We start from the raw sequence: 60,874 nt of genomic DNA, 5'->3' as shown, positions 1-60,874 counted from the left end.
AACTAGTGGTCACTGTAATTTAAAATACTTTAATAATGTTATTTATTCATTTAACCTATATTGGTACACTTATCTACTGCATTTAATATACACATCGGTGCGTACGATCCAGGGTTAGGCTCCTGAGGGAGCACAGTTCTCTTGTGTTTACCATCATATAGAGGACTGCATTCACAAAAGTAGTGGTGTGAGATCTAGAAGTCAGAAATAATGGCGCCTGAGAACCGATGTGCTAACCAAGCATTAGATCTACGAAGTTGATGCGCTCCACCTGGTCAGATCATAGATCCCCACGAACTATAGAGTCTGAGTATAGTTCTTATTATTATTTATGAAATTCCCGTTTCTTCGCTAAGTTTTTAGTGTTTCAGTTTGGTCGCTCAGATATCCGGTCACCTATGTATCTGTATTGTATTATTAGCAACAATATGTTATTATAAATAACAGATATGATTTCAATGCAAATACTTGAAAGCACAACGAAAAGTCGCGTTGCGTCAGTGGTAGAGCGCTCACTTCAGGTGGGTGAGATCCCTGGCTTTATCTACCTCACGGCAAATTCTACTTGTGGTATACAAACACTATGTGTTGAGGTTTTCTCGGGGTCCTCCCGTTTCGTTTCACTTTCTTAACCAACTATTATCATCCATCTCATCATGACCGTCTTCTTTAGCCTTGGTAGATATTCGTAGGCATTTGCTTTCCATCTCCCCCTCTAGTCTAATATTGGTGTCCCCCCCTACAGATTAAGGTGAGGGGGAAATGCAAGCATAACATTTTTGGTGGGGGGAAATTCCCCCCGTACCCCCCAGGATTTCGCACCCTGGTTTGGGGGTCTTTTCCCCAAAATTTGATTTTTTCTACAATTTTGGGCTTTAGACCTTCCTCTGGCCCCGCTGAATTTGCACAAAGTATCATAAATGTCACCAAAAATTATAGTAGAAACCCTGGACAACAAAATACGGTACGTTTTACTTCATGTCTCTGTTCACTATAGAAGTGATGCTATACGCTTTTGTTTCATATCTACAGACTATTAAGAATCATTTAAATATCCCGCCGTACCGTGAAGCATACTGGGCGTTCCGGCGTCGTAAGTTAAGTGTTAAACTAAGCGGGTCGTGAAGAAGTAGCGATTTACTGGAGGAATAACCCCAACTCTGTAATGTCAAAGTTCGGGACTTATCAATCGTAAGATGGTTTAGTGGTTTACAGATACCAGACTCTTCCCCACGATTGCAACACTTAAAACTACCATGCAAAGATTTCATTAGAAATGTCAGTAATGAAAACAATTTAAATTAAAAAGGCATTAATCCTTTACCTATTTATTGGATATTAGCACAAAATATACCTGATAATATTTCACATGCTGTCTAATTTCTGCTGATTATTTTAAGTTATATAGAGAAATATCGCGTGTCTCTATGACTTGATTGCCCTACAGGAAGACATAAATTACCTTACAGGCTGATGTAAATTGTGACAATTGTAACTTAACAGCAAGAAATGTGACAGTATTACCACTACTCTGAAAAAGTCTCCTGTTCTCTCCACATACCATATTAACGATTCCTCTATTACGCATTCTGCTAGTCATGATGATCTTGGTGTCATCTTTGATCGACACTCACATTCTCTGAACACCTCCTCAATACTTAAGAATTCAACGTGCATGTTGGGGCTTCTTTAACGATTTACTGAACTACCCACTGTGGCATCATTAGCAACATTCTATAAAACTCTAAAATAGCACCCAAGATCGATAACCGAATGCTGCTCTCTCATATGGGCCATGACAGCACCTACAAATCTCTCTGGACTTGATTTTATTCTCAATTTCCTTATTGGTATAGCACATTTTCATATTCCTGCACTTCGAATATTACCTGAGGAGAAACTCTTGCAATTATCTTAATATCCAGACTCCGGGGCTCCGCAGAAATAACTGACCTGAAATTTCTTCATGAAATAGTTAATGGAAACTTAAGATCGGAAATATTAGTCGAGGGGACTCAATCTAAATAAGTACCCCGAATAGTGAGAGGTTCAGAGATTCACCTTAATCAAACATTCCGTTAAAAATAAGTACAGAAAGGGGTTTCAAATCGGTTTGCAACCTTCTCGCAGTAATCCCTGCTATGTTCTTGGCTAACTGCAGAGCATTTCAAACCAAAGGACTTTCTGTAATTGTAATTACCATATTGGATCCGCCATTTTGAATTTTGATATCAGATTCTGAATCAGCTGTCCTAAAATCCCCCTGGCAGTATGTTTTCTTCTACATTAAATGATTGTTTTCTGTCTACGCTTGGAGACCACCCTTAACGTTCAAAGGGTGATTTCCATCTTGAATCCGTACCATTGCCGAAATAAAAATAAATGTCGATTATTTTTCGATGTTCTACAAATATGCAAAGTTTAAATCAAATCGGAGAGTTACACTTCCATAAGCCCCCTTGTATGAATCTTTCAGTTTTACGTCCCACGTTATGCCGGTTAGGCTAAAGGAGACGATGATAATGAAAAATGAAACGGTGGAATGAAGAGTGGGAGAACCCCGAGGAAACCCACGCATACGGCGTTTGTGCACCACAAAGTTCACTTGGCGCGAGCTGGGACCGAAGCAGGGACCCCATGCACTAAGAGGTGAACGCTCTACCACTGAGCCACCGCGGCCCCGTATGTCTCCTCATGAGTACTATGGTTTCACAAATAATGAAGGAACGCTTTGTAACGGAAAGAAGAAATCGCAACTAAAGTCTACCCTCCTCACAGTTATTTCCACGTCAAGAACCAACCAACATGCAATAAATAGATGGGTGACGATTTACGAGTGAAATTGAGTAGTATATGAGTGTGATAAGACGGTCCTCCAACTTCAGGACGCTGCAGATCGCACTCTGTGTTTACGGAGGTCCGATGGGTTTTGGCCATATCTGTTACTCAACTTATATAAAAGGTACAACAGTAAACATTATCGTTCTCTTTTTCTTCAGGTATTTTATAAAGCATGTAATACAAATGTAAAGCATTATCTGCCCAACAATTTCCTCTCCCTCCGTTACTGAACAAAAAACTAGACAAACGGGACTTGTACCTCATAACCCTACTGTATCAGATGGTCCTCCTCCTCTGGATACTTCACTTTCTTCCTGGATAACACTCTCTCCCGTCTTGTATCCCCAGATTTTTGTTGCCTGTGGACGGTTTTAATTTTTCATTGGACGTCTACCAAATAAAAATTTACTTATCAAAAAAAAAAAAAAATATTTCTTAACCAATTTAGGCATTGTTTCCTTCGTATTTCTCCGCCAAACTAATTATTCTTTAATTGGTAGTTCATCCTTAAATTTAATTTCGGTGTTGACTGTTTCCTTGGGTATTATGGCGCTAATCCAAGACTTAGTCTTGAAGCTGTACCGGTGTACACATCTCTGCTGGTTGGTGTGCAACAAGGGGTAATTTAGTTAAATTAACCATTCTTTACACCGACTCTTCTCGTATTTTGTAGAAATATTTTATACATTATTTTCTTTACGGATTGCACCGCTTCTTCTGCAGCAAATACGGAGGAGCAAAAATATGATTGATGTCTGTTTTACTACAGTAATCCCTGTAGTCCACATGCCTAAAAGGTAGGCCCTTATCAGAAACTAAAATACTAATGGAAAACACTGTGAACTGAAACAATTCTTCCAAACTCGCAATAGTAGATTTCGCGTTCGTACTCTCAACAAACCAGGTTTTCAGTACGTGGGAAAAAGTATCTACCAATACCAAAATGGTGTAGCCCAACACTCAATAACGATCCACGTGTACCCACTGTAGTGGTCGCTCAGATGATCTCCAGTTTCCATAAATTTACCAAGCAAAGTAGCTCAAGTGGTAGAGCATTGGCTTCGCATTCGGAGGTTGTGCGTTTGATTCCCGCTGCCGACCATCCTGACGGGTTTCCCTCAGTCCTACCAGGCAAATGCCAGAATGACACCTACTAAAACAGGCCCTGGCCGATACCTTTCCAAATCCTTTCCATTGTTGTTGTTAAATATCCAGTATAAAATGGCCTCTGAGCTGGATCTGGTGATTGTTATTTAACTATATTAAAATAAATAAATAAATCCTATTTGATGGAAGATTAGACACTTGAATTACAAATATCAGGATAACAAAAACAATAAACAATAAGGTCCTCTACCAATTTGTGGACACCATATCTCCGATATAGCTATGTCCAACGACTTCCGCAAACTTAAATTGCTCACCATGTAACCTTTTCAAATAGATTCGACTCCGTTTCCTCGGTAACACAAGACAAGCCTTAAGGAATAACATATCGTCAACTACTTCCATATTTAAACAGTGCTTAAATATGATCTAATTCTCTCTACTGTTCATGAAATTTGGTAACTTCTTGGGCCACCCATCTCTAGTCCACTTAATAAATTGCTGTAATCTTAGATATTTTCGCGATTCCTTCTGGTCGCAATAATAAGTTGTCAATTTGGCTGATATATTCCGTATAAGCCAGTTGATCGTCAGTTACATTTGGTGACAGAAACTTTGATAGGAAATCTGCAACCACTACTTTCTTTATATATATTACGTCCATATCATAGTCTGCCAATAAAAGAATAAATACATAATATTTTTTTTTAAAAAAAACTACTGTATTATTCTAGCCGAAGATATAGAAGGCTCATTACCCGAAAGATCCTATTGACTGCGCCAGTGCTAAAATTTTTACTAATCATTTCAATAAAACGCATTTAAATCAGATTCCATGTATTTTGGTTAATACTCAACCTCAATTATGAAATATGTTACTCAACCTCACTTATACAAAAGGCACAACAATAATAAATATCAACGTTCTCTCTCTTTTTCTACAGCTAATTTCCAAAACATGTAATACTAATGTACAGCATTTTCTGGCCAACATGGTAATAATAATAATAATAATAATAATAATAATAGTAGTAGTATGTGTTAAAATTTATATGAATATTAGTAAATATGACAGTACAAGTAAAGTGAATAAAGCTCAAAAAGTGTAATGTGTTCTCAACACAGAAACCAAATTCAATTAATTGAAAAATAAACAATAAATCAAGAGAGAAATCATATTTAATCCAGAAATAAAAAATAAATAAATACATTAAAAGAAAGGGTAACCAAAATTATTTCAGGGAATCAAAGTAACTACAAGCTAAAATAATTAAATAATAGTTTTAAAAATGTAAATATATATTATTAACAAACAATTTGACATTGCATGTTCACATCCAGTTTTCAATTGTATGAGGCAGGATTGTAATAAAGATTACTACTACTACTAATAATAATTTAGACCTGCTCTCAACAAAATTCACGAATATGTTCTGACTTTAAGGTGGGTCCAAAGAAGGGAGGATATAAGCCTTAACAGCAGTGCTGCGATATTTTGTTTCACACTTATAGGAGAAAAAAACGTGAAATATACCGTGACAAAATATATTGTAGCACACGTTATTCCGAACGCGAAGAATCGCGGACATGGTAGTTTCTAACCCTTCCGACTTTCCACCGAAGCATTCCGTGTCAGCTGTTGTCAAGGCTGTCCATTTGCCTACTTTGGACCCACCTCGAAACCAAAATATATCTGAAAATTCTGATAAGAACATGTCTGGAAATTATATCCTGTAGGGAATCCCCATACTCATTACACATTTATGAAATATGCATTTTTGAATTGTGCACGTATGACTTGTTTTACGCCAATATGGACCATCATTCCACGGTTCCTCGAATTCGAAATACGCGGGTTGAAATTTAGACTTTCCACAATTTTGGGCAGCCTTAGCTGTAAAACTGTGCATTTTTTTCCCACAGGTTCTTATTGAATATTTCTCTTATTTTGATGTGAAGAATCACCTCTTTTAGTTTGTCAGTATACTTCACTAACACCCTATACATATATATATGGTGTTCTAAAAATGGCGCCCACGGACCACAGAGCACTATTCAACAGGCCAGAATAAAGCGAAAATGTTATATGATGATTTGCCCTCTGGAGCCTCCTTCAGCCGCTATGGGAATCAAAATTTCACAATGTGGCAACGTCGCAGATTAACTTGGAGCCATTAGCATTGCTCTATGTACACAGCAAGCAGTTGAATCGATTGCTACACCAATAAGTGATGCTAGTGTCAATCAATATCGACTTAAGCTGCCATCTGGAAAGAATCGATATAACTATTTGATAGGTTGGTAGATCTAATCTATGGTTCTTTATTTGCGACGTTGCCACATAGTGCAATTTGTGTCTCCAGACGGGTCTCAAAAGGTATACAAATATATATATTTTTTGCTTTATTTTGACTGGTAGAATAACGCTCTGTGGTCCGTGGGCGCCATTTTTACAACACCCTATATATATATATATATATATATATATATATATATATATATATATATATGGGTGTTTCAAAACAACACCGACAAAGTCTGAGAGGTGATTCCTGACACCAAGATAAGACAAAAAGTATAGACCAACTTAGGTGCACAAATACTTTCTTTCGGAGTTATGGGCCGCCGGAAACATGAAAAAAATGAAAAGCTCCATAGCTCCAAAACTACGGGACCTACCGTAGTCGGGTCAAGACTTAGGAGCTAATATGTGCCTTATCCAAAAATACCTGTTTCAGAATCCTAAGGTACTCACGCAACAATTTTTATAGAGCTAGTTTGGCTACGGGCACATAATTTGAAGTACTCACCAACTACCTCCACAAAAATTGTTGCGGAAGTACCACATGATTCTGAAACATGAATATTTGGATAGAGCACATACTAGTTCCTAAATAAAGTCTTGACCCGACTACGGTAAGTCCCATAGTATTGGAGCTATGGACCTCCAAAGTTAATTTTTTCATGTTTTCGGCAGCCTATAACTCCGAAAGGAAGCATTTGTGCAATCAGGTTGGTCCATACTTTTCGTCTTATCTTGATGCCAGGAATCATTTCACAAACGTTGTCGTTGTTGTTTTGCAACATCCTACATATATATAGGATGTTGCAAAACAACAACGACAACGTTTGTGAAATGATTCCTGGCATCAAGATAAGACGAAAAGTATGGACCAACCTGATTGCACAAATGCTTCCTTTCGGAGTTATAGGCTGCCGAAAACATGAAAAAATTAACTTTGGAGGTCCATAGCTCCAATACTATGGGACTTACCGTAGTCGGGTCAAGACTTTATTTAGGAACTAGTATGTGCCCTATCCAAATATATATATGTTGCTATTGCATCGCAAATTGCTAAATAAATTTAATTTTCGAAGTAATTTGTAACTTTTGTATTGCATTTTCGGCAGTATAAAAAATAATAATCATTATTATATTTTAATATTTTGTATGGATAGGGGAAAAAATAACATTTTTTGTATACCACAAACAATGATAATAAAAAGAAACACAAAGGAAAACTATTGTCAGGTTTACTATTATCAGGGCTTAAAAAATCTTACTTGCAAGTACTAATCACCCAAAAAATCTGCTAGCCAGACTATCTTGCAGTCACAGTATTTATACTCCCCAAATGTACTTTACTTGACTTGTAAGTACTTGCCAAATGTAAAAACGTACTCGCCACTGGCGAGTGGATTTTTCAAGCCCTGATTATTATTATTATTATTTTAAAGAAAAAGTGCTAACTTTATCCTATAGATTGTCTAAACAACTAGCTGGTTTTGAGTACGTTCATATTAAGTTTTGCTGAATCCGTACGAAATGGAGAACTGGGATTATGCAGTCTACGAAGTGAACATCCATTTTACAATAAATACACAAGTTAATTTCCACACAAATATTTATTTCCTGACATATACTATCGGATCCAGTTCATTTCGCACTTTTCTAAGTTTTAAACCAAACATTTCTTTTCTTTCTCATTTTCAATGAAAGTAAGAGGACTTAGCGAAATAATATTTCTGATCCAATGCTATCTAGCAATTAGATGATGCGTCATTTATTAACTTCTTAGCACAGCTTGAACAACTATAAAAAGATAGAAGGGCAGGAAAGAGGACACTGCTATTTTTTTCCGAAACGTAAGATAGGGTCTTGCATCTTGAAATCTTATTAAGTCGTTTTATTTGTATGCAATATAATGACAAGGTACACAAGGAAGCTTTGTCATAAATTCTATGACCAGTCTCAAGTAATAGGTGTGTAGTATATAGTGGGTTGGTTATTATTATTGAGAATCTAAATTACACCTTAAAGAACAAAGGCTAAGTTTTCGAGCGAGAGGATATTTAACACTAGACGTTTGATAGTACATGAATATCGAAAGAGTCTCTCTTGAAGTGAAGACAATAATACCGCAAAAGTAGCTCACTTTCGTAATAAGTTATGGTCATACGTGTATCACATTTTGTAATGCAATAATTCGCTTACATCGCATTTTTGTGATTTTGTGTCGCAACTGTGATACGATACCGCTTTAAAAAAAAAAAACTCTTATATATACACAATAGATTCAGGTTAAAAATCACTTCAATACATAATATATGCACAATGTTTATTGTATTTATTTTGTACTGTATAACAAGGCTTTGTCAAATGTTTGTAACTAGTCTTAAATACAAGTCACTACAACAGTAAAAGTAACCTTAATAAATTCATACAAAATATTATATTGTAGCTTACAACAAATCATAAACAACTTAGAAATATATATATATACATAACATTTTATATTTACATTTTAATGAAATGTATATCATTTATTTTTAACCCCACATTGAAATAAAGAAAGCACTCAGTTTAATTTATAAGAAATTACAAAATGTATATCGTCGGTCTTAAGTAAAAAGTCATTAACTATCATTTTACAGATTTTGAGAACAATGGTTTACTTTGGGCAGATTCGTATACATATTTCATTTAGTGAATGGTGACATTCTGTTTCTCCCTGTAAATACTGGAATATGTGGTTAATGACTTCTTCAACATGACGTTTATGCTCAAAATGATTGCATATAGCTTAAGCTCACTATAATTTGTAATTAATGTTTTTTTTCCCTTCTTAAGACAGATGATACTATCTTCATACTGGAGATACGTGATTAATTCTTTGTAAATAGGTAGAAAAAGCAGAATCAGTAAACTTGAGTTTAAAAAAATCTTTAACATATACATGTACCGTATCTTCAGCTTTTAAAACTGATACGAATTTCCCCGATTGAACAAAAATCTATGCACATTGGAAATAATAAGAGATAACGCGTGCTATCGTTCAATCCCGTTAAGTACTGGCTTTTCTTTCTAATAAACATACCACAGAATATGATATTTCTTGATACAATATTTTTTGCACATTCAAAGATGGTAATACATGATATCACTGAATAGAAAGACTCTGATATATATTTTGTTGTTTGTTTTTGCTATCAAGGCACACAAGAATTAAAATCCCTGTTTATAACGTAAGGAATATGTCTACCATTCTTACATATGTACCTAAGTATATACATACATACAGGGCACAAAGAAACATCTTCCGGTTTTTCATATTTCAACATTGACACCAGATAGAATGATAACTACGTTCTTCAAGATTACTCGGGAAGTGAGTTGTGTGTGACCGTGTTACTTAAGTAGAACCGTACATTACAAGATGATCCGTCAGAACTTCTCAAATACAGCTTTGACAACAGTTTAATCGATTCGATATGGTGCCACATTATCCTTCAATGGATGTAAAAACTGAGAGATGGCGGCACAAAACCACAAGCTTGCCGGATAATGCTCATACAAATGAAACTTTGTTCGAGTGTTGAATACAGTTACCTGTGTTTCCCGGATCGTCAAGGACTTATATTTCCATTTCTATAAAAACTATGTGGTACAGTCACTAACAATTAGATATAAACAACAGGGTTCAAAGGTGTCAAGCATTGTTCGCTGTATTCCGAAACAACAGTTACATCTTCGACAATTTTTTTTCTTTCTTTCTCTTCCCTGGCGATGGAGTTTACAAACAGATTACATCTACTTAGCTGTTGACAGTCCCCGTGCGCTTCATCAGCAGCCTTTCCGCAGTTCGAAGTCACTCGGTATGTTATCGTCCTGCAATATTCGGCTTTATTTCTGTTGGAGACGATACGAAGGCGCGTCCCGTGTGTTCGTCTACTGGACCATAAAGAGATACCAGCACAGTTCACTGTTGCGGACTGTCCAGTTACTGTAGGAACGCCACAGGTGATCAGAAATGTGCGTATCTGATTACAATAAAATTCGATGAGAAGCAAAGTAATATGGCGAAAGAAATCAGACTGCATTCACGAAGCATGTTCGGAAACTCATCGGTCTTTCGTATTCGTTCAGTGTTTCCTCGAAATCGTGAAAAGAAATTTCAAGTTTTACATCGGCACGGTTACGCCCTGTCGACTAAATGAGACGAGTGATTTATGATAGTGAATAATGTAAGAACAGGTGGGAAAAAATGTGGGAGGAAAGGGGAACCCCTTTAAAAAACGAACACAATGGTGTCCACCACAAACTCACATGGGCCACAAAATTGTTAGCCTGAGGGTGCCAAATTTACTTATTACTAGAAGTGACGTTAATCTTTAAATTAATAAACACATATTTAAAATAAATAAATTCTTTTTTGAAAAGTAGACGGGAGAGATCTGTCGCGTTCTGCTACAAAAGAAAATGGCTACCGATACTTCAACACTGCTAAAACAAAGTAGTAGCACATGGAACTGTTATTTTATACTTTAACTATTCTATAAAATAAGTATATCCCGCAATTTAAAAATAGTATACAAACATAATCCATCTTTTGAATTTGGATTAAATGTTGATTCATTCCTTACTAACATCATGGTATTACATTTGTTATTGCAAAAGGCACTTTTTAAACTTTCTGTTATTTTGAATCAGTATCATAAAAATATTTCGTACTATCTGTGGAAGAACAGTGCTCTGTTATATTCTGCATTTGGTAACCTGGTCCAATACAGCTTCTGGCAATTCTGCTAGAAGAAAATAGACAATAATTATTCACTCATTAATATTATTATCATTTAAAGCAACAACAGAAAAATTATCTTTCAGTACGCTGATGAACTGTACCTGTCTGTAATATCGTGTTACCGGCTTCAGTTTAATATTGTATCAGGCAGTGTTTTTTCAAGAAGAAAATGAATTGCTAATTTATTCAATTCTTTTTTAACTTCTCTGATGTGGGAAGAATAAAATTACAACTTGAGGGTTTTTTCTTTTTCCCTTCAGCTTTAATTACCTTACAACATTCCTCGTACACTCATCTTTAAGTTGGAATTTTATTCTTCCCGCAGCAGAAAAAGTAAAGGAAGAATGAAATAAAGTAGCAGGCTTGATGATGTTTAACCCTTTTAGGATTTATGGTATCTGTAGATACCATGGCGGAGTGTTGTCTTTGACCACTTATTTAGGTTCTATAACAGGTATTTAAGCCGGGATTTTTTTATTGGTCGAGTCAAGAATGGACCAAAGAACGTCCAAATGCATCATAGAACCGGATGATCAACTTGGCGCGCAAAGTGGGGGCGCAGAGGCGTCTTTTTTTCTTAAGGCAAATTTCAAAAAAATTTCACGCCTTTAGTTTTCAAGATACCAGATTGAAACTTTGCATACGGATTGTGTGCACTTTTGAGTTCATTTTATTTATTTATTTATTTATTTAAGATCCCTACGTGAATCCGGTTTCGAGGGGCGCAACTATTCCAAGGATGTGATTTTTTTTCAGAAAAATTTCCGGTTTTTTCCGAATTTTGCGGTTTAGGTGTATGATACAGACATGTGAGTGGTACCGTTGCAAAGAGCTCGGTTATAATGACGAAAATAGCGTCTGAACCATGACTCTAGGTCAAATAGTAATGATGCAGTACATTTTTAAAGTATATATATATATATAGAGGTCACTTTCAGACTTTCAAAAATTTCTCCAAGCCTTAGTTTTCAAGATACAAGATTGAAATTTTGCACATGTATTATGTACATAACAACGTTTCTTTTAAAAATCAAATTCCAGATTCCTATGTCAACCCAAGCCTGGGTCAGAGGAGCGCAAAAATTTCGAAAAAAAAAAAAAAGTTTTTAGAAAATTCTCCCATTTTTCTCGATTTTTACATTTCTGGTGCATAATACGGACAAGCGAGTGGTACCAGTGGAAAGCATGCTCTATTCTGAAGAAAGAAAAAAAAGTATGAACCATGATCTTACGATAAATAGTAAGAAAGCAGTGGCTGTTTAATTGAAAGCCTAAAATTTACCTCAAAAAGTGGAAATCCTAAAAGGGTTAACAGGAAGCTGGTAACGAAATGCTGCAGAAGATAAATTTTAAGTGTTTCCCATAAATTCAACACCTTAGACTTCGAAGGCTGATTCTGAAAGTAATGACCTCACCTTAATAATATATGATTGTGATGAAACCATATATTTCTAATACAATACTAACGTACACATTTTTATTTACTCTTTTGCAGACAACTAATTAAACAATTATTCGGAAAAAGAGTTCTGAAAGCAAAACAGACAGATGTCAGGCACAACCAGAAATCCAAAACAATTCCTGGTAGCGTATTACAAGAAGGTAAAGGAAGACGTTTCGTAAAAGAAAACACTTGATGTTGACAATTATTGAAGTAGTAGCTGGGATTAATAGAGGAACAGTGAATCATTTCATTAAAGCTGACTGTCGTATCATTTACGAGTTGGATGATGCGACTAATTGTGACTACAGAGCAGTGGGGAAAAAATTATTAAAAGTGAACCCCGAGACACAAACCGTGAACAATGTGATTCAAGGTGGATATGTGTAAAATTCTTTTGCAATGCTTTAAGAGGAAGGGTGATAATCTTTATCAGAAATGTGGTGACGCGGAATAAAACCTGCCCAGCAATAAAACATGTTTCCATCGAGTAACACCGAACTTCTTTATCTACACAACAGTTTCGTTTCACATTGTTAGTCAGATTAGAGTTTAGCGTCCTGTTTAGCAGCGAGGCTATATGAGACGTGGACCTACAGCTTTTTAACGTGGAATCCGAACCACATGAGCTTCCGCCAGGAATCGAACCAGCGTCTCTCACGCCAAAGGCGCGTATCCTATCCACACAGCCACGAAGGAGCTCTAGTTTCACACTTATTTAAGACATTTTCAAATTGTTTTAAAGAAACGAAGAGAAGTGCTAATCACGTATACAGTCCACTATACACATATTTAACAACATGCCACTTCAGCTAACGAAAACACAAAGATGAATTTAACATTAGAACCACAGTAATAAAGTCCGAAGAGTGGAGCCAAGTATCAAAATAAACACGTGGTCAGTTCGAGACTCAAATAACCAATTTTCAGAGTACTGACAACATACACATTATATGGGAAATTACTGGTTTTTAAGAGTCGGGCCAAATTAATAGTTTATATCCTGAGGACCGCTGTGGCTCAGTGGTAGAGTGCTCATATCTCGATCTCTGCTTCGATTCCAGTTCGCGTCAAATAAGCTTTGTGGTGAGTTTTCTTCGAGTTCTCACTTTCTCCATTCCACCATTTCGTTCATTATCACCATTCTCTATCTTAGCCTCCAAGCATAATTGTCGGACGTTAAGCTGAAGAAAAAGTTACACTATGAGTTGTAGTTAAGGCTAATCACAGCTGCTTGTAGTTATTGTGGGTATAAGTTTTATCGTTGTAGAGCAGCATTTGTCATGTTATTTTTCAAATGGGTACCATTTTTATTAGTCAAAATGTTCTAGGATCACCCTACTCTTGTCCTCTTTGAAAGCAAATTTTATGTATTGTATATATTTAATATTCTAAGCATACGTCAGTACCAGTACACTTATATTTTTAAATACTATTAATTAAGATTATCTTAATTTTATATTGGTATTAATAGAAGAAAGTACTGGTACCTATTAGTTTCTTTTCTTTCTCCTTTTTAATAATTGAAGGCTGGGAGGGGAAAACTTGCTTAAATAATGTACGAACTTTTCCCAACTATTACGAAATACAAGGTGTGGTCAAAAAGTTTGGTGAATGTTGTTGCACAGTGCCACTATCGATGTTCTATCCATTTGAACTAGTAAGCCCGGTAAGCCTAAATCTTTGATACAATCAGTGTCGAGTTTGAACGAGTTGTGACATGTTAGTTGCTTCCAGAGGCAGAAGAGTGAGGATTGTATTAAGAGTGTCGTGTCTCAACATTAAATTTTGTTTTAAACTGCAAAAAAGTGCCAAAGAAACTCGCGAAAGTCAAAATCAGTGTATGCCGATGAAGTGGTGACATTCAAGAATGTTTACAAGTGGTAGGAGCGATTCAAAAAGCGGCAGGGAGTCGGTTCAAAACGAGCAACGATCGGGCCTTCCTCCGATGTCAAAAATAGATGAAAACGTACAAACAGTGGCACAAATTATTCGTTCAAACAGGCGAGTGATTACACGAGAGTTTTCCGAAGGACTAAACATGTCGTACGGGTCCGTGAAAAGCATTTTAACCTCTGATTGAATGGGCAAATGACTTCCTCCTTCATCTCGAAAACATACCGTGTAGCACATTGCCTTTGATGCGCGAGTGTTTGGCCGAAAACATATTCTTTGTCTATCTACCAGATTTAGCACCATGCTACTTCTGGCTCTTCCCAAAAATTAAAACCGCGCTTAAAGGAAAACGTTTTGACACCATTCCTGACATTAAGAGGGCCACGACAGAGCAGCTGAACGTCCTTCCTAAAGAAGCCTTCCAGCCATGGATTCAACGTTGGAAAAAGTGCATTGCTAGCCAAGGACAGTATTTTGAAGGATATTAAATCAAATTCCATGTAAGCTTGTTACTTTGTTTCTAATAAAATTATTCAGCGTATTTTTTGATCACACCTCGTACACGTGAATTTTATTTATTTATTTACTTTCCTTTTTAAACTAATGTTTCATCTAAGAGTAACACAAGGGGAATATCAATTCTTTACTTACTAAATATTCAATATATATATTAGTTTGGACATAGTGTCTCGGAACATTTCGTAAACATAAAAAATCCTCAGGTTTCATTAATTTAAGATGATCTCTAAATATATGTGAATTAAAGGGAGAAAAGTCTTTGCCATACACAAAGTAAGACCGACTTTCTACTATAAAAGTAGGAACTTACCTTTCGGAGTGTTCGTTGTAAAAGAACTAACAATGGCTATATTGTTCTTCAGGTTTTATTATGTTCTTCACAATGCGCCTTGAATTCATCTTGATCCATAAAAATCTCTCCGCAGGACTCACAGTGAGAAAATTTCGTACTGCTCTGCTGAAGGGTTTCTATTACTTTAGCTCTGGAACTACACATAAAAACAAAATATCATATTTTGCAAGTTTTTGAACGTTTCATTTTTCTAGTTTTCCAGTTTTAAATTACGTTTATCTTTCCTTGTTCTTTGCTTGTCTCGTAGGGATGTGACGATACCACTTTCTCACCGATATCCGATACCAATACTTTATATATTATCAGGAATTTTCATAATAATGAAATGGTCAACATTGCACTAAAGTGTATTAGATATAAGGCCAAAATTTGACATACAAAGACAAAAAGCAGAATTTCATTTAGGTTCCACACCAAAATATATTTCATCTAAATTTAATCCAGCTCACATAAAATGAACTAAAAAGCAGCAAATACTTCTATAGTGTAAACTTAATTCTAAGAGTCAATGATTGATATTTAGTGATAATTTACTTTGATAGTTACATTGTATTTACTAGTCTATATTACATACATATAATGCAAACGGATACTACCGTTACAAATTTTTATTATGCGTGCCGAACCAGGTGTTGCTGTGGGTATCATAAAATAATAAGAGTTATTTAAGCGAAGTCAAAAACGATAAAACTATTTATTAACTTTAGAACTAATTGTTTTTAACCAGTAAGTAGGAGAAAAAATGACAAAGTCAGAGTCTTGCGGGTTTCTTCCATAGCATTTTCTTCTGAATTGAAACCTCTGTCTCGTTCGGGATTGAAATCACGGGTCTGCTATCCTGACCATGGGCGTCTGAAGGGGGAGGGCAGTGAGACACCCCCCCCCCCCGCCTCACGAAAATGTATAAGTAATATAGCAAACCACGTATATTAAATACCACACGTAATATAGCAACCATGGAATGCCCCCCCCCCCCCTAGAAAATTTTCTTCAGGCGCCCATGATCCTGACCTTTGGGTTTTCTTCACTATTTTGGCATCGAGGGACTAAAAATATTAGTTAAGTACGAGTAGTAAAATCAAAGGCGTACACATGCATAAAGAAATCGATTGTACAATTGATAATAATTTAGATCAACTTTAAGTCTACAAGGAACCGATGAAATATACATGTCACTGTTAATATTAAACAAATTAAAATAGTTCGGAAAATATATCTGTAAATATCAGTGTCCATTTGCCGATACCGATACACCTAAAAATGGCCGATATCACCGATACCGATACGTACCGATATGTCGTAATATACAAGGTGGTGCAAAGGTCAGGTTATCCCCCAAACTGAGGTTTATATTATGATATAACTGCACTTCATGCTACGTGATATGTTTGTGCCATAAGGTTGGTTTCACCTTCGTAAGACCTTGGTAAGAGTCCACTCGTTATTCTTTTGTTGACAGTTAAAAATCTCAGGTTTATTTTGACATGCTGACTTCGTTGTGTGCAAGCAAGTGTCCCGCTCTATGACTTGTTGAAAACTGCAATGGCATGCAAGTACACAAGTCAACAGAGAGTAAAAATGCTTCAATTGTGAAGAAAACATGATGAGAACACAAGAAGAGGGCAATGAGTTTTCTTTTACTATAGAAATAGGACTTTAATCATATTTGATATGTTGCTGTGCAGAATCTTTCCCTACAATAAAAAATTTGATTTAATTCTCGTTATTATTTCAAAGAAAATTTGAATTAGTGATATTCGAGGGATGCATATATTTTCTGTTTCCTTTTCCTAGGATAGTACAAGGGACGAGGCCAAAAACTTTCAATACCACAAATTTAGCAAGAACCCACAGACTCTAGTATGCATTATTATTTCTACGTGGTTGAACCCATCAAAACGTCAAGAATTCAAACTCTAATCATACGTATCTTGACATGCCTTCACCCATAGCTCTGGTCCAACACAGTTTCCAGTATTCAGTACCCTATCCGCCTGAGAGACAGCAGACATCAGAAGATATACGAGATGTGCATAATGAAGGTAATGTTCAAAACACACAACGGCACTATCCTAATCAGGATGATATCAATTTGATCACAGATTTCGGTCTACTAAGTCCAATGGTAAGCTTCTAATTTCTAAGCTGAAACAGTAGAATTTATTACATGGCGCTATAACTTTATCAGTTCAGAGGTAACGTCACAGAATTTTCTCCATTTTTTCTCCATGTGAAATAGGCTGTGCATTTGCAACGTTGTCGGGCTGTTCGAATCAAGGGAAATTCCCTGTAACTCCAATGAGTGGCGGGCGCCTGTTCATTGACAACTCCAGAATAAGAAGAGCCTTAAAGCTGTGCAGCTTCGCAATGGGAACAAATATCAGTTTCTTCTCTTGGCTCACGCTCTACACCTGAAGGAGTACAACAACGTAAAGATCCTATTGCAAACCTTGTAGTATGAGAAATTCAGATAGAAAGTGATAGAAAACCTTAAAGTTGTCTGTACAGATATTCTTTACTGCTGCTCGCATGTAAAAAGCAGTGCCTTAGATTGTTTTTATATTAGTACAGATTAAGTTATGAATTAGTGTACAGTGGTCACCAAAACAAGTTCATAAGTTGTTATGAATTTTAGTGATTTCTGTGGGGGAAAAAAAAAAGAACTAACATGTACAGATATTTGTGAAGCCGAAGCTCTTTATATAGTGTCTGGTCGTTGGCAACAGGATTGGTTGTTGAAATCATACCGGGAACATAATCATTGATTAAGATTCCCAAGCAGAAAAATGAGTGTTAGTCAAACGCGTTCAATCACACACCTGTTACAGCCGCAGTTCTGAAAAAAAAAAAAAAAAAAAAAAAAAAAAAAAAAAAAAAAAAAAAAAAAAAACCACTTGCACATCTGTCTGCTATATAGAATATAAAGCTAAGTTTCTACAGCAGGTATACCATACATAAGTTAAAATATATATATATATATATATATATATATATATATATATATATATATATATATATATATATATTAATCAGCCCTTACATATTAGTTCCGTTGGAGCATAACTCACGAATAAACATTATGAAGGTAATCAATAAAAATAAGGTACCATATTTACATCCATATTATTACCATAATCGTATCATGCAATAACTACTGATAATGCAAACTATTTCTTTAATGTACTAATCCTAGTACTTACTCCATATTTTCATCATTTTTTTCCAGCAACTGGAGAATTTGATCTGTCTTTATCACCATTCGTTTCCCCGTCCTAAGCCATCGCTTTTGACCTCTCCAAAGTCCCACAAGTCCTTCAGGGATCCCATAAAATCTTTCTGTTGCTAGATTCCCATGTTTTTCAGCATACTCTACTACCTCCAATTTAAATTCTACTGTCAAACTGAAAATAAAATTATCAACTATTTGTAAAAATAATTACCTACACTGGTTTGATAAGATCGAAAAAAAAAATTGATCATTTTGTTAAACTTTGATTTGTACTCTGGCTCAATTCATGACAAATCACTCAATGGTGATTGCATGATAATTTTTAATTTTCCTAGTATTATTACTATTATTTTTCAATACTGAAACTTAGATATTGTAGGAGTTCGAAAATAATATTTTCCTTATTGTATTAAAAAAAGAAGAAGAAAAAAGTATGTCAGTAGCAAAATTAACGATATCTAAAGTTCTTCCATACTGCAGGCCGCAAACATCGTTTAAGCTGTCAAGTGATGATGCGGTGTGAGTGCCTGTAAAAGCATTTTAAGGAAACTCTATCCACTAAGAGCTCACAACAGCAAATGGACGTATCAGAACGTTTGTACAATGAGATTTCACAGTTGAAGTTAATAAGATCACCTGTATTGATCCAATCAGAAACTGTCGTTTTAAAACGAACTTGAGGAAAAGTAGTAAGTATTAACTTTTCAAGCAAACCAGGGACCTTTTGCACCAGAGGTAAGAGATCTACCACTAAGCCACCGTACCCTTCGACTGGACGCTTTGTCAATGTAGATCAGCACCTGTACAGATGTCTAAAGGCAAGCAGCACCACCTTCACGTTTTTGTGTATCTTAAGTACCTCCTACTTTCAATCGTAACCGTATTACGGGCAATCAGGATTGACTGCGCAAAACTTTTTCGGCACTGGCGGTAAAACTCGGCACATTCCTTGCAAGAGGTGTCACGGTACGTAGCTCCCCGAATGTAACCATTAGATGTGACATAAATTTTCCTTCATTTAATGTGATAACAGTCTTCCATGTAGACTCTACCAAGTATTTTTCGTTCAGTTTGAAGCAGTCTGTCTTACGTTCAGCAATGTGGTGCGGAAGGAGGTTGTGAATCCAGCTCTTTTGTATGTGCCACAGGTCAAGAAGGCGGTGGGTTCAGTGCACTGTGCCGGATTTGATAATTGGTCCATGTCACGTTGAGGTGGCGAATTTTCCTCGTCTTCCAGTTGACAAATTTCATGAAGCCCTCAGGCGACTGGTAACCTCATAGGGTCCGTTTTGTAAGTAAATGTTTCTGCATAGACCCATTTGTGTTTGGGTGGCTCTGGTCACTCCGATGATTAAACCGTTTTCGCAATATTGTTTCACTGTTTAGTTCTACAAAATATGAGTGTAGAAAAGAGCTATGATACATACACTTCACAATAACTGTCCACTTTCTGGCACTAATACGATGTTCTTGCACCTGCAAGCTGAGATATCACACTGAAAACGATGCTGGTTTCATGGTTTTGGCCTAACTACACAGGTGGCGGCAGCGTTACCAAATCGGTCGGTCGTACACTGATCAACTTTCTGTACTCATACACGCAGGAAAGACGCTTTATTACTATTAAAATTTCTCATAAAATATGGACAGAGCTTAGAGGAAATGGTTTCCAAATGGCGTGGAGATCAGAACTGACCATCCAGATTGTTCCTGTATAAATCAGTGCTTTATCTAGTCTCTTCGATTTCTGGGGAGAAGGGGGAGGGGGGGCTAATGCTGTTGCGGAGACCACACTCATCACTTGTTTTGTAGTTCTGTTCAGCTGTAAGATCAAAATTGGGGCAAATCTACAAAACCTGTATAAAACTACTATCATTGATTCTTTACCGCTTCAGTCTTCGGGCTTTTATGAAGTTTTGTGCCTATGTCAAGAAACCAACCACTAATTCCCCATTTAAAGAAGTTCATTAGATGATTCACTGCAGGAACTGAGGTGTAACTATGCGAAACTGTACTTGAAAATTTTATGCAAAAAAAGAACGAGTATACCATTAATAATAATAATAAAAAACCCAGCACTTTTAGATACATTAAGCATTACACTGAGAAATATAAAAAATAAACCATTCGATCTTGAAGGAACACAAGCTGATGCATTACTCTGAAACACATAATGAAATATCAAACAATGATATAAATACTTACTCTTCCTTAGTTTTATGAGACTTTAAATGTGTCTGCAAGCTTTCTTCCGAACGAAATTTCATGTTGCATTGGTCACAATCGAAACGGGGAACCTTCGTAGAATGACTAAGATTCTTATGGTTCAACATTTGAGTCTCATCAACAAAGCGAAGATCACACATAGGACAGCTGAAAACCAAATAATAATCCATAATATGAATATAGTAAATACTGTTGGAACAAATGAGAATTAAATTCCAAATAAAAGAAGGAAAACAAGTGCTTGTAGGTAGTAGTAAAAAATGATCCCAACACACAGAATAGTTGATCGGTAAGAGTAAAGGGAAAGAGGGATACTCAAAAAAATATACTCAGTGCTTATACACTTCAAAACAAGATAAAAGATTCATATTCCCACATGGTGGTGGTGGGAACAAATATGGAAAAGGAAAAAAAGTTTAATTTTGCTCAAAGATGGCAATATGTACCAAGAACCTAGCGCCACTAAGCGGCCAGTAGCGAATCAGCTGAACTCTGAAGAGTGTAAGAATTTGTTAAAGTGGTACTGGAAATTTAAGAATGTGGCTGAGGTTCTGACAAAATGGACATGTAAGTATGGCACTAATCACCCTTCTCAGGATGATTTTTATAAAAATATTTTCGAATGATGATAGGAAAGAACAAATTATAGTGAACGTGAAAAAAAAAAAAAAAAAAAAAAATCAAATTCGAAATTTCATTTACACCTTTCATGGCCTTCATCTGTTGAATAAAAGGTACGGGCGATCGCACTAAACTTTGTCGTTTTCTTACTTTAAATTGGTCATGTCATACTTCCGTTATCACGGAAATATTTACTTTCGAAATAAGAACAAAATTATCATAGGCGTTTTCGGAAAATGTTTCCCGAAGAGTTTTAGTAGTTGTATGAACACACCCTCCTTGTGGATTTTTTCATGATAAATTATTTCGTGCCATATTCTAGGGTTGTATTTATTTATGAAATATGAACAAAATCAACTGAACTGTCTGAGCTAAACAATACGTTTTCACAAATATGTTCCAGTTCCATAATTAATTCTTTAGATTTCCATTATCACCTCCAGGAAGGAGTGAATTAAATTAACCATTAAGAAAAATAAGCACGTGGTTAGGGCATCAAGGGATATTTCCATAGTCAAATTTATCTGGTTTTTGAGAAAATTGTCAGAAGTCAGCAAAAGTCACCCCTAGGAGTAAATTACTACGTGTAGATTTTATCATGCAAAATTATTTATGTCGTATTGTAGAATTGTTGGTTACATATATGTTTATGAAATAACTATTATTATGAAATCAACTGAACAAATTTTGAGAAAACTGCCCCCCCCCCCCAAAAAAAAAAAAAAAAACATCGTCAAGTGCAAACTACTTCTTCAGACTTTTTCATGCAAAATGGTAAATGTTGGTATTCTTATTCAAATATTTATTTATGAAATAATAATAAAATCAACAGGTTTTCAGAAGATTGTCCGCAACGCACCTCACACAACAGTCCCTAGCCGCTTCCCTTCTTCCCCATTGCTTTCTTTCTCCCAAATTTCCTGGGCAGTGTGATCACTGAGGGACGTGATCATTCATACGCGACAGATTAACTTGGTCACAGATGGCGAAAGCCCAGAAATCTAATTCCTAACTTTAACTATCATTTCGCGTGCAGTGCATTACTTAGTTCCACGGATGAGAATGAGGGCGAAAATCGGCCCCGGATTCATGTCTACAAAACGGATCACAGACGCACAGGAGAGTTGTTCAAGTTCATCCCAACGTTCCCTAAAACCACACCGAAACAGCTCTAGCTGTGTGAATGGGCGCACTGTTATCCTTGAATATGGAGTCATTTCCCACAAATAACATAGGGCCATAGGATGGTCATGATTCAATAAAATGGGATGCAGTGACACAATGACAGGCAGTGACGCGATCGGTGTCAGCATAGGACTCACTGAACCACAGGATATTGTGGCCACCATGTTTCACGGTTGGGTGGATACACTGAAGTTCATACGTTTGTTTGGGCGTCAGCCACATATAAGGACCTGTATTTTGAAATAAGTTTATAGTCATCAACGGTCCATATTTCATGTTTGTGGCACTATTGACGTCCTACTAAAGCGCTATGGTTTCGCCCGTGTAACCCGATCCCGTATGTCCGTATCATGTAACTCGCGGCAACTGTGACTGTCGACACAGGCTGTGGGAGGTATTGCTTGAGTTCCTCCATCACTGCCGCTTTCGTGACGCTCGCAGCACATAACCGAGCGCCAACAATTTGCCCTCTTGGAAATCAGAGGTCGTCCATTTCACACTATCACAGTCAGCTCAATTTATTGGTCACTGACGTTTTACTGCTCCTCACGTGGTATACAGTAGGGATGGGCAAAACCGGTTTTTTTTATAAAAACCGGAAAACGGTTTCTAGAAAAACCGAAACCTGAAAAACCGACATTTCGATTTTCCCCAAAACCTTTGGAAAACACAAAACTATTTCTGTGAAAACGGATTCGGTTTCCAGAGAACGAAACACTATTCTGGTCAGAAATAGATCAAATTTTGGAATAAACCGGAACCGGTTTTGAAGAAAACCGAAACCGGATCCGTTGAAAAATCAAAACGGTTTTGGAGAAAACCGAAAAACCGGTTTTTGTGGCCACCACTAGTATCCAGTTTATCCATTCCACATTTTTACCGTCTGCTCAGTTCACTGCTCACTATCGTTCTACTGTCCCTTATATGATACGGAGTTTGCCCTAAAATACCACCACCAACAGCCCAGGGTTGCGGTCACTGAATGGCTGTAACCAACTCAGATATCTGGCGTGTTTCCAGCTCCAGGTACTTTACTAGATTGATAAGTATCTATATATAATTCACTGATTTTCGTATATTGAAATATGTTTAATTGATACGATCTCGTTTAAAAACACTTATTTATATAATTGGATCGGATATGAGTTTAGTGTTCCTTTCAGCAACAAGGTTATATGAGACATAGACCTACACCTTAACGTGGGATTCGAACCACATGAGTTCGTGCCGGGAACCGAAGCCAGATCTCCTGCACCAAAGATGCATATGCTAATCATATAGCCATGAGGGAGTTATTATCTTATTTATACCTAATCACTTATTATAGCTTAAATGAAACATTTTTTTATATATTTTGTAATTACGAAGGTAAGTCAAAAATTATCCGCAATGTAGCTACAACTTTTCTTATATTGTTTGTACTGCCCTCTGTCCCCGTTTATTTTATTGTTATGTTGTTGTGGTCATGCTATGCAATTTTGACCCTGGTTCCTCTATTTGTCTTCCTTTTGTTGCAAATAAATCATGGCTGCTCCATTAGAAGTCTTCACCAAAGAGAAACAACGAGTAGTGATTCGGTTTTTGTGCTCGGAAGGTGTATCAGGGGCCCCAATCCATCAAAGACTTTCGACACAATATAGGAACAGTGTCTTGCCGCAACGGAATGTCTACGAATGGATTGAAAAATTATAACAAATGGCCGCACAAGTGTAACGCACAAGGAAGGAGTCGAACGACCATCTATGGCCACAAATGATGATTACATTGAGCGTGCACGTGACATGGTTCTGTTGAGACTGTTCTCGTATTGTGCCGAAAGTCTTTGATAGGCTGCGGCCCCTGATACACCTTTCGACCACAAAAGTAGATCACTGCTCGTTGTTCCTCTTTGGTGCAAATTTCTAACGGAGCGGCCATGATCTATTTGCAACAAAAGGAAGACAAATGGAGGAATTAGGATCAAACTTTCACAGCATGACCACAACAGCATAATAAAATAAACGAAGACAGAGGTCTGTACGAACAATATGAGAAAAGTTGTAGCTACATTGCGGATAATTTTTGACTTACCCTCGTATAATTTTAAGAAGTTACATAATAAACTGACAGAACACACTGAAACAATCTAAGTAAATCAGCTGAGACATGGTTAAAAAAAAAAGTTATATGGAAGTTGCAATAGTTATATAGAAAATCTGAATTTACTCACCTATATTTCTTCTGATGATCACACCAATGAAGAACGTAGGTATCCATCGGCAAATAGGATCCACATAATTCACATGGATACACGACGGCAGAATTATGCTCGTAAGTAATGTGGTCCTCGTATTTCGAAGAAGGACCCTCAATTTTGAGATCACAATATTTGCATTTGATGCGTTTGAGATACGGCATATGAAATAAGTATTTCCGTATTTTATACCACGAGCCGTTCTCAGAACTATGCTGAATTCGCTGAATGATAGGCTTCATTTTGTCCCAATCGTCAGCTGTGAACTGACGTTCTACCAAATCGCTGACGTTTTCTAGTTAAGAAAAAAGAAAAAAAGTTAAAAATTATCTCTTATATCGGTATTCACCATTTCAATGATGGATACAAGTTCAAAATAAATAAAACTCAGAAATTCATATACCTAGTGTACGCACATGAAAATCAAAATAAAAGATATATTAGTAAATATATAAGATATGATATGATTTCATTTTGAGTTTAGCGTCCCTTTCAGCAGCGAGGCTATATGAGACGTATACCTACAGCTTAACGTGGGATCCGAATCACATGAGCTCCCAGCGGGAATCGAAGCCGGGTTTCCTACACCAAAGGCGCGTACGCTAACCGCTTAGGCACAAGGGAGCTCAGCAAATACAGGTGGATCGAGACTAGTTGCAATGACTAATTACTAAACCCATGTCGCTACGGCTACTTACTTACCTTTAATTACCACGAACTCTATTAAATCACTTATCTTAAAGTAGTATGTACACTCATGTCCAAAATGACTGTCGCATATCTATAACTGTCTTCTTGTAAGAAAACAATTTGATAATGATTTTGCAGGATACTTTTAATACTGATACTATTTGTGTAACCCGGAAATGTACATTTGTGGTAAATTTCATAGGGAATTATAAATATGTAAATTAGAGTGAGTAAAACAAAATGTTGCTAAATGGATAAGAAAGTTTTATTTTTTCTTTATTATTCTTATTTACTGCTCTTTTGACATGAAATTTTCCACATACATGTCTACACATACTAACATTACAAGAAATACCGGGCGAATTTGTTATCAAATTATACTCCTACAACAACATATTTATGGACATGCGACAATAATTTTGGACATTAGTGGACATTACGCTTAAGCTCTAGTATGGATAAAGAGTTTCGATTTGACATGGACCACAAACAATTTTCGTTATATATCTCCGGTCCAATGACTTTTGAGGAGTTTGGTTTATCAAAACACTTTTATGTACTTACCTGTCTGTCCGTCCATTAGAGAGAGAAAAAATCTAAAGAACTACTTCATAGATCAAGCTGGTTGATAAGAGGTAATACGAGATGTGTTACGAAAGTAATGAGGCTGGTAACACTGTGCACAAACTGACAACATTGCTACCTCCATCTTCACACGACAGTTAATTCTTGCCGTCGACTTAGTACAAGTTTGAACTTGCTCCAGTTGCTACACGATTGTTGAGAACGTCTGAAGTGAAGTTTAAGCCAGGAAAAAAATTGAGCAACGTTATGACATCAAATTTTGTGTAAAGCTTGGCGAATTCGCTACTGTGACTTACGAAAAGTTACAAAGGGCTAATGGAGAACAGTTCTTATTCAGGGCACAAGTGTTCGGATGGCACAAGTCCTTTTTAGAAGGCAGAGAACAAGTAAAAGACCAACCTCGAACGGGAAGACCTACAATCACAAAAACGAATGATACTCTCTTGTGAGGTCAAATTATCAACTGACGGCGAGAATGATCAGTAGTGAGCTACACTTGAAGTGCTTACCATCATCAAATTTTAACTCAAGATTTAGACACGAGAAAAGGGCACTGCACATACTTGGATGCTGCACCACGACAACGCACCATGTCACACGACAGTCTCCAAGGATGAATTTTTGGCAACTTTAAGCTTTTCGTGTCTTCCCCGCTCCCCTCTATGCCGAATTTCAGTTCCTGTGACTTCTTTTTATTTCCCTTGTTTAAAAACCACTTCCAAGAGCGTAATATGGTATTTTTGATAATATCCAGAAGAGCGTAACCTACGATGGAAGATACTCCAGCATTGTTACAAGAAACGTCTCTAACGCTGGGTACCTGCCCACGGGGACTATTCTGAAGGGGATTTGTAAAGGTAATAAAATTCATCGTTAACAGAAAATCATTCTCATTACTTTTCGTATTCACACCTCGTATTCAAACTGGAAATGGTAGAAGTCAACAACCTCCGGGTTTAACTTCGTTCACTATAGAGCGAAAACTGTAATACATAACACGAAGGAGTTTCCTGCAATTAAGCCTCTCAAGGATACATTTCACCTTCATCTTCACGTCTTTACTAAAACCGGAAGTGATAGAAATCTGCTACAACTTCCGGTGTCAATATTGATCTACATAAGCAAAAAGAGAGAAAAGATAGCGAGTAGCTGTTTTTTGAAATCGATTTAGCATTCTAGCAATAAGTATAATCTCTTCTCTTCAACTTCTATTCAAAGTGGAAGTGGCAGAAATCAACCATTTCCGGGTTTAACGTTGATCGCTATAAAGTAAAAACAGTAATTAATAGTCAGAATCGTTTTCTGAAATGATATGAAATCTTTTGAGTTTAACGTCTCACGATTATGCCCTTGAGGCTAGGGAGACGATGATTAAAGCAACTGAAGGATGATGGAACACTTGGTGGAATGAGAAAGTGGGAGAAAACGGAAGTACTCCGAGAAAACCCACGGGCACGATGTTGTTCATAACAAACTTATTTGGACAGGGATCGAACCAGGGACCCCACGTACCAAAGGTAAGCGCTCTACCACTGAGCCACCGTGCCCCCCGCGGTTTTCTGCAATCAATTAAGGTTAGTGTAAAGGGACAAGTTTTGCCAATAGATATCCCTACGGCCTTCGTATCTCTCCCATGTTTTTTTTTTTTTTTTTTTTTTACCTTTCACGAAAATTTACAATTTCTTTTATAAATTTCTACATAGAGACTTCAAATTTTTAAAGAAGGAACTCCATAATCTATTAAAGGGAACAATCCGTGCCGATTTTTTATATAGAATTTTCTTCATTTTTTTGAAACAGTTCCACTGTTAAAGGTTTGGATATCCACTTCAACAATCAAGCCATTTCAACAATGAAGAAAATTCTAAATAAAAAATCGGCACGGATTATTACCTTCGATAGATTATGAATATCCTTTTCTAAAAATCTGAAGTCTGTAGGTTGAAATTTGTAAGAGAAATCGTGAATTTTCGTGAAAGGTAAAAAAATACATGGGAGAGATACAAAGACTGTAGTGCCATCTGTCGACAAAACTTGTCCCTTTAAACCAACCTTAAGCATCTCAAGAATATATTTCATCTCCACTCTAATCTGTCTACTAAAAATGGAAGTGGTGGAAATCTATTACTAATTCCAGTTTCAATATAGAGACAATAATCACGCCATACAAATCACACTCCTTTACATATTCCGCACGTGACACAGCTATTTTTTTAATGGCACAATTGTTTAATGTAAATCACAGATACGTTAATGTAGCTGCAGTATTATTTAGAAAAAAAAAACTGTCAAATATGGCAAGGCGCAGGGAACATTTGACATAAATAAGGCCAGGACTCAAAAACGTATTAAAACCACTGTATTCCTACCTTCCTCTTCTTTAATAATTAGTGATTCATCTTCATACACATCAGCAGTATCGCTAGGTTCTTCTTTGGGCCGAACTAAAAAGACCGCATGAGTTCCAGGCTGTTCTGTTGCATCACTAGACAGTTCACACTTGACTACTTTCCCAGCAATGCCTGATAACAGTGTATTGTCACATTTTGCCTGTTCACTTTGAACACTGTGTTCTGTTGCCAACATTTTATTAACTTCATTTCCCAAAATTTTCATACTACTACTACTGCTTTTATTAAGAATTTCTTTACTATTGGAAGTCCTTTGTACAGGGTTCGAGTTACTAGTTTCTCCTGTTAAACGACTGTTTGTATTGCCAGAAGTCACGGTGGAACTTGTTGTTCCAGAAGTTAAAGGCAGTTTAAGTCTTTTGATAGGATAACCTCTACCTTGCTTGCTAAATCCAGACAGTGAAGAGGGCTTACAGTTGCAACTTTCTTCGGAATCACTAAAGCTCCAGTCAGAGTCTGAACTGTCATCGAACTAAAAAATAATAATAAATGAAAATGAAATTAAAATCTTTCGTTGAACAGTCTGGAATTATACAAAGTTTGACAATAAAGTAATAGGACTGATGCTCGTACTCTGTATTTGCTAATGACAGAAAATTGTTTACCAAGTGAGAAATTTTTCTTTTCCAGGACACGTGAAGATTTCGTAAATAAATAAATAAAAAAGATTCTGAGCCCTTCTAAACATCGGTCGTCGACGGCATCCTGCTTCCAACTGTCATGGATTCTTATATTGATGACACCCAAGTTTTGATGACGCCCGTGACAAATTGATTCAGCAATAAAATCTCTGATTCCACGGACTTAATCAACTCTGTGGAGCACTCGACTCTCTGTGGTTTTTGATTTTCAGTCAAAGAATGAGGCAAAAATTTCACACAGTTATTCCCTTTTATCCAGATATTCTTTCAGGATTTGTCGGATCGTTTCGCGGTTGATGTGCAGTACATCCTCTCGGTTATGCGAAGGTCTGACTGAAACAGGTCGCGAACACGCTGAACATCATCCACTGAACAACTGGTTAACGGACGTTCGTCATGACGTTCATCAGGAAACCGGTCGTATCATTCAAACACACGACCATGGGATAAGACATACCCGAGATAAACAGTTCTCAATATCTCGTAAACCTCTACTGCTGATTTCCCTAACTTACAGTAAAACTTAAAAAATGAAATGGAATGAAATCTTTAAGTTTGACGTCCCACAGTTATGCCGGCTAGGCTAAAGGAGACGACGATGATGAGAAATGAATGAAATGATGGAACGAAGGAAGTGGAAGGAAACGGGAGAACCGCGAGAAAACCCACGCACACAGTGTTTGTCCACCACGAACTTCACCTGGCGCAAACTGGAATCGAACCACGGACCCATGGACCAAAGGTGAACGCTCTACCACTGAGCCACCGCGACCCCAGCAAAACTTAAAAAAGTTCGACCTTTGGTCCACGTAACAATCTGTGACAATGGGAAACAGAGTGTCTTCGATGACCGATATTTAGATGCGCACATTTAAAAGGACAGATACTCTCTGTGACATATCTTAAAATTTCTTACAAAAATCATAGCACACACATAATTTCACATAATAAACGATCTTCTGTCATTACCACTTATAGAGTACCAGCAGTAGCCCTGGAAATGTATTGTTAAATCTCGTATATAAGTATAAACATTCTCAACATCAGTCATTTTACATACAACATGATACAGTATCAGCAACCATTATCAAGAGTAAAATTGCAGTGTTCATTTACATATTACATAATACAATGCAATAACAATGAAAACTGCAGTGTTCCATGTCGAGTGGTTTTAATTTAGCCAAAGTTGCTATTTGCCTTAAAATGTGAATGCTCTCAACGAAAGTTCCTAACAGACAATACAATGTAACTAACTGGCTTTATATATAGATATGCATAGGATTTCCATAGAAAATCGTTGCTGTCAGCTAGTATTTAGACTCTTTTCACTTACCTGAAATCCCACTTGCTGAAAATTCCCTACATTTTTTTAAGCTTTCAGGTCTTTCTAAGAGCCTTGTCCATGAAGGATAAAAAAGGAGTAAAAAAATGGTACAAACATTCAAGGAAAAGCAAAGGAACGAGCTGATCGGGAAACGAGTAGTGTAGTTACATGTTGTTCTATTTAACCAAGGAATGTTGCCATTTCATGTTAATGTTTATGTTGTTCCAACACTATGTGTAGTCTCCCATTCCTTGCATAAGCAATCCTTATCTACATTCAATTTTGGATTTCTTTTTAAGAAAAGAAAAATAAACAAATTTTCAAAAACAAGTCTTTCTATTTCAATCTTGGATTCAAATAAAATTCCTAAAGATATTAATGAAAGAAGAAACAATCGATTTTTCAACACACCACGTCCTCTATAGATATGAATTCAATACGGTAAAATACACAGAGTGAAAAAGTGACTGACTGGACCGGGACTCGAACCCGGGACCTCCGGCATACTGTGAGTAGTGGTTAACGCATCACCACAGTATGCCGGAGGTCCCGGGTTCGAGTTTCGGTCAGTCAGTCAATTTTCAAACTTTGTAGGTTATAAAATTCTTAAGTTTACTATATTACGTTTGTTAAAAAAAAAAGGTTTCGAAAGATCTGAAACTGGGTGTGTTCTGTTTTAACATCTTTGTGAGATGTCCCTTGACCGGTATCTCTAATATCTTTCCATCATGCCTAATAACTACCGTACTTTCTCGTAGATTCCCGATTTTTATTAGGATCGATCTATTAGGTTGTCTAAAAAGTACTGAGCCTTTGGAGATCAAAATTGAGAATCGTTTATTGTGATTTGAAAATAACATCATGAAACCATATACGCACCACTTTAGTCGATGAACTTTTACAATTTTTCCGGCAACACTATGATCCCATCGTTACAGAACTTCTGTAGTTTCTGGTCGAAAAATCTGTGACCCATGGTTTTCACAGGCCTCTTTTGAAACTAACTTGACGGCATTCAGGGAGTGTTGCAGAGACTGAAACACATGATAGCCTGACGGTACCAGGTACATACTATAAGATGGACACCTCCCAGTCAAGTTCTCGAAATTTTTGACAGGTCGATGTATCCGGTCTGCCGTTGTCACCGTGGTATACAACACCGTTTTTGTTGTCCAGTGCCGGCCGTTTCTTTTGAATTGATAGGTTCACTCACGCTGATTGTTGACAGTACAGGTCCGAGTCTATCATCGCAGCTCATGATGCACGATGTTCATCCAATACCACCAAACGCACAGCATACTCTTCCTGGATGTCAATGTGCGCTTTACGACAGACTCTGAAGCTGATTCTCGCATCGACCACAATATTTTTCTCACATTCTTGCAGTGTTGCCAAATCCGAAGATCAAAAAGTAGCGAAGCTGTGCTCTAAAAGTAGAGGATTTGAACTATTTGTAGCCCAAACATAAAAATGAATTAGTTTGCAGCTACACAGTTTTACTAATGATATACATCCATTCAATAGAAACATTTGCAGTAGGAAATACGTCAAATGTCTGGGTTGGCAACCAACAGGCAGCGATCAGAGTTTCGGACTGTTGGCGGTGGTGTGTTAGGGCAAATTTCATACTACGTCAAGAGCAGTAGACCTGCAGTGTGGAATGAACTGGGTAGACGGTGATAGTATATAATGGGCGACCTTTCTGAATTTCACGGAGACATGTTTACTTAAGTCAATTTTGTAGTTCCTTAAATATATCTGAAATATATTTTACAACGTTTATAGCGTGATTTTTCACTGATATTCCTCACTTCTTTAATTAATTCACTAAATTCTTTATCTGGGAGCCACGAATTTTAGAAGTTTTACTGTAGATCCACTTACTCATTATTTTAATATAGATAATACAGTAACATAATTAAATTCGCGATATTCACATTTACACAGTTCCATACAGTTAGCAGGCCTAGGCATTAACTGAGACATCAACACGGTCAGTGACACTGCAACAGCACAAGCTCAGAAAAGTCTAGTGTTGCCAGATCTGGAGATTAAAAAGTACTGAAACAAGAATTAAACTAGTATCGAACATGTTAGGTTTATTAAAACTATTTTGTTTGTTGTGAATAGAATATTCAGCAAGTAAAACGATTATTGTATTAGCTCTATATAAAACTAATCATTTGTGATTTTATATATGAAAGGAAAACAAGTAGTGCAGTTTTAAGAGTTATACCCTACAGATAATTAAAAGTAGCCCAAAACTAGCGTGTCGACTAATTTGAAATTTTGGTAGCGAGGGCACTTAAAAAGTCGCCCAATCCGCTACCTTTAGCCTAATCTAGCAACACTGCATTGTTGGCGTAGGTTCTCTATTTTTCGTCACTCGTGAACAACTGCTTCAAAATTGGCTCGTGTTCGTTACGTTTCAGTAGAGATTCTCATATAGGAAATCGATCATGCACATACTTTTGAGCCAGATTATGTGACATCCATACGTCGAGCATCTTTTTCTAATCAACTTTCTCCAAATGGTTTAATACTGTTTGTTTGGTGATGAATGTTTAGGTCATAGGCGATGTCATGACTTCCGGTCTTGCTCGACTTTTGCCAGAATATTATCCACTTTTGTTGTCATTGGTACCCCAGTGTCAGGAGCATCCTCGACATTGAAATATCCAGAACGGAAGGGCCTGAACCATCTTTTGGTTGTTGCTTTTGATAACATATCTTGCCTACAAACAGTACAAATGTTTCTATGGGCCTGCACAGCATTTGCGCCTTATGGAAACAAAATTGTAAAATGTAGCAAAGTTTTGCGGAAAGTTCACTTGTATTTACGGTACACATATGATTATAATAATTCCAACACTTTTTATACATATATTGGCTTCAACTATCAGCTGTCGAATATCGTAAGCCCTGACCCTCTACGACTCATATATATCCTGAGATTTTAGCCACTAACGCCATCTCGTGCGCAAAGGGCTCACTACTTTTTAGACTACTTGATAAAAAGATTTTAAATTGGGTAATATTTTCCAAGATTTTTGAGATTTTTAAGCAGTGCGTAAGCCATCTATATATTAAAATGTTAGGTTTATATATTTGTGGCCAATCTTTTGACAAAGCGTTCTCGGTAACCATAGGCTCTAGAAAGATGCCGTTTCCACTTATCGGTTGCGAATTTTGTGTAGATTGTTCAGTTCTAATTTATTTTTTTTAAATGGCTATTATTTCTCTATTACATTTTTAGGAGCACACTGGAAATATTGAAATTTTAAAAAGTATAGCATCATATCCTACGAGTTATACATTCCAACACTACACAATTGCATACGGGGTTAGTATATCTCTCTGGCGTTTGTTTTTATGGCCAAATGATAATGAAAAATAAAGGGTAATTATTTATCCAGTCTAAGATGAACCTTTATTATTTGGGGTGTTTTGCCCAATGAACACCATATATCATTGACACTACAATTAATTGTGTGTGTAATGTATTTGCTTACTACATACTACATGCAAGAAGAAAGAAAATACTTATCATACATGAATTAGAATCTTCAACCAGAAGTAGGCTCAAATCTTGCAAACGGTACGAGATATTGAAAAAATAATGGAGTAAAATCTATCCTTTATGATGCCAATTGCCGATTTTTATCAAGACGTCCTTCACTTGTGTCTGTAAATGGACATGTACGTATGTTGTGAGGAATGACAAGGAGATTTATGCTCATACGTAAATGATGCGCTGTATAGACTGCGCAGGTTCAGCTAGGACTGAGTAAATATCTTATTCAATGCTCTTGTTAATCTGTGGAATACAAGTAATCAAATCCGTGTTTTGGTTATAGTGTCTCTCTTTCAGGTGTGTCCAAACGTTGTATTTAGGAACATATTATGGAGCTAACTTACCGTGTGTCCTTCATGTTTTCTTTTATGCTTCTGCATCTCTTTCTCCTCCTCATCATCATCCTCCTCGTAGGGAATTCCTTTGGACTTTGCTATCCGCTTGAGACGTTCTTGATTCTCCTGACATTGAGAGCGGAAACTGTGAACATTTTGCAGCTGGATCACGCAATCCCTACAGACTGTCTTGGGAAACGGATCTTCTTTCTTTATCTGTCAACATTATAAGAATGAGAAAATAAACACACATACTAAGAGAAGAGCATGTTCTACAACACAAAGCTTACCTAATTACTTGATTAATCATAAAATCAATTAACTTTCCGGTATAGCTGGCGTTTTGTTGTCAAAGTAAAAGTCTGTGTCGAGCCTATACACGTGTAACGTTATTTCTTCCGTTACCTTCCCTGGTTCCAAATATATTGAATATTTATAAAGTTCACGAGATTACAAATGAACTGCACCACAGTTATGCACTTTTAGATTATATATATTTTTCCACATATACCTTATTTGTCACATTAAAATAATATACATCCAATTATAACAATATGGTTCTTCGTTCAATATATTTCTACATTACCATATCAACCAGATAAAAAAGTTGTCATAGCAAGCAAAACAAGAAAAATCTCGATATAATACCAATATTTAAATTATTTTTTCATATATACGTTCTTCTTTTTCTTCTTAGTAGCTTGTGCCCTTTAAATAGCACTTTTGCCCGTAAATAGAAACAATATTTAGGAGTACATACAAAAATGTACACTATCGTTGTAAACAGATCTTCTTTCTTTATCTGTCAACATTATAAGAATGAGAAAATAAACACACATACTAAGAGAAGAGTATGTTCTAGAACACAAAGCTTACATAATTACTTGATTAATCATAAAATCCGGTACAGCTGGCGTTTCGTTACTGCATTGTAGTGCCATTGTCAAAGTAAAAGTCTGTGTCGAGCCTACACAAGTGACTTAAAATAATAAATAAATTTAAAAGGAAAGAAAGCAAGTACACCAACATAAACTATAGCAACACTTTTATATTTTTAATATGTCAACCATACACTTGGAATGGTCTCATTTCAATGTTATCGTACAAACATGTAAAGTTTTGCTTCGCACATATTCTTAGCTTGGAACAAATAATACTTTAAACAAGTTATTACTAACAAAGAAGGGGTGTATACCAAGGAGGTAAGTGTATTTTCTCAACGTTGTTGCAACGTTCAGTTCATTTATGGACGTACCTTTGGTATAACCAGATCACGTACTTTCTTTTACCATTCACAATCTCCGAAATGTTTTGACGTATGAACTTCTCATTTTGTACAAATATACTCCACGTTAACATTCGCGGAGTCTTGTGCAATTTGATTCCTAGGGTAACGAAGAAAAGGGGGAGAGAGAGAGGCTGAATTTTTGGTTGCCTTTTATCAGATCTCCAAAACTACTGAACATAGGATATTGAAATGTTCTCAGATTACAAAGTGAAATTCATCACGTAAGTGCGTGGAAAGAGAGTCAACTGTTTTCTCGCTCTCCACCAATTTCGAAAATTGTTTCACCTAGGAAGTTAGAATTTTATATGAATAAGTTTACGTTAGGTAAAACGTTCTGAAAAATTACAATCCGAAAGGAGCTAAAGATGTTAATGGATTTTCCGTACTAATATTACATGTTCTTTTCAAACCTGGGCATCTAGCCTTGACATTCATGCAAAACATGAATATCTTATGCTAGAAGATTTTGCTAAATTTAAAGACTGAAAAGACGTTTAGAAATGCCATCTGGAATACTTACTTGGGAGTTAAGAATTTTGAGTTTCAATTTCTACGAATGATGAAGATTTTCCGATTATCGGTACAAGAAAACCATTCACAGTATCTTCAAGAAAATTTATTGAGCAGTGTCTCTGGAATAACGGATTTCGATAGGATACTGGTTGAATAAATACTCTGTGTTAACGATTTGTATGAATTATGGTGTGCGAGAAAACGAACTGACTCAATCTTAGTGGTTACTTTTATTTGGGGGAGAGGGAAGAATTGAATAATTTACGTAGCTCAAGGGAAATCGATCTTGAACCAATAAGTATAGAGAAAGCAGAAAAACAATTATGTATATACTCTATCTTTTAAAAAAAATCCATACGCCATTTTCTTCCTATGGTAAGAACAGACACATCTGACAGTCTTTTTTGTCCATTAAGAAGCTTTCAAACAAATAATGCTTCAAATCGTAAAAATATCGAGAATATCTCAAGTCAAGCGTAAAAGATCATGTGTATACTTTTAATAAACTCATTCCTTGCCATTGCAGGATAAATTAATTACACACCGTTAGTTTTTTCACAGCGTATCGAAGATGATCATAGTTGATTATAGAATCCGTATAGAATATATCTTAATTTAAAAGATCCTAATGGTGAGTCATTTTAACTAAGCTACACTGGCACTCAAAATCTTTGCTTGTACTATTTGAGGGAAAGAAAAGCGGCGCAGATTTATTGTACGGATCCATACAAAAATCCATTGCTTATAAACTTGTTATTCAGTAAATCTACTCTCTGTATCTTAAACAATCATTTTTAACTTGTGGATCTGCATTCTCCGGTACAGATTCAGTTTAGGAAGGGTGGTGGCACTGATTATGCCCAAAATACCTCTTAAAAATGGTTATCGGTCAATTTTTAAGCTTCATATAGTTCTCAACCAATCGAAACATGGCTTACTAAAAGAGAAGATTTTAAGGAATAGATTTTGTCAGCAGCCATTGTGAATCTAATAAATATGGATTCATACACCCTCCATTCCAAAAGAAACCGAACTTTTGAAAACAAATAGTACCACTAGTGCCATCTGTTGTAATATTTTACCGGTAGATGGCGTATTCCCTCATTGACAACTGGTATAAATGTCATGACATTTGGATGCACGGCAACAAAGTTATTGCGTTTCAACTGTCAGTGTGTTGTATACATCGGTCGGAAAATGAGTTTCAAACAACGAGCTGCAATTGAGTTTTGTGTTAAACTGGGTAAAACTTTTAGTGAAACGCACCAAATGCTACAAAATGCATATGGTGATGAGTGTCTGTCCTTTACGCAAGTTTACGAGTGGTTCAGGCGATTCAAATCGGGTAGAGAGACGCTGGATGATGACGAAAGATCAGGCAGTCCCAGAACCGGATTATCGGAAGAAAACATCGAAAAAGTGCGTGAATTCATCAAATATAACAAAAAATCATCGGTGAAAGTTATTGAAATGGAATTAGGCATTCCTCAAACAACCGCATACCGCATTTTGACCGAAGTTTTGGGCCTTAAGAAGGTTAATTCGCGGTTTGTACCACACAAACTCACCGAAGACCAAAAAGTTGATCGAATTGCGCATTGCAAAGACATCGTTAAAAGTGCTCGACAGGATCGAAACTTCTTGAAATCGATTGTAACTGGTGACGAGACGTGGTGTTTTGAATATGAGCCCGAAACAAAGCAGCAAAGTGCTGAATGGAGAGCGCCGGATGAAGGAACACCCAAAAAAAAAGTCGCTTGGTGAAGTCAAAAGTTAAGGTGACTGATTTGTTTTTACGTAAGGTAAGGGATTTGTTTTTACGATTCAAAAAGAATTATCCACAAAGAATTTGTTCAGCCCGGCCAGACAGTCACTGGAGAGTTTCACTTGGGCGTCATGAAGCGTTTGCTGGCAAGAATTTGTCGTATTCGGCCCGAATATCGCGAAATCGGCAGTTGGACTCTTTTGGACGATAATGCACCATCACATCGTTCGCGACTTGTAACTGAATTTTTGGTCAAAAATAACATTATTCGGTTGCATCATCCGCTCTATTCACCAGATCTCGCTCCGTGCGATTTCTATCTGTTCCCGAAACTGCATTTGGCGATGAAAGGAAAGTGGCACGCATCGATTGATGCCATTGAGAAGGCGACGACCGCCGTCCTAAAGACCATTCCAATAAAGGACATGGAGAAGTCGTTTGACAACTTGTTGGAGCGTGCAAATATGTGTATCGATGCAGAAGGGGAATACATTGATTAATAAAAATGATTTGTTCCAAAATGTACATTGCTTTTTTGTTTTTTGTTTTTAAAACGTTCGGTTTCTTTTGGAATGGAGGGTGTAATGGCTGTTCGATTCGATGCTGTTCGATTCTGCGTGTTGTGATGTGCAGAATTCTCAAATTTCTTAAGAGATTTGATATATATATTTAAAAAAAAGAAAGAAAATTCACCTGGTGGCACAGAAAGAAGAAACTTAGTTTCTTGGTAAGAAAATACTCCACATTGGTCCAGAATCAAATTCTAGGTGGCCAAAATTCATTTCAAATAGCTGGTGGCTAAAAATTGCTACAGAGGGGTTTTCAGGGTTGCTGATTACAAATCTGGTAAAGTTTTGTTAAAAAATCAAGATGGCGGACAATTGAAACATTTCCTTCTATCGCTCAAGAGTGAGTGTCGGGGATTTTTCGGGGTCGCTGATTTTAAATCTGATAACAGTTTTTTGTTTAAAATTCAAAATGGCGGACTATTCGTAAAATTAACTATAGGGCTCCTTGAATATGAGTTAAGGTTATTGAAAATAAATAAATGTTACTGGAAACTGCAACAATAAGTTTTAGAAAGTAAACAAACAATTTGAAGTAAGATAATTTATTCTAAAATGAGATAATAAAGATCACTAAAGAATTTTAACTAAGAAAAAATATATCACATAAATCATCGTCTATTCAGCCGTCCAAAATATTTTCTTCGTCCTCGATTGTTCATAGTTCTTCACCCTCACTACTATATCATTCTGTTCTCGTGTCTAACTCTTTCGGGAGCAATAGCGGAGCTTTTACATCCTCCGGTAGAGTTGTACGCTTATTTCTTGTTGCTCTCCTAAGGGTGGTTATTACTGGATCCGAATCCATGAGTAACCGATGAACTAAATCTGTCGTGGTATGCATGCATGAATCTTTTCGAGTATGATGCATACGAAACTGTTTGTATTTTTTATTGCAAGACTCCTGAGTTTCTTCCGATAACATACCTATTAGAAAGATGGCGCTTTTAATAACTTCTGTTCCGTGCATTAAAATCTTGTGAACGCTAACAGGCATTCTGTACCACCCGTATAGACTGACAAATCTTCTTGCCGTTTCCTCTGTATATTTAGCGAAGGCTTCTCCACTGATAACCTCTCCACTTGAAATTGCAATCATTATGTTTCCAAATCTTCGAATCAAGTCTTCTTCAAATCCTGTTATACAGGGTGTCCGAGAAGTCCTTCCCTGATTACAGAAATTGATAACTCAGGCTAGAAATAAGATAGAAATATGAAACTGGTGTTGAATTGTTTACAAACTATAAAACTTTTTGTCTGAGTTAGGTTTGTTCTGTTTTACCAAGTCTCATTTTTTTGTTTTAGGTTTGTAGTACGTAAGTAAGAAGCCCAAGAAGCCATGCCAACCAACCAGGAGAAGGCACAGTGTGTCCTGTGGTACCATGAGACACGATCACCAACCACGGTGCAGAGACAGTGCCAGACAACATTTGGGAGGACTCCACCTGATGTCAAGAGCATTAAAGCCTGGTATGAGAAGTTCAAGAACACAGGGTCGGTTGCTGACCTTCCGAGGTCTGGTCGACCAAGAACCTCAGCAGACACGGTGGAGGCTGTGCGGCAGTCTTTTCTGAGAAGTCCTAAGAAATCGGTGCGCAGGGCCTCACGTGAATTACAGATGCCAAAAAGCTCTATCCATGACATTTTACACAAACGTTTATTGTTTCTTGCTTACAAACTGCAACTCGTTCAGGCCTTGTTGCCCGACGACGGTACACGTCGATATGACTTTGCGGTCGAAATGCTATCACGTATTGAGGACGACAATGGTTATCTCAGACGAATTGCCTTTTCCGACGAAGAGACATTCTTTGTCAGTGGAGTAGTGAATCGCCATAATGTACGCATTTGGGGTTCAGAACCCCCCAGGGAGTTCACCAGAGGCAGTCCAAAGGTGAACGTTTGATGCGCGTTATTGCACGACCGAATTATCGGGCCATTCTTCTTCGCTGAGGATACCATCACATCTGCAGTGTACCTGGATATGTTGCAGCTGTATGCTGTTCCTCAGCTGCTTCAGTATCGCCCCGATGTCGTTTTTCAGCAAGACGGTGCACCACCTCATTGGGGTTTGGACGTCCGTGCCTATCTCGATAGGACATTTCCTGGGCGATGGATTGGTTGTGATGGACCAACAGCTTGGCCTCTACGCTCTCCTGACATAACCCCATTAGACTTCTTTTTATGGGGTTATGTCAAGGATGAGGTCTACCGAACACGTGTACCAGATCTTGAAACCCTGCAGCAACGAATAACCACAGTCGTTGCATCGATCCCTCCAGTGATGTTGGCTAATGTGTGGATGGAAATTGAATATCGCCTAGATGTGCTACGTGCTACCAAGGGTGCTCATGTGGAAGTGTACTGATGTGACCAAAACTTTTATAGTTTGTAAACAATTCAACACCAGTTTCATATTTCTATCTTATTTCTAGCCTGAGTTATCAATTTCTGTAATCAGGGAAGGACTTCTCGGACACCCTGTATCTGAAGACTGTTGAGCATTATGAAAAAAAAAAAAAAACGTCGGGCAACGTTGCCGGTATTAAAAGTTCCGACTTTTCCTGCTAGCACCTTATCTATGTGTAGGCCTGTTTCATTCCGGAATCGGGTTTGAATTTCTTTTCTGATCATCTTCATTTCCTGTCGCTGAGCTTCAGTAGTTCCTCTTATTGTCGGAGCTTTTAAGTTTTTTTTTATACGAAACTTTTAACACTAAATCTAAAAATTTAATCCAACTGTGAAAAGGAGATAAACCATACTCTAAGGTTTCAGGATTAATATTAATTTTTTTAAAATTTTGTAAATCATTAATCTCTTTCGGTGTGCATTTACAAATATAACATATTTGACTTCCAGTGTTTGTCAATGCATTTATAATTTTTCCATCTATCATAGTGAAAAGGACCTTATATTCAACTAAAATAGGATTATTTTGGAATTCTACATACACTTGAAAAGGAACCAAATCATTTACTTCTGCTTTCATTTGATTCACTTGGTTTTTCATCACTTCGGCAGTTTCTTTAACATATATAAATTTTTATAGGACGGCATAATTTTGTTGACAATGACCTATCATTGATCCAGATGACCTGCTGTTTTCATTACTTAAAGTACCCTCAAGTTTTAAAGGGACCATAGAAAATACAAACAGATTTCCACTTTGCAGACTTGAAGTTTTAGAGTCACCTTCTTCATGTTTATTGTCGATATCCAGTGCTTCATCTTGGTCTTGTGCTGCATCCGGAGTTTCTTCTGGTGCATGTGGTTGTTTTCTCCCCTCCCCCCTCCATTTTCTTTCTCCTTTTGTCCCATCGTGTCGGCTGCCAGAGGATTGTCTTTATCGTCTGGCGGGAGTTCATTAGAATGTACATTTTTTGGAGGTACATACATGTATTCGCTGTGTCCTGAGCTACCGTCGCAGCAATATTTTACAGTTAAAACCACTTTCTTTAATTCTAAATGTGGGAGCGCTTCCTCTGTTGTCCAGTCTGCTATTTTTATAAGCCTTACGGCAGTGTGATGTAATAACTTTTGAAGAGGAATTCTGGCTCCTTCTAGACTCACTTCAATCCCTTCAGGATAGCCGCGATTTTTTGCTTCCACTATTTTGTTGTACGGAGGGTAAAAGTTTTTCAAATTATGTTCTATGGCCCCTTTTCGTAATGTGATGTAGCTATGCTTTGATAACTTACCATCCATTACCAATGCCAGGGCTTGGTCATCTGTGTATTGAGTCACTTCGGTTGACCTATCCATGCTTTGTTTGTATGCTCTTCTGATTTTTACAGGTCTCGTAGGCGAACCTTGCAACACATCTTTTAACAAATCGGCGGCTGCTTGCTTTCCCTCGTCTCGTAGATAAGACATTGACAAAGTAGTCGCCTCTTCCACTGACACATCACCTTACAATTTTTGTATTTTTCGCCTTTTCGAACGCTCATTACCTTCCTCGAAACTCTTTGAAGGTCTTCCACGACACGCTGCAACGTTCGGTTTTATCTGGAATTTTGTTTCTAGCCACTCCGAATGTTTCAATAAAAATTTGTTTCTGCTGTGATCTGCTGCTTTCCAATATTTGTGTAGTGTTGCACAAAAGTTAGCTACATTTGAAGTTAAAAGTTCTTCGTCGATTACACCTGTGTTCAAATTTTGTATATAGGCGACAAGATAATCCCTTGTGGCTCTTGTAGCAGGCCCCTGTGGGTTAATTTGGTTCCTCCACTACTCAAAAAGAGTCTTAAAAGTAGTAACTTCTTCCATGATCAAATAAATAATAATAATAAAAAGATTTATGTCACACAGTTTTAAACAATAATCATACAAAGTCGATTACATATCATTTTCCTCAACGGTTTTCACCTATAGGCTGCATTATGTCCATTTATCTGACACCGGCGGCGCACGGCGAGAACGAAACCCACTTCACTGCACTTAATATTGGCAAAACAATATGAAAATGTCGAAATCTTTTGGCAGTAATAGGCACTTTTTTTTTCTCAGTCTAATAATTACGAAATGTAAACAAAAACACTATATGTTTACATCACTCTGCCACTCTTTAAAGCAATTTCATAAAAAAGCAAACGGATTACACAAATTATAAGCTTTAGGAACATATTAACTTTAAAAAATCGCAAAAGGCTTACATTCGACTCGTAAACGACAAGCCACAGTCACAACAACTATGAAAATCATGATTAAGCGAACGCGTCATCCGTTGGTCTTTCTTTCAGCGACAGTGGCGCCATGCGGCGAAGAGAAGAAAACTTAAAAATGTACAGAATTATTCAGGTATATAATAAAGAAACGCTTCTAGCACAAATTGCGCCTAAGAATTTAATTTCTATGTTTTTTGTTTGTGGCCACCTAGAATTTGATTCTGGACCAGTGTGTACTCTATATTTACTGCACAATGCTATCGTTATTGACAAAACTTCACAAACAAATATCATGACCATTAGTGGGTTGGGATATTCCTTGAGTATCCATTTATGTCCAGTAGGTGGCTATAAGTAGTTTCATACTTGTTACTGTTTATGATCACCATTTGGAATTGTGATAGTATTTTGATTGTTTATTAGTAAAAATAACAAACAACAATATTTTATTGACATTGCAACACATTTTTGCTGCAGCTCTAAACAGGCAAATCCACTAATAGCCCCAAATATTAACTATAAATTACAAAATTTCACCTGACAAAAAGCATTAAAATAAAATTTCTCTACCCTAGCTAATCATATAATGGAATGAAACACAATAGGCCTAAAGCACTATATTCGGTATTTAAAAAAAAAAAAAAAAAAAAAAAAAAATAATTAGCCTATATATAAACAAAATGAAATGTTCCGTGTGACAGAGTACAAATATGTTGGAGTAATATTGAACAAAATATCAAATTTTAAGTATGATATTCAATGTTTCAAATGTGTTAACTCCAAGGAAACAAACTTTGTAATCACTACGAATGATATATTACAAATAAATATTTTCAACATTGTTGGTAAATTGCCAAAACCGAGCCTTAAAGAACAGGGCCGAATGTTGGCAAATGTATTTAATAGAACTGTAAAAACAGTTCAAAAGCACTAAAACACTGATATTGTTCTATACTTGGCTAGTTTTGACCTATTTCTTAAGATGTTAGTTTGCTAGGCAACTTCTTGTTATACATTTTGTATCTTAGACTATCTAACTTTAGCATTTAGACTATAAGTAAGCAAGAGCCTAGAATAATTTCATGTATAAGTAAATGATCTTTGATGTCTTTTTAGTTAATAAACTTTAATTTGGCAGTTGGTCATTTTAATATTTATTTTGAGAGGCTATAAGTGGAGAAAAAGGTGGCAATAAGCAGAATCAGGATAGTGAGAGGTGGTGAAATGTGTATTATTTTTTAATATTATTTTTAACAAATTTTAAAAACATTAGATAACAATCCAAAAAATGAGTTCAAATTTGAAGTATACACTTTCAAATCATCAATAGTAGCAATATCTATTACGAAAAAAAATTAATGAAAACGAAAAAGCCCTTGAAAAGGTTATAACTGGTGCTATCCTATAAAAAAAAAAAAAAAAAAAAAAAACACTAATCAGGTTGTGCTAGGCTGCCACTAAAAAGCACAGATGTTACCTGAATCATGGCAGGAACGCAGCAGGAGTACTCGCGTGGTGGCGCGTCAGCGACGGTGGGTATATTTATAAACGAAAACAGCAGAAACAGTATATGGCATAAAACACTTACTCTACGTGTTGGATTATGTATTTGTATATTTCGGACGTTACAGGTAATACCCTTATATGTTTTAATTGCTTGCATGTCGGTGTTTTGAAACAACACGCCACATTACTTAATATTAAATATAAATTTACAATTACATTAATTCTTTAACTCTCGGATATTTCTATGGATGCATATCATGAGTTAGCACACTACCTTAAGATACTTTACTTTACTTTGTATACTGTGGTTAATGGCTAGCTTATGAATGAATTCGTGCTTAACAGGTTACACTTTGATTAATGTATTCCTACGGATACACATCTCTCAGGTAAGAATACAATATATTTAGATAATAAAAATATTATTCCAAATTGTTACTATATTAATTTCACAAATGTGTGATGCTGTACAGTAAATCGGCACCAAAAAACCCATCTAATGTTAGAAGCCCGGCTTACCAGTACAAGATACAAATCGATGATGAGGGATCCAACTAAGGAAGCCCACCCAAGAACCTAGGCACAATACCCCTAGTTTTCAATTCTCCAGTTTCATTGTACTATTCTCAATGAAAAATATTCTCGTACTAAGTGTAAACTGTGCCTTAAAGCTTGTCTATGAGGGCCTCTGGATCCAACACAAATATTGCTATAAATAGTTGGCTACAAAAATAGCCACTTAACGTCTTACAAGCCCTGTTCTATTAGTGAAATGGAATGAAACCTTTCAGTTCAACGTCCCATTGGGCAAGGTTATAGAAGACAGGTCCCCCTTCCCATTTAGGGTCCATGACATTTGGGCGCCAAACCTTCTATCCAAATAGGTTTACCTACCTACGTATGTTATAATGTATTTCATAGCCATAGCCCAAATGTGTAAGCACTGGTAATTTCGGAAAACTTCCGCAAATAATTTTGCAAAAACTAAAGATAACATCCCGAAAACAGCGAAGTTTTTGTATATCATGCACAACTTGTCTCTACCAGTTGAAAAGAAATGGGAAGAAACCGTAGCAAACTATTGACTGTCCGGTCTCCGCACTATGCGACTTAGTTTTAAAAGAATATTTCCTTTTAATAAAATAAGACATATGTAATTTGTACATAAATAAATAAATAAATAAAATAAAATAAAAAAGTACGTTTTTCGTTAGTATTTAGTAATTTTAAAGATGTGACTTTACATTCATACTGTACTGTGCACTTGATTTTTTGAGTCAGACATTATTAAATTTATCTTAAAATGTGTACAATACTGCACATACTTTCATTTTCTATAATAAACTATATCAATATCATAAGTACCAAGAGGTCAGAAGAAACGAATAAGAACTGTTTTTGGAATAAAAATGGTATTTTTAATTATATGGGTGATTTATTAAGTATTTATTGAGCCTTTTTGTTATTTGATTTGCCCATTAGGCTGGATAGTTGATACTCTATTGTATTAATAAAAAGTTATTTCAGATTTTATAAAAATAGTAACTTAGGTACTAAGCTATATAGTGAAATAGGCCAAATAAAATTTACTGCAGGAAGTCTGTGACACCCCAAAACAAATTTTATAATATATCTAACGTAAAGGAACGATACAAGTGGGAGGCAAAAGAAGAACAGCATTATTTCGAATGAGGATATGGAACGTGTATGACAGTATGGCAGAGTTCTCAATGACCAGTTAAGAACGAACAACTACTCAGAAGCACCTCATCGTGGACTGCTTTGCGCCCAAACGTCCTGCTCTGTCCCATTTAGCTGTAATAAAAGCAACAAACAAAGTGCGCTCCGTAGCTCTCACCCGCTTTCACTCGCGGACGCTCGCTCGGCAATAGTATGTGAATTAAATATTTAACTTTGATACAAAAGGAACCAATCTAGCTACTAAACTATACGGGGAGGGTATGTATTCTAGAATCTCCCCGTCTCATGATTATGCTCTTTAGCCTAAGGGATACAGCCCGTTCTATTAGGATTCTCCATTTCCTCTATGTATGCTTATACAAGTGGGGAAACTTTACAATATACGCTCCAGGACCGCTTTAAAAAAGATAATAGAGTAGAATATAGTAGAGTACGATAAGAACAGGAACGGGTTAGTTTAAGGGAAATTTTGACCCAATTTTCATTTAAAAAAAATTGCATTTAGTATCTCCCCCAACTCCTAATTTGCCTATTTTATGTTGAGAACAGAACCCAACTAACCCCTGCGGGGCTTCTAACTCGTTTCTACTACTACTTTATACTACTCCTACTACTTAGATTGTGGGAGATACTAATAAATATCAGCCAAAAAAATAAAAGGGCTTTTATTTCGAAGTTGGCCAGCCGCTTGGTTTTCAACAAAAAGCATTGTAACAGCCACGAAAATTTAAAAATCATTTTTAAGCAACGCTTTAAAAGGGTATAATAGAGAATAGTAAGGTAGGGATAAGTAGGATAGGGTCGGGTTGTGTTAGGGAAGTTTGGACCCATTTTGTTAAAATTAGTAGAGTGTAATTTTCGTCTCTGCGTAAGGATGTCAACTGGAGCGCCTCTGTATACTTCCAGTCCTGTTCAGAATACAAATGCTTATTACATTCCCACAATCCAACCATGGGCATTTATTCCGAAGTTGGGCGTCCGCTTTCGCCATGTTTTTTCGTTGTCATCTCGTTTCCACATTTTCTGCAATTTGTTACTAGGTTTATTAATCCGTGCTCTTTATAAACTTTTAAAAGATTTTGCTCCTTATCAACATATTGCTTCACAAATGCTCAAACTGTTACTTCATTGCCCTTGTACATTCGCCATGTTGATAACATAAATGCTCGTTACTTTCCCACAATGCAACTGTTTAGTTAGCTTGCACCAAATAGTTCCCTCCGCTCGCGCTATAGTCCCATGTTTATAATCGCTTATATATAACAAACAGATTTTTCGAGGCCCTTATATATTAGCACGCATACAAACGATCAAATTATCCATATCTTTCCTGTAAATTTTAAAAATTTTGCTGGAAACGGACGCCCAACTTTGGAACTTAACCCCAACCATGTGGTAGCCTTACACGAAATAGTTCCCTCCGTTTGTCAAACAGTTCCATGTTTATTATTGCTAAAAAGAAAAATAAACACAACTTCTGCTCTCCAAGCACACGAACGAGCAAATTATATACTTCTCGGTAAATTTGTAAAACTTTGCTAGAAAAGGGCGACCAACTTTGGAACTTAACCCCAAAAAAAAGTGTAATGTCTCGTTTCTGAGCAAGTGTTCCAGCAGGAGCGGGCAATGTAAAGTTAGCCCCAGTGGATTTATTTTACGACCTATTGGAAGTGCTGAGACTTTGGTGACGGTACGGAGGGGAACAGATATCAGGAAGCTGTAAATTTTACAAATTTTGGTGTTTGTAAAATTAATCTGTACACTTACCTTTCCGAATAGTAAGTTAGTTTAGGCAATGGTCAGTATTAAGACTCTTCCTTTTATGATACTTTCAAATAAATGGACAACTTACTCAATATTAAGCTTGATCCAATACTTACATTTATTTGTAAGTCTTCCTTAATCAGTTTCAACAAGCTACAATTCTTTTTCCTGCTACGAGGAAATAATTCGATTGAACCCGAATTCTCAAGTACGCACAAACGACATACATTCTTTTGAAAAACTGATGCCATAATTACTTATTTGTAAATTATTTGAATTGGAGTAAAATACACATGTACACAAACCAAAACAACATTCTCAAACAAATGAAGGCTGTAAACGACACAGTGTTACCAGTCGGAAAGTAGTTAATAAATAATATCAAATTGGTTAAAAATTCCTAGGATATTATTCTGCAGTGGTTGGAGATCAACAGAATAAAAAAAAAAAAAAAAATCATTTTAGTTTACGGTAATAGGGATAGCAGTTTTAATTGCTTGTTACATTATTTGGGTTGCTTTCTAAATGACAAAATTAGAGAGTATTATCTGTCACATAAAAAAATGCATTTTCCATAAGTTTTCTATGTAACACAATGGGTAAAAGTTGATCTGAAAAGGTAGAGGGACGGTAGGTAGCGGTATGACGTCACGCCGTCCCCTTGCCTATCTCTACACATTGTAATTTCTTATGAACTGAGGGGATGCCGTACATATTTTTTTGGAAGTGGGGGACGACGTCCCTCTGAGTTCTCCGCACTTTACCCCTGCTTAAACACAAACTATTTGCTGAGCTAAACAATATATTCACTTTTAAAAACTACATAGGTGTTACAGTTTCGCCAACTAACACTTTGGCTTCATCAGATACATTGCGAGTGTAACATCAGAGATAGTGTCTGATGAAGCCAAAGTGTTAGTTGGCGAAACTGTAACACGTATGTAGTTTTTAAAAATGTGAATATATTGTTTTGCTCAGCAAGTAGCTTGTTTGTGTTTAAAAAATTTCATGTTTTTTGCGGGATAGTATCTCTCCCCTCTTGAAGCGATGGAAGATATGAGAAAATCAGTTCACTTAATTAATTGACCTTAAAAACTTTTAAAGCCGTGGATCCTAGTAAAACAACAAAGTATACTACGTTTGCAAATGCAATTTACACAACAAATAACACGAATAGTGTGACAAGCAGGGAAAACAGAGAAACTGTTATATGGTAAGACGTCAGAAACAAAAATCACAAGCTGATTGTTTAAAGTGTATAGCAAGAAAACAAGCACCTGAGTATGTGGCGTAGTGGGTAACGTTCTAACCTACCAATCAGCTGATCCATGTTAGAATCTTCGTTAAGTGCACTTTTTTCTTTTCGTCAAAGTAACAGCCATTACTTGTAGTATTTAATTCTTTTCTTTTCGTTAAAGGAACAGCCATTACTTGTAATATTAGAATGTTATATATGGTTTCATTGTGTTAGATTTTTTCTTATTCTTGACTAAGGTAATAAGGCTGCAATTATGATTCTAGCTGGTAGATCAAAAGTAAGGGTGTTCTACATTTCTTTCCATTACTACAATATAAAAATATGCTTACATTCGAAACTAAATATACAAGCAATTGAAATGAAAGTAGGAAGTTGGTGAGTCAGCACCGGGCAGAAGAGCAAAGCAAATATTACCTGAGGCGCTTTCAAGTACCTGTCGTATCTCTGTCTTAACTGCGAACTGAACACACCTTTTTTTTTTAAAAAAAAAAAAAACATTATCAATAAAATACTAGTCTGTGTGAAAACATGAAGAGAAGAGGAACGAAACATTATTAGTATATTTTGTTATTATTATTAGATGTTTCAGTATGTTGAAAAAAGAAACCATGTTCACTATTTAATGAGAATATGCTTAATAAACTAGTGTTCATACCGAGTTCAAAGACAGTATGTATTCTGGAAGATCATATTCTGTTTGAAATCCTTACGAGAGAATGAAAAGAATGTAACATTTATGGAATCAACCCTATCAAGAGATTGATTCCTGATAGGAGTTCATTTAGTTTAGAATCCCAAGTTAAGTTGTAGAACCATGTCTCATATAGTCTCGGTGCTGAAACAGGCCCGTAGCCAGCCTCCAAATTTAGGGGGGGGGGCTTAATGTAAATTAGGGTGGGCACACACAGAGAGAGACACAGACATTATACAATTTATATATATATATATATATATATATATATATATATATATATATATATATATATATATATATATATATATAATGTCTGTCTCTGTGTGTGATGATGAATAATTTCTTATGCTCTTAAAACTAAAACTACAGCGTGAAGGAATTGCTATTAAAATTTTCCCCTATAGCGTTAGTACAATTGTACCTGAAAGCTAGAATACTGCGTGTTTCCTTTTTATTTTTTTTGTTATGGCAACAAAATATTTCTTCCGTTTTCTCATCTTCAAGGAAATAAAAAAAATATTTTTTAAAAATAGTTGGCCGAACGAACCAATCATTAAAATTTCCAAAGAATTAGTACAGGAAATACGTTTTTTAATTTTTGATGACTGAAAAAATATTTGTGAAACTTGAAAACATCTAGAGAGTAATGAGATTTAATACTATCTTCAAAGAGATTCTACAGAGAAGGGTCTCAGAATATTAAATCAATATTTTGAAATACATGTGACCTAAACAAATATATGCATATTGGAAAAGTGAAATTAACATTTTACCTGTATTATTATTCATATCTTCTTAGATATGAAACTTTATATTTCTTTAAATATCACGCGCTTTATTTTACACTTGTACTTCTAAACATTTTTTGATCTTTTTTTTTATGGTGATGTTCAAAAGAAATAATGATATGTTTATGGGTTTTTGCTATCTACACATTTATAAATTTCATAAGATTAAGAAACACAAACACAACACGCATATATACACTCCTCATGTTGGCACACTATAATAGAAACAAGTTGTACATTTGAACAATCACTAACAACACAATCACAGTATAAGTCTCCTTGTTTTGGATGCTGCCAATCTTAAAACAATTGTGTCCAGATCGAGGTTTCTGGTGATGTCCTTGTAACTCAGCAAAACAAGATCGGCACGGTGCAGTTAATGTACAACTCCTTTTGAAAAAATGCCCTAACAAAGAAGGAATTCCTCTCACCTGAAGTAGTTCTATATAAAGGTTGACCGGCTTCAGGGCAGAAATTTAGTAAAGAAAATATTCAAATTTACAAACGTATAATTTCTAATTGCTTTCTTTTTAGTAACTGAAAAAAATACTTTTTGCATAACAGCTGTGAGTTCCATTTTATCACAACACATTTCAATTTTTAGACGTCGTGGACCCTGTAGCCGGGTCACGCGGACCCCTGGGGTCCGCGGACTCCAGTTTGAGAACCTCTGTCCTAGACTCTTTGGAACATACTATCAACAATCATTTAGGATGATTGCTACTAAAGTCTTGTTTAAGTAAAAATAATCTGTTATGATCTGGTACTCGAGCATTAAAATAAGAAATAACTCCAAAAAAAGTTCCCTGTTCTAGCGCACTTACCTTCTTTCTCGAAACGAAATTGATAAGAGAAGTAACAGTTCATTAAATTTTCTTTGTATAGTACAATTCATACTTTACATTGTACAAATAAGAATTCGAGATCAGTTGCTCCCGTAGGTACTAAAATGTTTAAGTTAAGAACTAATTATTTAAAGAGCTGTTTACTTATTTGTATTGAAGATATCTCTTCTTCAAAATGAAACTACATTAACAAATTGTTACTTTTGTGGGCTACCCCGTAGCCTCATGGGTACAGCGCTCGCCTTCGGCGCGTCTGGTTTCGGGTTCAAATCGTACTGGGAGTCCTCGGATTGAAACCGATAGCGATTTGGATGTTACTTTAAGCTATAGGTCCCGTTTCTTTATAGCCTCCCTGCTGAAGAGAGACGCTAAACTCCCCAACGCACCCTGTTTTAAGTCAAAGGTGAAATTTCAAATTTATAAAGCATTATACATATTATCATCTAATAAGGTTCAATTTTTAATTGAACATTCTGTTTTTCCTATAAGTGCAACTACTACCTCCGTTTAGTCCGCTGCATTTTTTTGTTTACATACCAGAAGATTGCAAGGTATTCATTTACAAAATAGTAACTTTGCATGATTAGGCTTACATCTAATGATCTGCTTGAACATTTGATTCTGGCACCAAAAATTGGCAACAATTATTAAATTATTTTAGTATAAGTATCTAATTATTTACCCCCGATAAAGATTAAGTGAATCGAACTTATCTTTAGTTTAAAGATATATTATTCTAACTTATTTAACAAATAGTCAAGTTGCTGCTACACTTCAATTCTCATTCTTCAAGTGAACTTCGGTACATCTTCAGAAACCAGCATCGACCAACTTTCAATTACAACCATATTCAACTCACAACACAACAAAAGTAAATACAATTCAGAAAAGGAAACTTTTCTTACTCCGTTATCACGTGACATAAAACGTAGTCAAAATCCCCCACTCCTCTCTCTCTCCATGTCCAATATACACAAAACAAACCCATACACCTGTGTGATTATTAGAGCGAAGCAGTTGCGACCCCCTGTTGAGGGATGCTGTCTTTTCAATCTCTCGCATATTAACCGAAAGCCAATGACTCACAGCAAAAGGATGTTTTCAGTTGCAAATTCCAAAAAGAACAGGAAGAAGTAAACTCTTCATCCCCAGATTAAGGTAAAAGTATGTTGTTTCTGAACACAAATACATGTTTGCCGATAGAATAACCATAAATTATTTTTCTCCTGCAGCGAAGGTCGTTTGCACATGGAGCATTATATATATATATATGTATAAGCAGACTCACCCTCAAATAAATATTAGCAATTCAAAGAAGCGTAGCGCATAAATAGGCCAATACTTTAAATGAGGATAATAAAAGTAAATTTGAATACATTTGGAAATACAATTTCTTCCAACATTTCAGTCAGTGTTCGACTGGGGAGGATGCTTATGTATTGTTGCTCTAAATGTAGAAGGCGAAAATTTATGTTACTTCTGTGATACGAGCCGGACATAAATTTTTACCGAAGGGGAATTTCCCCGGCATCCCCCGTTAATTCGAACTATGATTTTAGTTAGGGGGGCTGCAAAAAATTTAGGGGGGCTGAGCCCGCCCTAGCCCCCCCGTAACTACGGGCCTGTGCTGAAAGGGATATTACATTCCCAATGAACAAACTGATCAATCTTAGAACTATAAGTTTGGGGAAAGATGGTCGGTTTGTGAACTGTGAAAGATGTTCATTAATCTACAAACCATGCATGGAGAAATTTCCACTTAACTCAAAATAGATTAAAGTTACAAATCTGCGTATAAAAGTTGATCGCTAGCTGAATTTTATGACCTATAATTAAACTTGATTTTTAGCTTCCTAAAATTGTGCTTATAGGTTCCTAATAGGGTTCGAAAGACCCGTTATATATTCTAAAAATTAAAAAATAGAATGCACAATTCGTTTTAAAATATAGGCTTGAGTAATCCTTAAAAGTCAGACACGAATTAGTTGAAATGCTCATTCTTCAAAGGAGAAGAATATGTTTACTGAAAAATTATTTGCGAAATATTCAAACCTCTTCCCCAATAGAATAGCATATTAATCGAAGTGAAATGAAACGGTCAATGTGAATCCAACTGTTAAATAACTTCTAGGTTTATTTTAAGCAGCTAAAATGCTTACTCACTTTGGCAAGTTTATGTATACAAAATGAGAAAGTCAGATATTGTAGTAGTTGCCTTTCCTTCCCCCCCCCTTTTTTTTTTTTTTTTTTTTGCTAGAGTTGGAATTTCCGAAAATGATGGACCACATGGTTACAGATTTGTAAGGATTAGTTTAAAAGCCAAGCTTCATCTTAATATGAGAGATTCGTCAGAAACACTCTTTTTTGAATTACAGTTTTAATATTTCTTTCCTCACTTAGAACATGTATGAAAGTAACATGAGAAAAGCCCGGCCAGAGTTAACTAACAAGAGGAAAGCAGACTTTGGTAAATGAACTTCGGGGCCATCCTTAGCGACCCCGCACATTTAAAGTGTTAATACTACAAATAGAAGGAGTGCAATAGCCAGAAATAGTGGCGAAAAAGCGTCTTAAAGATTCCAACTCGCCGCATGTTTGATACGACGCGTGAAGTTATCAAATGGCGGCGTGGTAGAGTTAGGAGGACCCACTTCTTCCATGCAAAAGGTGCTATTTTTTGCTAACTTTTCTTCGCACCAAACAGAACAAACATATATATCTATATATATATATAATAGCAAGCATTCTGTAAAACCTTCCGAAGTATTCAAAGACATAAAAAATATGTAGGAACTTAAACCAAAAATTGATTCTAGCAAGCAAAGTAGATTATTTTTGGCATTATTCAATTTGATTTATTTGCTAATGAAATGTTGATGTTACATGTTTTCTCTGAATTATATGCAAAGGAAAAATATCTTTTGACCAAAAATCCGGCGTTGCGTTAGATACGCTAATGTATATTAAAAAACCGGAAAACAGGAATGGTTCTTTGAACTACTCCCTGTATTTATCGCTAGTTTAGTCAGTTTGTAACGACACTATTATAACCATGGGATATCATACTTCTGTTGCGTTCTTTAAGGTTAAAAGTTCTTAACATATTTGAGATTCTATCGAGAGTCAAATTCATGGTGTATATTTCAAGGTGAAGTTTCCCTATTTATTCAAGAAACTTGTAACTCAGCATATAAAGGCAAATATTTGTGCTAACTTTAAATTTCCTGCATTTCATTGCAGTTTATTTTATTATAAACAATTGCTTAATTATATTATGCAATTGTTCGTAAGTTTTGTCATATTATCTTCAACATTTTCAAGTATAAATGTATTATTTTTTATTTCTTTATATAACGAAATGTGATGCCATAGTAACATTTTGCGCTATGCTCTCTGTTTCGTTAAGAACTAAAGATGCGTATTTTATATCTAAACTAAAAATAAAATTAGTTATATTTGGTTCCAGAAATAAAGATGATGGAAGCCAATATGCTGACCACAGATAAAACAACTGAAATCCATGTCCTTCACCATAGCTAATTATGTACTACAATTGAATTTATTTTTGAGCTGTAAACTTATTCATAGTTTTTATTAATAGTAAATCTGGAGCATTTTTACGCTTGTAAAATTCTACTTTATCTTGTTCACTTGACAATAAATATATAAATAAATACTTGCAGAATATCGAATTACACCTTAAACTGTAACCATATGTTTTTTTTTTTTTTTTTTTTTTTTACTGGAGTCCCACCTGATCAATGAAAAAAATAGAAATAAGAAAGTAGTAGGACGAAGATTTGGACGCTGGTCGTGGGAATTCTGCATGGATCCAATTAGCTACAAAATAAGATACACATTTTCTCTACTCTTTAAATATATGGCAATGGCCGTAAGCTTCACGTAGTGAAAGAATGTTTTTATTCTTTTTATTAAGTTTTACGATATTTATATATTCTCTTGTGTGAACTGCAAGCGAGAGATAATGCAGTTATCAATTTGGTTAGGGATTGTGCTTTTATAACCTATAAAACATTTAATTAAATCGTGAGGTGGTAGCAAGGAATGTGTACCGATTTCATTTTTATAGTATGGGGTAAAATATACAATCCCGCCGAAAACATGTATTTTCTTATGTGACGAACAATACAAACATAATGAGTCAACAATAAATGGGAAACACGGTCGTCATGAAGAGGTGTACTTAGTCTGCAAGCAGTGTGCGATATGCCTCGGCCGTCATGGTGTCTTGCTCGAGCTCCACTAAACACATGGATGCTCGTTCATGAATGTTCCCCAGAGCATAATTAGGCTGCCGCCAGCTTATCTCCGTCCTGCAGTACAGATGTCAAAGAGCTGTTCCCTTGGAACACGACGGATTCACGCCCTTCCATCTTCATGATGAAGAAGGTATCGAGGATCATCAGACAATGCAACGCTCTGCCACTGCGCCAAGGTCCAGTGGCAATGGTCACGTGTTCATTTCAGTCAAAGTTGCCGATGTCGTGGTGTTAACATTTGCACATGGATGGGTCGTCGGCTGCGGAGGGATATCGCTAGGAGTGTTCGGTGCACTATGTGTTCAGACATACTTGTAATTGGTTTCAAGGCTGTTTATGAATGAACACTCTTTAAAATAATATTAAAAATTATACAAAAGATTTTTGAGACATTCGAGTGGAGTCGATATTTTTACGAGCAGTCTCGACTCGACTCCTGTCTCGACTCGAAAATTCGAGTCGAGATATACGTTTGTCTCGACTCGTCTCGAAGTTACAAGTTTACAAGTGTGTCTCGATTCGAATTCGAGTCGAGTCGAGTCGAGATTCGAGACATGTCTCGATTCTACGCATCCCTATAAAACTACGGACATTGTACCACATGTACACTGGGTGCCATTAATTTTAAATGGTGTTCTAAGGTAGCATCCACGAACTATAGAGCATTATTCTAGAAGCCAAATAAAAGCAAAAAATATATATAATTGTCAGGGTTGCCAACTGTTCGGGCTTCACACGATTTGTACGGGTTTACCAACTCAAATGTGGTCATACGGTTTGCTATTCAAAATGTACGGGTGAACTAACAATTTTGACACTGTTTTGACGCTTTCTTCGTTAAGGTATGTCGTGCTTAAAGGAATGGCATGATTACGGAAATTCCGTATACAAATATTGTGAACCATTGAATCTGGAAAATCCTCTCAATTGGTCTGATGTTACTGATATTTTGAAGCATGTTAAAGTTAACGTAAACATTGACAAGCTGTATTTAGAATTCACTACCTTGAAAAAAGTGCAAAGCGAGGTTGATCAGTTTTCTTCTATCAGTTGTAAATGGTTAAAAGGTTTTCAAGCTATACCTAATTCAACAGAGTTGTTTAATTTAGTTGCATTTGTATTATCAATACCTGCAAGCAATGCATTTTGTGAAAGAGTGTTTAGTATGATAGGACATGCTTGGACTGATGCAAGAAACTGTATGTCTGAAAATTTACTGAAATCTGAACTAATGGTAAAAATTAACTTTAACATGACCTGAAAAGAATTTTACTCTTATATAAAAATAATCCTGTTGTATTGAAAGGTGCTGAAAATGAAAGCAAGTATATATTTAAGTCATCTGAAATAAATGTTAATTACAGTTTCAAATCAACCTTATTTTGTTTCTCTAAAAAATATTGCTAATCACAGATTTAAAAAAAAAAATATATTGATGTGTTTAACTGAAATCAGGTTCAAATTGAACGAAATTGAATTTGAAAAACTCATGCTGTGAATGTACGGGTGAACACATCTGAAAAGTTGGCAGCCCTGATAATTGTATACCTTTCAGGTCCTCGTCTGGAGACGCGAATCGCATTATGTGGTAACGTCACAGATAAAGAACCGAAGAGTAGATCTACCAATCCGTTAAAAAGTTCATTTAAAAAAAAACTCATTCCTTTATTCTTTTATCTCGAGCTGTCTTGTTGACTTATGTCTTCGATACGGTGTTCATAAGACACAAGTCATTAGCTTCAAAACCTAATTACGAAGACCTTCTATCAGATATACGCTCGATGTTTGGATTAAACAAAGGTGTAGAAACGGGGCCTGCGAGAGTAAACCTCTGTGAAGGTAGGAAATAATATCCATCTATTAGGAAACTATAAATAAGCGAGAGGTATCGTGAAATAACAGGAAAAGCTTTCCTTATCATCTTTTGACACCTACTATTACATTCGTTTGTTCAACAACCACTAGCGTGAATACGTAAGATCAACGTCAACACATTTCCAGTTCCATGAATAGTCATTGCAATAGTAAGGCTGACTTCTTTACACAATATACATATTTAGTTCATACATTACAGATACAGAACTCTTTAGAATATTTTACTTTCTTCTAATAACGACTCGTACATATTCATAATCATTAATCCCATATTTTCCCCTTGTAACAGTTTACGTAAGTCTCTTTCAAAAATTTTCACAAAGATTATATAACATAACATAACATAGCATTTTCGGACTCTACTATGACTTTAAAGAACGCTAATGTCACAATCGGCACTTGTAAAGTTTTCTAATATGTTACATGAGGTGTAGTAACAATGAAGGGTTCGTAACAAAATCTCTTGGCTTCATATTCATTTCTCCACAGTGCATTTCTGAAGTTTAGCAAAAAATAGTTTAAAATTATTAAGCCAAGCTGTATGTTTAGCTTATGTATTGTGGGTTTTGAAAGAGTTTATCGCTTTCTAATACTTATTTTATAACTTCCAAACAGAATTCATTACATTACTTCTATCTTAATAGTTCTGTGAAATTTGGAGAGAATGCTCCTTTAGTCACGAAAGTAAGGGATAAGAAAGTAAGGGATAAAGAGAGTTGAAACTCCTCATATGTACTCTACAGTATTAAAAATAAGGGAACACATTATTCAACATTTTCGAAAATTCCACACCAGAAGAGGCATTTATAAAATACTCAAATCTTCCTTGGTTTAGAAAGTGACAAATGTGAGGATTTCGTTAAGTTGAAGCTCTGAAATTCGACTTATTATAGACTTAATCAAAAATAAGGAAGCATGCGTTTCTGCTAAGTAAGAAAAAGGAGCAATTTCGATCATATTTAAATTTCCCTATATTTATGTCCAAACTCTCGAAAAATTCGGTATATAAACACCTGAATAAAAATAATGGAACACGTTGTTTTCAGTGTTTTTGAAAATTACATACCCAAAAAGAAAACTGAGGTTGAGTCTTTAGCATTAAAATTTTCCTTTACTGAAAAAGTGTCTAATGGAAGTATTCACTTAGGTTGAAAACGTGAAATTAGGTTCGTGTTTCAACGTTTCCGATAATGTCATCCCTGAGAGGAGGAAAGATGGACAATTTCTATGATATTGAAAATTCCCTTTATTTATTCATAATGTGCCTAATGTGGGAAGCTGCATAAGTTGGAGATGCGAGATTCATTAAACAATTATAGTTTTGTTATGGAAGTGTAGAAATGTATGTCAAGTTATAAAGATTTGAAGGAGGATCCTAACACGGCGGAATCCCCGCGTGGGTGCACTCCTGTTGTTTATACTAGTTCAATTCAGCATAATGTTAATGTGTTTCTTACAGTTTTCATGCTTATTTACTTTTACAATCAAATGTCCCAAATAAATTACCTCTTTTAGATCCATTGCTAAATTGTCTTCAAATAACAGGCCAGGAAAGTAAAACAATAATATTTTTATTTCATAATCTGTCAGACATTTATTGCTTTAAACCAACTTTGAAGTTTCGACACATTTTAGTTTTCACTTCCTGATGATAGTTAACGTTGGATGATCATGTCCTAAACTTCTTTCTAACTTTCACAATTCGTCAATGCACTAAATGAAATACCGAGACATGGGGATGCTTTGATCAAAACTTCGAAAGTTAATAGTCACCTAGCAGCGTCAATACAAAATATATCGTAGTTATTTGTGCGAATGTGGAAGCCCTGAGAATCACGTCACGTATTTACGACACAGCTGTCAACCAATTCGCACGTGTCTCTCCGAGAAAGTGCTTCATCTGCAGGGAAAATACATAAAAAAATTGTAAGCGTATCTAACGTCTGCAAAACTTCCCACCTGCAAAGGTAGGTGTAAAATATATACTAATTGAACTGAGTATAACTTGTGTTTGGTAGCTCTGAAAGTATATGAAAAACATGAATGAAAAATATATGTGTTCATGTAGGGCTATGTTGTAGAAAAGATTAAAATTGAAGGGGTAACTTTGACCACACCATAGGGGCAACATTGATCAAGCGATGGGACGATAGATGGAGCTGCATTGCATGACTGGTTCAAAACCATCTTTCTATCACACGCGAAACGTTTAGAAGATCGAAATGTGGCTAATCGGTGACAATTTGTAATCGCATTTGGATATTGAGGTGTTGTCATTGTGCGCTGAAAATGCCATTGATTTTATTTTCTTGATTCCTAACTCCACACATCTTTCCCAGCCGCTGGATGTTGCGTTTTTCAGACCCATAAAGGAAACTTGGCTCGCTTTTCTTACAGGGCACGGTGGATCAGTGGTAGAGTACTTATTTATTGTGCTTAGGTTCTCTGATTCGAACCACTGCAAGTAAATTTTTGGTGGACAACATCACGTCCGTAGGTTTTTTTCTTGGCACTACCGTCTCCTTCCACATTCTCATTTCACAATTGCTTCCATCATCATTCACTTGCCTTAGATATTCGTCTCCCTTAGCCTAAAGAGTATAATAGTGGGACGTTAAACTGAAAGATTTCATTTCATTTGTGCATTTGTTACAAATATTCAGTTTACGGTACTTAAGGAGGAAAACCGTATCCGAAAGAAAATTCGGAGATTATACGAAAAAAGACTTGACAAATAAATTGAAATGCAATGTTATTCTGCATTAACTTAAGAATCTGTGGGGAAGATTTTTTTTATCTTTGTTATATTCTTGTACTTTAAATTGCTAAGCATATTCTTTGATTCTATTTAAAGCGTCACATTACTGAAAATTAGTCAATAACAACTGTCAACAGTACAGTTCCAATCTTCTTTCGGAACTCAGGAGGCCATAGTTCCTCCGCTGCCCTTCTTTCAGTATATACAGAGTAACCCACCACACTCGGGCGGGAGATAGCAAGCTGAGAGTCTATTTAAAATTTAAAGAAAACTTTTCGTGACTACAATGTTAAAGCAAAGAAAAGAATACAATG

The 60,874-nt window shown here is 36.1% G+C and overlaps 1 protein-coding gene across 2 annotated transcripts; it reads right to left on the bottom strand.

The window, feature by feature from the left end:
* Positions 1-8,550: 8,550 nt before the first annotated feature.
* LOC145684170 (uncharacterized) lies at positions 8,551-48,407 on the bottom strand. Of its 2 annotated transcripts, none has more exons than XM_081756160.1 (8): positions 48,179-48,407; positions 34,305-34,511; positions 28,377-28,890; positions 24,709-25,027; positions 20,673-20,840; positions 18,439-18,639; positions 15,197-15,374; positions 8,551-11,034 (listed from the first exon to the last, which is right to left on the bottom strand). In XM_081756160.1, the coding sequence occupies exons 1-7, from the start codon at positions 48,311-48,313 to the stop codon at positions 15,245-15,247; spliced, it is 1,674 nt and encodes a 557-aa protein (XP_081612286.1). In that variant the 5' UTR covers positions 48,314-48,407; the 3' UTR covers positions 8,551-11,034; positions 15,197-15,244. The 2 variants fall into 2 exon arrangements, with proteins under 2 accessions (XP_081612286.1, XP_081612287.1); XM_081756161.1 differs by having other exon boundaries at positions 8,551-11,031.
* Between the last annotated feature and the right edge of the window lie 12,467 nt (positions 48,408-60,874).

The sequence above is a fragment of the Thermobia domestica genome, chromosome 4, assembly GCF_964235325.1.
Source record: "Thermobia domestica chromosome 4, izTheDome1.hap1.1, whole genome shotgun sequence".
NCBI lineage: Eukaryota > Metazoa > Arthropoda > Insecta > Zygentoma > Lepismatidae > Thermobia > Thermobia domestica.
The sequence above is the reverse complement of the archived record's forward strand: the minus strand, read 5'-3'. Positions and strand labels throughout refer to the sequence as shown.

Coding starts and splice junctions, on each gene's coding strand:
- LOC145684170 (XM_081756160.1), bottom strand. CDS start 48,313: ATGGCATCAGTTTTTCAAAAGAATGTATGTCGTTTGTGCGTACTTGAG. Junction 25,028..28,376: donor AATTATTAAAGAAGAGGAAG/GTAGGAATACAG, acceptor TTTCTTAACTAG/AAAACGTCAGCGATTTGGTA. Junction 20,841..24,708: donor GATCATCAGAAGAAATATAG/GTGAGTAAATTC, acceptor TTTGGTTTTCAG/CTGTCCTATGTGTGATCTTC.